General features: G+C 41.9%; 3 protein-coding genes across 3 annotated transcripts in view; all 3 read left to right on the top strand.

Moving 5' to 3' along the window:
- The first annotated feature begins 2,084 nt into the window (after positions 1–2,084).
- TMEM202 (transmembrane protein 202) lies at positions 2,085–13,221 on the top strand. Its single transcript, XM_043982012.1, is given in 7 exon segments — positions 2,085–2,189; positions 2,498–2,509; positions 2,512–2,573; positions 2,575–2,753; positions 10,192–10,338; positions 11,270–11,401; positions 12,998–13,221. Coding segments are annotated over 7 exon segments (861 nt in total).
- A 16,332-nt stretch (positions 13,222–29,553) lies between these two features.
- Positions 29,554–40,820, top strand: LRIT1 (leucine rich repeat, Ig-like and transmembrane domains 1). Its single transcript, XM_043990367.1, is given in 8 exon segments — positions 29,554–29,675; positions 34,864–35,352; positions 38,659–38,764; positions 38,766–38,831; positions 38,834–38,900; positions 38,903–38,962; positions 39,756–40,129; positions 40,172–40,820. Coding segments are annotated over 8 exon segments (1,881 nt in total). The 3' UTR covers positions 40,769–40,820.
- A 13,609-nt stretch (positions 40,821–54,429) lies between these two features.
- The window catches only part of LRIT2 (leucine rich repeat, Ig-like and transmembrane domains 2), a 5,411-nt gene continuing 4,815 nt past the window's right edge, over positions 54,430–55,025 (top strand). The window contains exon 1 of the mRNA XM_043980345.1: positions 54,430–54,539. Within this exon, the coding sequence (XP_043836280.1) occupies positions 54,430–54,539 (110 nt within the window). The remainder of the gene's footprint in view (positions 54,540–55,025) is intronic.

The raw sequence follows: 55,025 nt of genomic DNA, 5'->3' as shown, positions 1-55,025 counted from the left end.
CTCACACAGCCTTAGTTCAGATCCTGATCTCCTTTCACTTAGACTGCCATTGTTGTCGTTTGTCCTTTGTTTTCCAAAATGAGCAATGACATCATGGGTGATGTCTTGACTTGTGTGTAAATTGGATTTAAGTGAGCAGAGTTGCACAAAGTGGCTAACCTCACTGTATTTTCCTGCGTCATTGAACTCCAGTGGCAGGACAAAAGTGAAGACAACCAGCGATGGCCCATGGGTGACCTTGGCATTTTTGATGCCTGACCAAGCTCTTATTCGCCCATTCTGCTGGGAAGAGTCTTCACATGCTTGCAGTAGACATCCCTGTTGGCTACCATTAACATGGCTGTCTACCAAGATGGTTTAGAGGGATGTGACTGCTGCCCATGCCAAAGCTTCCTGGAATTACAGGGGAGAGTCGGATGACTCAGGTGGACACCAAAGATGGATGAACAGCCCTGAAAAGGGTTCAGCAAGCCCTCACACTACAGGTCCTCTTGAACACCCCATAAACCTCAAGGTCCTAAGTGGTCTCACCCCCTCATGTTTCTCCCTGCTCCAATCCATTCTCCACCAAAGCAACCCAAATGATTTTCATTAAGGACAAGTCTTACCCTGTCACACCTCTACTCAATAAACTCCAGTGACTTTCTATGGCCTCTAGGATAAAATGCAAATTCCTCTTTTGGGGCTTTGAAAGCTCTTCACAACTTCGTGCTGACTTAGCTTTCTAGTGCCATTATACATTCCTCCCTTCCTATACATTTTTGTTTGTTTGTTTGTTTGGGTTTTTTTTTTTGCAGAGCAGTGGGGGTTAAGTGACTTGCCCAGGGTCTCACAGCTAGTAAGTGTCAAGTGTCTGAGGCCGGATGCTCTATCCACTACGCCACCTAGCTGCCCCTTCTTTTCTTTTCTTATTTATTTATTTAGCTTCCTATACTTTTTGATCAGTCAGACAGACCTTCTCTCTGTTCCTCCATCTCCTATATTCATACCTTTGTGCTGGTTGTTGCCCATGCCTAGAATGTACTCCTCCCTAATTTCTGTTTCATAGAATCCTCATTCTTCTTCAAGATATAGCCCAAGTACCACATACTCTATGAAGTCTTTCCTAATTCCCCCAAATGCTAGTCTCCTCCTCCCCAACTACCTTCTATTTATTTTGTATGTATTCCTTATATACTTATTTTGTATGTCCTTATGTTTACACATGTTGTCTCCCCCAGTGTAGGTTCCTTGAGAGTAGATATTGTTTCACTCTTGGTATTTGTATTCCTGGTGCCTAACACAGTGCCTGGTACCTCATAGGGGCTTAATCAATCCTTGTTGATTGATCAGTAATAGGAAGATAGGCAGAGATCTTGAAGAGTGAGTATTTGGCAACCGAGAAGTACACTAGGAGCAACTGAGGACCTAACCAGGGGGATTAGGATGTAGGGACAGGATTCTAATTATTGGAGTCCAGAAGTGGTATTGACTGCCTTGAGGTAGCAAACAAAGCCTTCTTAGATATATTGTAGGAGAGATTCTTGTTAAGTTATAAGTTGGACTCTATGACTGCTGAACTCCCTTCTAAAAAGGAGAGTCTGTGCTTATATGATTCTGGGGGAGTGAGAGAATAAGATTCAAAAGAGCCATAGGATGAAGTCAAACTTAGCATGAGATCATAGTGGACCACAAGCAAGACTGCCTTGAAGCTAAGGGGGAGGGGAAAGGTAACAGGCATTTGTTTTTTAAGGCACAGACTATGTGCCAGGCACTGTGCTAAGTGTTCTATAAACGTCTCATTTGGAAGGTCTCAGCAAGTAGGCTCAGAGCTTTTTATGAATTTTCTTAATCATGTCAGACCAGGGGATGGAGGATAGAGCTTTATGGACTACTGCTGGTAGTAGACAGTAGTAACCTTTGGGTGGTAAATGTGTGAGCATGGTCTGAGGTTTAGGGAGAGAGGATTGGACACATGAGTTCTACAAGCTTAGCAAAAGGTCTTGGTGTCCTTAGTGTGGAGGGGCCTGGAGAGGGAATAGAGAACCTCTACCTGTTCTCTCAGCTCTGCCCCAAGACAGGTTCCGTGTCAGTTAGAAGACGTGATGGAAGGCCCTCAGCCAGCTACAGCAGAGCTGAGGGGCCCTAAGGTCCTGACCTTCCATGTCCCCCCCACTCAGAAGATTAAAGGAGATCACTCCTACCAGAGGGTGAGAAGGCCTTTTGGGGAAGGTGCTTGCTTTAAGGGGGAAGCTGAAATTGGGCAGAGGTTGTTAGAAGTTGGGTCACTGAATTCTTCAAGATACATTTTTGCTCCTCCCCACAAGAAAAAGGAATGGGTAGAAGACTATAAGAGATAAACCTTCATGAGAGGCTTTGAGGCCCTGTAGTCTAAGAGGTTTCTGAGAGGGACACAAGTCTTTAGGATTTAGCAGTTTGTGGCTTTATTGGGGTGTGGGGGGTTTGATTCTATTTGAGTGGCGCGGTGAATTTTTCCCAATGATGTTCACCTTCACAGCCTATGCTGCCCACACCAAAAAACACTGGTTCACCTTGTTGTCACCATGGCAGCAGCAGCATCTCCTGAGCAGACCCCCTTTATATCCGAATGTTCTGTACTGGGTTGTGTGGGTTCACTTTCATCCTGCTCCTCTGCATCTCCCCGTTGCCCTGGGTGAAGTTTCTATTGGCAAAGAATGGCCTTGAGCTCCATACAGGACTCTGGACCCTGTGTGAACATGAACTCTGCTGGAGCCACGTACCTAGTAATCCCTGTAAGTTTCCCCACTGACTTTGACCTGCCCACCCAACACCCCTAATCAATTTCCTACAGCACCAGGGCTCCTTGGGTCCCTTACTACCATTCATTGCCCGTTCTAAGTGCTCCCTTCCCCTTCTTCCCAACATTCAAGGTTTTCTTCTTCAAATGGTTAAATTGGCCAAATTCTATCTTGGAAGGCAGCACAGTGCAGGCAGGGAGTGGAGTTATTGGTGTCCTTAGGAAGACCTGGGTTCAAATCCCACTGTGTGGTTTGGGGCAAGTCCCTTAGTTTTTCTGGGCCTCAGCTTCCTTATTTGTAAAATAAGGGGAAGACGACCTCTGAAAACCCTTCCAAACTCTCAATCCAGGTTCTCTTTTGCCTCTCTAGAATATGCCTTGTGGCCTTTCAGATAATTAAGGGCTAGTTTTCTCTGCCTCACTCTCTTATCAGAGGCCCTTAGGAAAATTTCTGATACCAACTACTTATGAATTGTAAAGTAATGAGACTGGTTTGTTAAGGTTGGGGTGGTGTGATCACAGCAGGGACATGCTTTTCAAGAATAAGCTTTTTGGACACTTTTTGTTTTTATAGCAGAGTCATTTTTGGACATCCCTACCCTCTTCATAAGCTCTCCTGTATCACAAAACCCCCAAACCCAAGGGACACAGTAACTATATTGACAGTGTACACAGCATTTAATGCCTGTAGTTCCCCACTGGTCTAGCAAAAGGAGGAAGGTAGTTCCTCATTTTTTTTCCTAGGGCCTTAGAGTTATTCAGCTTTCAGCTTTATAGTAATATTATTATCATCTACATTATTGTAGTGGTTTGTTATATATATTGCTCTCTGGTTATGTTTGTTTCACTCTGCATCCATTCATATATGTCTTTCCCTGTATTTGCTATTTCTTATAAGGTACTAAGATTGCATTACATTCAGAGATCACTGTTGATTCAGCCATTTCCCAGCTGAAGGGCACTCCACTTGTTTCCAGTTTTTTACAGCTGGAATGTGTTGCAATATATTTCTACTTGTGTAAGGAATACTTTCAAAATTGAAATTTCTGTGCCCTGTGATTATATGACATTGGCATAGACAATGCTAAACTTTGTTCCTACTCAGTCTGTTCTGCCCAGATGTTGCATATGGACTTCAATTTAACTTAAAGCTTAGCAGTGTAGTGGATAGCATTCTGGGTCTGGAATCAGGAAGACCTGAGTTCAAAACCAGCCTCAGACACTTGCTAGCTTTGTGGTGCTGGTCGAGTAACTTAACCTCTGTTTGTCTCAGTTTCCTAACTGTGAAATGGGGATAATAACAGCACCTATTCGTGAGGGTTGTTGAGAGGATAAAATGAGATAAGATGTATAAAAAAGAAGTGCTCAGCACAGTGCTTGACACATAATGGATTAAATGCCTCTTTCTTTCCTTCCTTTTCTTTTAATTTTTCTTTTCTTTTTTTTTTAATGCCTCCTATGATAGACTCTCTGATGGCTAAATGGAAAATTTTTCTCGGGGCAGCTAGGTGGCGCAGTGGATAGAGCACCAGCCCTGGAGTCAGGAGTACCTGAGTTCAAATCTGGCCTCAGACACTTAACACTTACTAGCTGTGTGACCCTGGGCAAGTCACTTAACCCCAATTACCTCACCAAAAACCCCCCCAAAAAACATCTTTCTCACAGTTCCTAAGAGCATTTGGTGCATTTTGATTATTCCATTCATACCTTTGTATCATCTTCTGATCCTGAGACAACTCGTTTGTACCTTGCTAAAGCCAGGTGGAGGCCCTGGCCTTGACAGAGTGTATCATAAGAAATGCTTCTAGAAAAGAGGAGCTTGTGGGAGGAGGTAGTGATGATGAGGAACTCACAATCATACATAGGAAACAGATTTAATTTTTTTAAAAAAGCCATTTCATTGGAAGTTCAGTGGCTTTGGAGATGAATTTAGATAAATACATTTATTGTCAAGGAAAACTTGAACATGGGGAAGTTTCTGGGCAGATTGTGTTGAGCACTGAAGGATGAATAGAGACAGTGAAGACTTGTTATTCATTCTAATTTTTCAGTTTTGAGGAAGCAGTTAACAGCGATGCACTATTTTCAGTAGGAGCCAAAATCAGTGTCAAAGTATACAGTGGAAAAATTCTCAGATCCCTAAAACCCAAGAAAGCAGGCATGTCAACATCACAAGGGAAGGTGCTGCTGATGTGTTTCTTTGTCATCACTAGCATTGTTCTGAAAGCAGAATTCATTCACAGGGTCAAAGGTTTGATTAGGCTTATGACTTCATAGTTTTTTGTTGTTTTTTGGGGGGGGGGCAGGGGAAGGGCCACTTCTGTTCTTCACATCTAGCATCAATGGTGACTGTTCTGTTGAAGTTGCTCTCTACAAGGTGCTACTTGCCAAATCCAAATGCCATTTCTTCCCGCCCCACCCCCAACCTTTTTTCTTCTTTGTTCTCATCCTCCTTCACCTCTTGGTAGCATTTGATACTGCTGAACACTCCCTCCTTGATCCCTTCTCCTTTTGTGTCTTACATTGCATCATCCTTCCTTTGTTGTCCAGTCCTAACCACTCCTTATTCTCCTTTCCTGGAAAACTCCTTTACTTCTCCCCCCCTCCCAACGTTTAAATATGTGTGTCCCACAAACAAGGCTGTGTGAACTAGTAGAAAAAGTGTTGGGTTTGGAGTTGGGGGAGCTGTCTTCTGATCCTGGCTTTGCCATTTACTACCTATGTAACTTAAGACAAATCTTTTCCTCTCCGGGCCTCAGTTTCCTCATCTATAAAATGAAGGGGTTGAATCTCTGAAGTCCCTTTCAGCTCTAAATCTAAAGTCCTACGATTTTGTCGCCTTCTGTGCCTTCCTGAGTGTGGGCTTGAGATCGAAGGTGAAATAAAAAGGTAGGAGCGTTCCCTCTCTCCTCGAGAATGTAGGCATTGGGGGCCATTGCCTTTTACTACTCCCTTCGTCCTTTCCCAAATGTTTGTGGTTAATCATCACACGCATATCCCACAGCCTTCCTAGACAGCGAGATGACACAGAGGGTAGAGTGCTAGATTTGGAGTCAGGAAGACACGTTTAAATCTAGCCTCAGACCCTTGTTAGCTGTGTGACCCTGGGCAAGTCACTTAACCTCTCTCAGTTTCCTTATATGTAAAACAGGAAGTTGGGCCCAATGGTCTCTATAGTTTCTTCCAGCTCTAATCCCACAATCTCAAATTCAGTATATCCCAAACTCCATTAATTTTTCCTTTAAAATCCACTCCTTTTCACTACTCTATTTCTATTGATGGGATCGCCATTATTCCCAGGGCCCAGGTTCAAAGTGCTTGACTTCTCCCCCCCCCACGCCCCACCTCACACCCTGCCCCCATTCCTATATCTTTGTTATTAAACTCTGTCAATTCTGCCTTCATAATTCCTCTTACATTTCTTTCTTTCCATTCCCACTGCCCTCCCTTTTATTGTAACAGTCTAAAGATCAATTCCCCTGCTTTCAGTATCTCCCCTTTCCAATCTATTCTTCACATCTTTGCCAAAGTATTCTCTCTAATGCTTCACTTGCATAATTGCTGTGCTCAAAAATCTCCTCTACTTTCTGACTGCTTATTGAATCTAACATTCAGTGTCTTTTACAAACTGTTTTCTTTCTACTGGCTCGTCCTCGACCACATTACTTCATTTCACCTACTCTGTTCTAGCTGAGCTGGGCTCTTCACCATCCCCTGCTTCTTTGCCTCTGTGGATCTCTGCACGTCATCCCCAGACTTTCTTTCTATCAAAGCCCAATTCAGGTGCCACTTTTCAAAATTAAATGTGTTTTTCAGTGACCAAACATCTATTTTTTCCCCCTCCTGCCTTCTCCCTCCTGGGAGAGTTATTCTCCTCTTCAGGGTTTGTGTTGTGGGCATTGCTGGCATCACAATAGCTCTTTATCTTTTCTTGTTTACTTATTATTCCAGCAGTTTTCTCCAGACAACTGTGTTGGCCTATTCTGGGAGCTTTGTAGATTCGCCCTGCAATCCTGGCCACTCTGGGTCACTTCTTGGCAGGGGCAAGTCTAAGATCTGTTTTCTCAGCTCTCCCCATCTCCCCCTCCCTTTCACACACTCTGGCTGGGAAGGCTTTGGGTGCTGAGTCCTTTTTGCAGGTGCCTCTGGGAGACCTCCTACCTCTCCCCACCACCCTTGGTCTGGGCCCTTGGCTGACTCTGCTATTCCTGCACTACTGACCCAGCTTAGAGCTCTGGGCACTGAATCTTGGCCTGCCTCTGTTCACCAAACTCTATTTCCAGTTTCTGTCCTGGTCGCTTACCTGTTGGTGGGATTTATGATCTTAGACTGTTAAGATGATCCATTGTAGTTGTGAAAAGATCCAACCATTCTGGAGATCAATTTGGAACTCTGCCCAAAGGGTTATAGAACTGTGCATACCCTTTGATCCAGCAATACCACTGCTAGGTTTATATTCCAAAGACATCCCCCAAAAGAGAAAAAGACCTATTTGTAAAAAAAATATTACTAGCAGTTCTTTTTGTGGTGGCTAAGAATTGGAAATCAAAGGAATGCCCATCAATTGGGCAATGGCTAAACAAGCTGTGGTATGTGATGGTGATGGAATATTATTGTGCTATAAGAAATGACAAGCAGGATGATTTCAGAAAGGTCTGGAAAAACTCGTATGGAATGATGTACAGTGAAGTGAGCAGAACCAAGAGAACAGTGTACACAGAGACAGCAATATTGTTTGATGAAGAACTGTGAATGACTTGATATTCTCAACATGATGATCTAACACAATCACAAAGGACTATTGATGAAACATACTATCCACCTCCAAAGAAAGAACTGATATTGATGGAACAGATTGAAGCATGCTATTTTTCACTTTCTTTCATTTTTTTCTTTTAATCAAGTTTTCTTGTACAACATGACAAATATGGTAATGTTTTACATAATCAGACACATATAACCCATATATGATTGCTTGCTGCCTCAGGGAGGGGGGAAGGGAGGGAGGGAAAAAGAGATAAAAATTGGAACCCAGAATATTATAAAATGCAAAATGGATGATTTCGATTACATTAAATTAAAAAGGGTTTGTACAAAGAGAAGCAATGCATCCAAAATTAGAAGGGAGGCAGAAAGCTGGGAAACAATTTTTATAGCCAGTATTTATGATAAAGGCCTCATTTCTAAAATATTGGAAATGAAATCAAATTTATAAGAATCCAAGTCATTCCCTAATTGAGAAATGGTCAAAGGATATGAACAGGCAGTTTTCTGAAGAACAAATCAAAGCTATCTATTGCCATATAAAAAAATGCTCTAAATCACTATTGATTAGAGAAATGCAAATTAAAACAACTCTGAGGTACCACCTCACACCTATCAGATTGGCCAATATGACAAAAAAGGAAAATCATAAATATTGGAGAAGCTGTGGAAAAATTGGAACACTAATGCATTGTTGGTGGAGCTGTGAACTGATCCAGCCATTCTGGAGAGCAATTTGAAACTATGCCCAAAGGGCTATAAAGCTGTGTATACCCTTTGACCCAGCAATACTACTATTAGGTCTTTTTCCCAAAGAGATCATAAAAAAGGGAAAAGGACCCACATGTACAAAAATATTTATAGCCGCTCTTTTTGTAGTGACAAAGAATTGGAAATTGAGGGGATGCCCATCAATTGGGGAATGGCTGAACAAGTTGTGGCATATGAATGTAATGGAATACTATTGCACTGTAAGAAACGATGAGCAGGCAGATTTCAGAGAAACGTGGAAGGATTTACATGTACTGATGCTGAGTGAGATGAGCAGAACCAGGAGAACATTGTACACAGTATCAACAACATTGTGTGTTGATTAACTGTGATGGACGTGACTCTTCTCAGCAATACAATGGTCCAAGACAGTTCCAAAGGACTCATGATGGAAAATGCTCTCCAAATCCAGAGAAAAAGAACTGCAGAATATAGATGCAGATCGAACCATGCTATTTCTATTTTTTTGTTTTTCTTTTTTGTGTTTTTTCCTTTTTGCTCTGATTCTTCTTTCACAGCATGACTGATGCAGAAATGTGTTTAATGTGATTGTACATATATAACCTATCTATATTGGATTGTTTGTTGTCTTGGGGAGGGGGGAAGGAGGGGAGGGAGGGAGAAAAATTTGAAACTAGAAATCTTATAAAAACAAATGTTGAAAACTAACTCTACATGTAACTGGAAAATAACAAAATACTTTTATGAATAAAAAAATTGGAACCCAAACTATAAATAAAAATGTTTATTCTCCCCCCCCCCCCCCGCCCTGGCCCCCAAAAGATGATCCATTGTAGTTTTCCTTTGACTTCTCAATCACTCCTGGGTTTGGTATTCTTCTTAGACTATTGTTGGAACAGCCGTGGGAGGAGTTAGAATACTGCTTCTTCCTGTTCTGATGTCTTGCCTTGGTCAAACTCAAATGTCATTTCTTCCATGAAACCTTCCCCGATCCCCCTGCTAGCAATGATCCCTCCCTCCTTAAGTGACAAAATATCCCTAAGTGACAAGAGATGTCACTTTCCTTAACTCTTCCTAGGCTTTATGTCATTCTGACATATATTAATTATTTGTGTGTCTTGTTCCCCACTGCATCCCTTTCCCACCTTCCCTCCCAACTAGATTGTATGCCATTTGAGGGCAGGGCAAGGATTGTGTTGTTTTTAATTTTTGTATCCCTAGAATCTACATGTGTTGAATTGAATTCTGTGGCTCACAAAAATGTGGTCTAGAGGTTGACTTCTTCCCTATGATAATACTTTTGGTTCATAGTGAATTTTCTCTGAAACAGTTTTTAGCCTCCAAATAAAATTACTGAGCTTGATGACCTTAATCACCAAAGTTGCCACTTACTGTAGACTTGGGAACATTTCCAAAAATTAAATCCTTGTTTATTTGTGACTCTGGGAGATATCAAAAAGTATTGTAGGCTCTGAAGGCAATTCCTAAATACAGAGTTAGCCCCCCAATATTTTCAACTATGGTAGCTTAATTGGACCCGTTGTGCCCAGCTAGTGCCATCCAAGGTTGGTTCTTGTCGAGGGCCAGGCTAACTAAAATGCCAGTCTCCTTACTTTATAGCCACACCCACATGCCATAATGTGCCCCTACAAGAGTCTGCTTCCCCTCCCAGAAGTAGCGATGCCTTTATCCTTTTCTCTCATTGTGAATGAAAGGAAGGCACTACTGGAATTTTAGGCATTAATGAGCATCTGGGAGAATTTTGTCAATGTTCTGAAATCACACCTTGTGGGTGGCCACTTACTCTGGCCAAGTACAGCTGGTCCTGCCTCTGTCCTTCTTTGCCCTTTACTTCCCTATTCCCTGAACGTCCTTGGGGTGGGGGTATCTCCTGTCCCTTGTCCCTTGTCCCCAGCCGGCCCTCTTGCTTTCTCTAGACTATCTCCAGATCTCCAGAATCTTCTTTCTCATCTCTGCCCTCACTGCCTCCATCATCCTCGTTTGGGTCATCGACTCCTGCCGGCACGGGAAAGAGCCCCCTACTAGCCTGGATCAGGGGGTTGCCATCCTTTCTTTGACTTCAGGTACAGACCTATGCCAGCCAGTTAAGCCTTTAGTGAAACTGCAAAGTCCTCTGAGTTCACCCCTGATGCTGTCCCCTGAACCCTGTCCTTTCTTTCCACACCCCCTCCCTTTTCACAACTGGCTTTTCTAGGTCCCACATCCCTCTAACAAACTCATTCAGGCTGAAGAGTTACTCAGCTGTGGTTTGGAGTGGGGGGGTGTATTGGAACAGCAGAATAGGAGCCTGAAGAGGGCAATGTTCACAGGAAAGTTCTAATGGTGACATTTCAAACTCCTGGTAGGCCATTGCTGGTGATGATGTAGGCAGGGAAGTTTCCCTGGAGAATAACAGCACAGGAGGGAAACCCCCGGCCAAGAGTCAGAAATTCTGGGCTGTACTTTGAGCTATGCTGTAAATCACCCGAGCAAATCACTTAGCTGCTCTGGGCCTCAGTTTCTTTAACTGTAAAATGAAGAAGCTGGTCTAGATGGCCTCCATGGCTCTTCCAGCTCTGACACCCCACAGTTCTGTAATGCCAGAGGGCTTATTATCAAGCTTCCGGACACCAAAGCTTTCCCTGCGACCACAATAAGAACGCCTTTCATTCGTAGTGCTTTGACAAAGGTCTTTTACAAGAGACAGACCATGAGGTCAGCAGAGCCCTCACTTTAGAGACGGGTAAGTGAGGTGCCCAAAGGGTAAGTGACTTGCTCAAGGTCATATAGCGAGTGGGTTGCAGAGAACTGGCCTCGGAACCCAGACCTGCTCATCCCCGAGTCCAGTGTCACTGCTTTCTGCTGCATCTCCCTGCGCTCTGGTTCTGTTGGCTTTTTCTATACAGCGGGCCCCTCAGGTAGGACACAAACAATCCTGGGGTGGAGTGGGAGGAATGTGTGGGACGGGGCGGGACCGGAGCTCCAAAGGATAATCCTCTCTGCTTTTGCTCCCAGGACTCAGCCTGTTCGTCTGCCTTGTGCTTTTTCTGATGCAAGTCAAAAAGTACACTAGCTACACCATGGGGTCATCTTACCTGTGGATCTTCCACTTCAACTGGTGGGGTAGCTTCTTCTACATAGTGGCTGGTGAGTTAGACCTGCACGTTGTAGTGGCAAAGGGAGAGGAGAGGGAAACCCTTCTCGGGGAGGGAATGACGGAGCCCAGCATGGGAGATGGCTGCATTTAGAGGCACAGAATCCCAGCTCTACCACTGACCTCCATATGACCTTCTGGACCTCAATTTCCTCCTCTCTAAAATGAAGGGGTTTGACTTGACGTCTAGCTCTAAATCCACTGTCCTAAGGGAGGGTCCTACTCTGGGTCTTCCTGCTGTGCAGGGAAAAAACCCCAACATCCTGCCATCCATGAGTCCTTTGTATCACAAACTATTTCCATGTTAGTAAATCATCCTTTACAAAAAAGTTATAGATTCCAAGTGATAAGAGACTTTGGAAGCCTTCTTACCTGACCATTTAATTTATATAAGAGGAAACTGAGTTTTAGTGACATGGGGAGTTGAGCCACAGAGCTGAGGTTGAAGGCAGGTCCTGGACTACAAATGCAGCCTCCTTTACTTTGTACTCTACTGCCTCCCTTTTTGCTTCTAATGAATTCTACCCGTACAATAGTTTCTATAAGGAAAATCTCTGCTTGTGTATAGGCAGTAAGTGTCTATACTCTTCATAACTCTTTTGTCCTGCTAAAGGATAACAGTTATTCTTATGTATCCTTCCCACATCACACATCACTTTCATCTCTGCTACTGTATCCTGGGCAGCTAGGTGGCACAGAGAATAGAGCAATGGGCCTGGAATCAGGAAGACTCATCTTCTGGTTCAAATCTGACCTCAGACACTTACCAGCTGTGTGACCCTGGGAAAATCACTTAACCCTGTTTGTCCCAGTTTCCTCATCTGTAAAATGAGCTGGAGAAGGAAATGGCAAACCACTCCACTATCTGTGCCATGAAAATCCCAAATAGGGTCACAAAGAGTTGGGCATGACTGAAAATGACTGAACAACAAAATCAAAAGCAATTCTAAAATTCTTCTGGTGCTGGTGATTTTCAAAACCAACCACGTTGCTTCTGGCGAGCAAGGATAATTATTACAACAGCACTGTGGTGCATTAGGTTAAGATGGCGCTGAGGGAGCAGAGGTACTCTCATGCCTTTGGTTGGATTGGGTTTTGCTCAGTCTCTTATCTCATGGATGAGTTTTGTGTGTTATTCCCTGTGGGGTTTTTTTTTGTGTGGAAGCCCGATGTTAGGTGAGTCTATTCTCTGGGATGCTTCACCTTCTATTGGGGTATGTGAGGTAACAGAAGTGAGCTAGGCAGTCATCCTCAGTGGGAGAGACCAGTATAGAAATTGACCCATGAGAATAGTCAACTTCCTGGATTTGTAGACGAGTGGGTAGTGGTGAGCATTTTCTGAGGTGGTCTCCTTCCCTCAGAGAGAGCATAGTAGTAATCACACTTGTTAATTCACTAACAGAAAGGCAGAGAGAATTATTAATATTTCACCTTTAGATCCTGCAGGTTGAACACACCCAGAAATGAACAAAATTTCATGACAACAAAGTGGTCCACAGGCCCTGTGGAGTTCCTTGTACTTCACCTGTGACTAATACTGAATGCAACCCATCACCTGAACCTCACACTGACTTTCTCTCTTTCTTTAGGGCTTGTCTCCTTCTTCAATTACAAAACTTTTGGGATTTTGCCCTCTGATCCAGATGCCACTAAAATTCTCCTAGTAAGGAGAAGATTGGGGATTAATCCAAAGATGTGGTCAACACCAGTAAAAGAAGAAGATCCAGAATCAGATATGATTGGAGATCATGTGGTGGACATAGAGGCCATAGTAGCCTCTTTGGAAGATGGTCACGTCAACAATAATAAATAGGGATGGGAAAATCCAATTCTAGTTTACCTTAGGGATTGGGCTTAAGGGTGGAGTAAAGGGGTCAAGAAGGGAGAGATGTTCTATCCCTTCATAGCTGGGGCTGTTTGGAGGACTGTTTGTAGTAGAGGCAACTCTGGGGTCACATGAGAAGGATTCCTGACCCAGATTATGCTGTAACTTGCTGAAAAAGATAACATTCGTGCTTATGAAATAGCATTTGTTTTGTCCAAAGTACCCACAATTTATTGGTCCTAAAGCAAATTATTAAAGCAAAGATTATTCCAAAGAAAAGTGTTCAGGCCCATGAATGGCAGAGGCTGGTAACAGATATGTAGTGAGGACCAAGAAGTTTCTAGAGATGCTGGTGACCCTAATATAGGTTGGCTGGAGAGGAAGAGCATGCGTGGTTGGCTGAGGATGCGCTGCCATTTTTTCCTAGTGGTCCTCAGAGACAGATCTCATTTTAGGGAGACAGGAAAGTCTAGTCCTAGAGCCCTAGCTAAATAAGGCCAGTCCTCACCTTCCTTTATGACTTCTGAATTTTTTTTTTTTGCAACAAACATTTTTTTTTCCAGTTACATGTAAGGGTAGTTTTTAACATTCATTTTCATAAGATTTAGAGTTCCAAATTTTTCTCCCTCCCTCCCTCCCTTTCCTCCTCCCTCCACAAGATCACAACCAGGTTATATATGTACAATCCACAAGTGTTCTTTTTATCAATTCTTTCTATGGGGGTGCATAGTAAGCTTCCTCATTAGTTCCTTGGGATTGTCTTTGATCATTGTATTGCTGAGAGTAGTTAAGTTATTCACAATTGCTCATTGAACAATATTGCTGCCACTATGCACACTGTCCTCCCAGCTCTGCTCACTTCACTATACATCGATGTTCATTAGTCTTTCCAGGTTTTTCGGGGATCATCCTGTTTGTTATTTTCTGTAGCACAAGACCATTCCACTACAATCATATAGCACAGCTTTTTCCATCATTCCTCAATTGATGGTCATTTCCTTGATTCTCAATTCTTAGCCTCCACCAAGAATTGCTATAAATATTTTTGTATAATTTCCCCCCCCTTTTCTCTTTTTCATGATTACTATTGTCAATTGTTTCCCTTCCATCCTATTCCCTTCCCCATGATATTTATTCTATTATACATCTTCTTTCATCCTATCACTCTTCAAAAGGGATTTTCTTCTGTGTCCCCTCCCCCACTCTGCCCTTCCTTCTTTTGCCCCTCTCTCTTTATCCTCTTCCCCTCCTATTTTCCTGCAGGGTTAGAGAGATTACTCCACTCAATTGAATGTGTACATTATTCCCTCCTTTAGCCAATTCTAATGAGATCGAGCTCTTTGAGCCAATTCTGATGATTGTTAGGCTCATTTACTGCCCAGATTAAATAGATCATCCCACCCAGTTGGTTGTGTGTGTTAGTCCCTCCTTGAGGCAGCTCTGATGCATTTAAGGTCTTTGAGCCTTTTCTGGATGATTGTAAAATTCATTTACTGCTCTGCTCCTCTCCCATCTCTTCCCCCACTCCATAGGCCTTTTCCTGTTTCTTTCATGTAGGATTTCACCTCTGCCCTTTCCCCTCCCCCAGTGCATTCCCTTCAACCCTCAATTTAACCCTAAAGATGTCATCACCTAGCTAGGTGACACAGTGGACAAAGTGGACAAAGCATCACCCCTGGGTATCCCAGCCAAAACCTAGCCTCAGACACAAGACAGTCGTCCACTGTATGACCCCAGGTATGACCCCCAGCTCCAGTTTTTTATGGTTCTCTGGGGTCTTGTATTTGAAAGTCAAATTTGCCATTAGGTTCAGGTCTTTTCATCACAAATATCTGAAAGTCCTCTTTTTCATTAAAGTCCCATTTTTTCTGCTGAAAGATTATGCTGAGTTTTGCTGGGTAGATGATTCTTGGTTGTAATCCCATTTCCTTTGCCCTCTGGAATATCATATTCCATGCCCTCCAGTATTTTAATGTAGAAGCTGCTAGATCTTGTGTTATCCTGACTGGGGCTCCACAGTACTTGAATTCTTTCTTTTTGGCAGCTTGCAATCTCCTTGACCTGAGAGCTCTGGAATTTGGCTATAATATTCCTAGGAGTTTTCCTTTTGGGATCTCTTTCTGAAGGTGATTGGTGGATTCTTTCAATTTCTATTTTAGCTTCTTCTTCTAGAATTTCAGGGAAATTTTCCCTGAGAATATCTTGGATGATGATGTCTAAGCTCTTTCCTTGATCATGGTTTTCAGGTAGACCAATAATTTTCAAATAATCTCTCCTGGACTTATTTTCTAGGTCTGCAGTTTTTCCCAGAAGATATTTCACATTGCCCTCTATTTTTTTATTCATTTGGATTTGCTTTATTGTGTCTTGGTTTCTCATAATGTCACTGGCTTCCATTTGCTCAATACTAATTCTTAAGCAATTATTTTCATCAGAGAGCTTTTGTACCTCCTTTTCCATTTGGCCAATTTGACTTTTCAAGCTGTTGACTTTTTTCTCATGTCTTTCCTGCATCACCCTCATTTCTCTTTCCATTTTTTCCTCTAGCTCTCTAACTTTATCTTCAAAGTCCTTTTTGAGCACCTCTATGGCCTGAGACCAATTCATATTTTTCTTGGTGGCTTTAGATATAGGGGCCCTGATGTTGACATGTTCCTCTGAGGGTGCACCTCGGTCTTGTTACTGAAGAAGCTTTCTATGGTCCTCACCTTTCTCTGTCGGCTCATCTTGCCTTTTTTTTACTTGACTTTTAGCTCCTTAAAGTGGGGCACTGTTTCCAGGCTGCAGTATCCCAAGCTTAAGAAGTTCCAGGTGGTATGATTTAAGGAGAATCAGGTTCTTCACTAGCCTGGCCTGTTCTTGTCAATGTATAGACCTGCATGGCACAGATTTTAATCTACATATGAGCAGTGCATGCACATGTTCTCCCACTCCTGTTCACAAACCCCTATATATATCATGCTCGGCTTCTCCCTTCCCCCCTTTTCCTCTGTGTGTGTCTGCACACACATGTGTGGGCATCTGTGCCATCCTGTGGCTGTTAGTTTGCTTCTGATCTGGGACCTTGTCCCTAAGTCCAGCAGATTCCCCGAGAACCAGGAAGGACCATGGCACTTACTCCACAGAAATAACGATCAGGTCCTCAGGTGATTGTTGCATCAGGGAGTTGCTGGCAGGGGACTCACGAAGCCTGGGAAGCCTGAAAATCCATTTCAGTTCAAGTTCCTATGGTGAGTCAGGCATGTGAAAGTGGGACAGTACCTGCCTGCAAGGAGCTTAATGTTTGCTCTACTGGGAGGGTATTTAAATTGGGACAGCTGCAATCAGTTTCAGTGTCTGGGCTATGGTTTCTGTGATTCTGTATTGGGCAGGAAGGCAGGATTCTAAGAGAGGGCAGTAAGGAGGGAGGGCATTCCAGATGCCTGATCCATTTGTGCCAAGTCAGGTATAATGTCATATACAGGGACATAGAGACCAAGTGAGTCAGACTAAAAGTGAGAGTGTGTGAAAGACACTAACATGGAATAAGAGGGGAAGGATATCATAGAGGGCTTTAAACGCCTAGCTGAGGGTTTTATAGTTTAATCTACAGGTAACAGGGAGCCACTGAAGACTTTAAGGGAGTGACATAGTTGGATTTGTGATATCTGCCCTAGATTGTCTGTGTCTAGGTTCAGGCAGAGCAAGTGAGGTCATCCTTGATATTCACATATCTGCATATCCTAATTACCTACTTATGTGTCTCTCAAATTGTAAAGGTTTTTTCCTTCTTTTTGGATCTGGTAAATTTAGGAGAGTATACAGTTTCCCCTGACTATTTCCACTGGATATTTTGGAAAGCAACCCAGGGCAATTTAAATCAGTGCTTCTTAAACTTTTTCCACTCGAGACCCCTTTTTTGTCCGACAAACTTTTATGCAGCCCCAGGTATATAGGTATATATAACTTTTTGTTTGTTTGTTTGTTTGGTTTTTTTGCAGGGCAATGAGGGCTAAGTGACTTTCCCAGGGTCACACAGCTAGTAAGTGTCAAGTGTCTGAGGCCAAATTTGAACTCAGGTCCTCCTGAATCCAGGGCCATTGCTTTATCCACTGCACCACCTAGCTGCCCGTATACATAACTTTTTACAGTTACAAATTTTTTGTGATCCCAACATTCAGTTATGTACTCCTATATGGGGTCATGACCCACAGTTTAAGAAGCTTTGATTTAAAAAACTATGCTTACAATTGCAAGTAATTGGCATGTTTTATTGTGATTCTGGAACCGTGGAAAGTGATCATGTAGGAAAGAAACACATCAACTCAAAAAACCCCCAAAACAAAAAAACCCCACAAACCCTCCACCCCCTTAAAAACAAACATCACTCAGGATCTAGGCTAAAGAGATGATGGGACTGTTAAGGAGAGGATTTTTATTCAAGTATGGGTGTAGACTAAGATGGTCTTTGAGACCCCCCCCCTGTTCTGGGCTAAGACTTGGTTCCATATTAGAACAAAACTGGATAGTCTTAAGTCATTCAACAGTTTAAAAGAGTTAGAAGTGGGCTATTCAACAATGATAGACATTGAGGATACCTCTAGTTGATTCAGCTGAGTTAAACTTTCTTGCTTGAATTACGATCATAATCTACCAGTCAAGCCTTAGAGATAACCTACCCCCTCCAAGTCCTCTTAACTAAAGAGGAGGTAAGACTGGCTCTCACCATTGGTTCTTTATTCCATAAGCCAATAAAATTGTGAGGAATGTCCCAAAACCTTTTAAGGAAAAACTAGCTCAACTCACATGGAGGAAGAGGTTAAGGTGTTACTTTCACTACAATCCACCCCTTGGTAATAAGGTCATTAATATTTTCTAGAAGGCCTCCTAACACTTAGATGACTTTAGATCTGTTCCTGGGCAACTTTGATGTCCTATATTGAAGAAATGTAATACAGATAGCACTAAAGGAGGAAGATATAAAATAAATAGAAACAATGTAATAGCTCTTCAAAGGACTAATTAAATCTGGTAGATTTCTAGGAAGGACTGAGTCTCAAGTCTAAGTGAAAGGTTGACACCAAGTCTTTGCAGTTCATAGTAGGTCTCAATGAAAAAACGGTGAACATAACTAGGAGCAGTACTAGGTATATCAGGGCTGCAGCAAAGACAATGATACTTTGGGCATCATTGCCCACGCTCATCACAGGTCAGGGAAAATTACCCTGTACTGCTACCCACTTAGTGTTCTCTGGCCCACTGTCCAGAATCTTTCCAAACAAACAAAAAACATCTAACAAAAAATCTTTGCTCCACAAGAAGCCTCTAATGGATCACTCCCTTCTACTTTAGGGGCCGGTTAGACTCTTTAATCTTCTCCTTGTTGCCATAAAGCAAGGTTACTCCCAAACGATGCCACTCCTTGGTCCTCTAAGCCCTCCATAGGGAAGAGTTGTATCATGGAGTCTTAAATCTCACAATAATTCCTCCATTTATTAATTATGCCCTTAACATTTCCTTTCCAGGAACAAAGGGATATGTGCAAGGACAGCTAGGTGGCATAGTGGATAGAGTGCCAGGCCTGGAGTCAAGAAGACTCATCTTCCCAAGTTCGGATCTGGTCTCAGACACTTAAGTAGCAGTGTGACCCTGGGCAAGTTAATTAACCCTGATTGCCTCAGTTTCCTCATCTGTAAAATGAACTGGAGAGGGGCAGCTAGGTGGCACAGTGGATAAAGCACCGGCCCTGGATTCAGGAGTTCCTGAGTTCAGGTCCAGCCTCAGACACTTGACTAGCTGTGTGGCCCTGGGCAAGTCACTTAACCCCTATAGCCCCGCAAAAAAAAAAAAAAATTAAAAAAAAAATGAACTGGAGAAGGAAATGGCAAACCACTCTAGTATCTTTGCTGAGAAAACCCCAAATGAGATCACAGAGTCAGACACAACTGAAAAACAATAAACTTATTTTTTTTGGGGTATGACTGGTAATTTTTTTAAAATGAAAAGGATAAGAAGAATCCTTTCTATCACTCAGTATACAAAGCTTCTATTCTGCCAGTGCATAGGGATGGTCCTAAACATTTATTAATAATATCTTTTAAACTTTTTTTTACTTATTTAGCATTTTATTTTCCCCAATTACATGCAGAAACAATTTTTACATCCATTTTTTTTTTTTAGTGAGGCAATTGGGGTTAAGTGACTTGCTCAGGGTCACACAGCTAGTAAGTGTTAAGTGTCTGAGGCCAGATTTGAACTCAGGTACTCCTGATCCAGGGCCAGTGCTCTATCCACTGCACCACCTAGACTGCACCTTTTACATCCATTTTAAAACTTTGTGTTGCAAATCTCCTCTCTTCTCCCTCCCCACCTCCCTTTAAGAAGGCAAGCAATTCAATATAAGTTACATATGTGTAGTCATGCAAAACATTTCCATATTGGTCATGTTGTAAAAGAAAACACAAAAAAACCTCAAGAAAAAGTAAAAAAAAAAAGCTTCAATCTGTATTCAGACACCATCAGTTCTTTCTCTGGGGATGGATAGCACTTTTCACCATGAGTCCTTCAGAGTTGTCTTGGATCATTGTATTGTTGAGATAGTTAAGTCTTTCACAGCTGATTATCTTAAAATATTGCTGTTACTTTGCATCAGCTCATATGTCTCTCCATGTTTTTCTGAGACCATCCTGCTCATCATTTGTTATAGCACAATAGTATTCCATCATAATCACATACCACAATTTGTTCAGCGATTCCCCAATTGATGGAAACCCCCTTAATTTCCAATTCCTTGTTACCAGCAAAGAGCTACTATAAGTATTTTTGTACCTGTAGGTCTTTTTTCCTTTTTTATTTCTTTTTGGATACAGACCTAGTAGTGGTATTGTTAGGTCAAAGAGTATGCATGGTTTTATAGCCCTTTGGGCATAGTTCCAAATTGCTCTACAGAATGGTTGAATCAACAACAAACATTTATTTTTTCTTTAAATAATAAAAATATTTCATTATTTTCCAGTTACATGTAAAGATATATATATATATTTTTGCGGGGCAATGGGGGTTAAGTGACTTGCCCAGGGTCACACAGCTGGTAAGTGTCAAGTGTCTGAGGCCGGATTTGAACTCAGGTACTCCTGACTCCAGGGCCGGTGCTTTATCCACTGCGCCACCTAGCCGCCCCCATAAAGATATTTTTCAACGTTTGTTTTCATAAGATTTTTAGTTCTGAACTTTTCTCCCTCCTATTCAACATTAAAATATAGTTTTTGTATCTGCCTGTCTCCTACAAACAGATCAGAGAAATAATCTTTAATCTCTTCTATAAAATTAATAAACAGATCAGAGAAATTATAATATATTATATCTCCTACTAACCAGATCAGAGAACATGATACCTGCCCTTCTACTAAACAGATCAGAGACGGACAAAAAACACCCATAATACCAATTTAATATATTTCTTGTCCCAAGAAGAAATATATAACACATGACTATGTGGAGACTCCCCTCCTAAGAGGGAAGCTCAGGAGACTCCCCATTTCTGAGGATATATATGGTTTTTGTCCACTGATTACAGGGTGTTGTTAGTTTCAATAGCATGATACAGAAGCAAAGGCAGTTTAACAACTTCAGTTATAACAAGTATGGAGGAAATACTGAAGCACCATGATAAGATTACAGGATTCCAAAAAAAGGGGTTGACAAGGAGGAGGATGCTCAGATGTTACCATAAGATAGGGACTTACTATCCTGAGGGAAAAGAAGTCATTAGGTAGGGTCTTTTATCTGCTAGCTATCTGGGTTCAGTTTGGAGTTCAGTTGAAGGACATTTTACTCCTATTAATTCAGGGTTTTATAAAAAATACTTTTGGATAATAAGGTACCTCCATCAAATCCAGGTGATCAATATATTCATATTAACACTCCCTTCCCTCACCCCTTCCCAAGACAGAAAACAATCTGGTATAGGTGATATATATATATATATATATATATATATATATATATATGTACAATCACATTAATTATATTTCTGCATTAGTCATGTTGTGAAAGAAGAATCAGAACAAAAGGGAAAAAACTCAAAAAGGAAAAAGCAAAAACAAAAGTAGAAACTATGGTTCAATCTGCATTTAGAATTCATAGTTCTTTTTTCTGAATGTGGAGAACATTTTCCATCATGAGGTCTTTGGAATTGTCTTGGATCATTGTGTTGCTGAGAAGACCTAAGTCTATCACAACAACAAACATTTCTGAAGAAAAAAAGCATAGTCATTTCTTTTTTTAAAAGTATTTTATTATTTTCCAGTTACATGTAGAGATAGTTTTCAACAGCATAGTCTTTTTTTTTTTTTTTTTTTTTTTGCGGGGCAATGGGGGTTAAGTGACTTGCCCAGGGTCACACAGCTAGTAAGCGTCAAGTGTCTGAGGCCAGATTTGAACTCAGGTACTCCTGAATCCAGGGCCGGTGCTTAATCCACTGTACCACCTAGCTGCCCCCCAGCATAGTCATTTCTAAATGGCCATGGGCAGTTTGCTCTTTTATCTCCCAATTGTGGGGAATAGTTCATAGCAAGGAACCACCATCTCTAGATGCATCATGAAAAAGCACCATCTGAGGCATAAAGGTCAATTGGAGCTTATTTTCCTGTGGACTGCCTATTTCATGAGCTCTAGTGCTGCAAGCCTATGGGCTGGACCTGACTCTGGACCAGTCCCCTAGTAAGTTTAGGCTGAATGTTCAAACAAAATGAGGCAACTGGAAGTCATCTGACAGTTAACCAATGAAGATACATTTAGTGATAGCAGGAAGCTATTAAGGATTGGCACTGAGGTTACCTCGAGTTGAGTCAGCAGAGTAAAGTGTTCTTTCCAGTGCTGTCCATCCTGATTCACCATCCATGAAACCTCAGGTACTCATGGAAGTAATATTGATAATCTCCTGATCTAACCAAGTCTCCAGGAATGCCTTTATACTTTTTAAGGAAAAACTTGCCTAACTTGCCTGAGTGAGTAGAGGGGTTGTTACTGCTCCTACTACCACTTCCCAATTTTGAGATTCTGTGATTCTTCCCTTAAAATATAATAAAATTCTAGATTTAGAAGGTACCTTAGAAATGATCTAGTTCATTTGTTCTTTTTTTTTCTTGCAGGGCAATGGGGGTTAAGTGACTTGCCTAGGGTCACACAGCTAGTAAGTGTCAAGTGTCTGAGGCCGGATTTGTACTCCTGAATCCAGGGCCAGTGCTTTATCCACTTCGCCACCTAGCTGCCCCTTCATTTGTTCTTAATGTGAAATCCTTGAGCCACCAAGGGATCTGTGCATACATTTCAAGGAGTCCATGAATTTAGATAAGAAAAAAGTAATCTCTTTATTTTCACTTACCTCTAATTGAAATTCCTTCAATTATTTAAACATTTTATTCTGAGAAAGGGTCCATAGGCTTTACCAGATGGCCAAAGGGGTCAATGACACAAAGGGATTAAAACCTTTGATATAATTTGTCCCTTTTACTTTAGCGATAAGGAAACTAAGACCCAAGAGAGGTGAAGAAATTCTCAGTTTAAACATTGTATTTTATAGATGTATTGGTTGGAGATTAGAACAAAGCCTCTCATTTTTCACTGTTGCTACAGATTTTGTGCTTCCATCATATCCTCCTATACTTACTCTCTACCACAAGGGGAGTGCTGAAGGCAAATGCTTCAAGTTCCCTGAAGCCATTGGTCAGAGCATGGGATGCCATCTTACAGTCTACCTCACCAATTCACTAACTTTCACTGCCTCTCAGGCTTCTTTCTCTTTTCCCAAGACAGTAGACTAACTTCCCTGTCAAAGAACCAGTTCATATGTAGACACACAAAGTATACTAAAGAAAATCCTCAATTTTATTTTACGTTTCATGCCCTGAAGATGCTGACATCCCCTGAAACAAACTGGGGAGTCCCCAAATGTCCACTGCATAAAGCATCTCTTTAGTAGAAGGAGCAGAGGGAAAACACTCACTAAATTGATAACATGCCTTTTGAGTGGATGCACAGAAGAACACTGCTTGTTCACCTGAGTCCAAGGTCCTTGTTGATAAAGAAATGGGACTGAGTTGTCTTACTAGAGTAAAGTGTTTTTTTTTTTGGGAGGCAATTGGGGTTAAGTGACTTGCCCAGGGTCACACAGCTAGTAAGTATTAAGTGTCTGAGGCCGGATTTGAACTCAGGTCCTCCTGAATCCAGGGCCAGTGCTCTATCCACTGTGCCACCTAGCTTCCCCTAGAGTAAAGTGAATCTATTCCTCACTGGAAAGGGTTGGGAGGAAAGGGCTTTAAAGTAGAGTTATCTCTTCAGGGCTGGGGATTTACTTGTTTTTTGTAGAAATAACATTAGTGGAGGGGGGCAGCTAGGTGGCGCAGTGGATAGAGCACCGGCCTTGGATTCAGGAGTACCTGAGTTCAAATCCGGCCTCAGACACTTGACTTACTAGCTGTGTGACCCTGAGCAAGTCACTTAACCCCCATTGCCCAGCAAAAAAAAAAAGCAAAAAAAAAAAAAAAAAAGAAATAACATTAGTGGAAAGTCAGGGGCAGGTCTGCTGCCTACAGGCAGATGTTGCCAAGAAGCAAATGAGAAGGCTGTTAATAGGAGCTCTTCAGGAGGATTGGACCCAGATGAAGCTGAAAGATACTTGGCTACTCTTAAAACATGCATTTATCTGTATGACACTGCAGCAAATCGAGAGAACTCTTTGCTCCTGTCGTCTTCCTTCTACTAAATCCTTGCAGTCTGACCCTGAACCCTGTCTCTTCACTAGTCCCCTCCACTTGGTGGGTGCTGGTTTTGACCTTGCTTTCACCTTCCACAGTTTTCTGTCTCTGGACCTTCAGCTCCATAACACATATCCCACTTACAGATGCTGCCTTATTTATATGATGCTTCAGACCCTTACAAGGATGAGAACTTTGGGGTTGTGTCATTGCAGAATCACAGAATTGGAGAATTGGAAGGGACCTCAGTGGCCTCCTAATCCACCTGATACACAAAAGGAATCTCACTATAACATAATTGGTCAAGTGGTTGTCCAGCCTTTTCTTGAAGACCTCTGAGGAAGGACACCTACCACCTTTCAAGGTCTCCCAGTCCACTTAGATAGCTCTGGCTGTTAGAAAGATTTTCCAGACATCAAGCCTAAATTGCCTTCTTGCAATCCACCTACTGTTCCTGGTTTTGCTCTCCGGGATCAAAGAGAACACAACCAATCCTTCTACTTTCTGTACTCTTTCAAACCAATGAGTCTTTCATCATGGAAACCTACCCAACTGTAGCTCTTGGTCACTAACTCTAGCATGGGAAGAATTCAAGGATGGGACCTCCATCCTCCACTGTATATCACAACCTATCGATGATAGTAGATAGGTCTTACTTAGAGTGTTGTCTGACAGACATAGAAATTAAATGACTTGTCTGGAGTTGCCTAGTTAGTAAAGATGGGGTGGTGTTGGTGGGATTTGACCCCAGGTCTTCCTGACTCCATGACCAGGGCACTATCCACTGTACCATGCTGCTTCTGACCGTGACATGGGAGTAGCTCCCATGATCACTTCCTGCACTTATAGACTACATATGAACTTTGATCCATCTGGTACAAGGTTATATGGAGTTCCGTGTTCATAGAGTACATACATACATGTATATAGTTTCATTCAATCATCATAACACATGGTATGCACTATTCTATATGCCATACATTAAGGAAGGCAATGACATTGACCCTAGGAATGGAGTGTGGTGGCTGATAAAGACTAGAAGACTTTATATGTGTGTGTGTATAGATATGTGTATACATACACACATATGAAGACTAGAAAGCCAGTGTTCATCCCCTTACACCATGTTGTCTTTCATGAAATATGGCCTTCATGATATAATTTTTGTGGTCCTTTTTCAGGACTGGCTAGGCTTGATCAACCATGTATTGACAATAATGCCTCGCTACTTATATACATAATGATTTGTATATCTGCATGCTTAATCTTTTCAGACTGGGTTATTTTTTAAGTGAATTTTTCAAACTGTATCTCATTTGATTCTTGCAATAATCCTGTTATTACACCATAGCAAGGTGAGAATTATTTTCCCCATTCTACAGATGAGGATGATGAGGCTCAGAAAAAATGGTGGGTATGCTCAGAGCTTAGAGGGGAGCAATGTGGTCATTCTTTTTCTCAGATAGTATTATGTGCAGTGGCCCCAGAAACTGAAGAAACTCTGGAAATGATCATGGATCATTACTGTATCATATTACTGAAATATTTAAGGAGTATTTAAGGAGTGCTGTAAGTACTTTGATAATTGTACTATGTAGGAAAAAAGAGTTCATGATTGTCATGTAACAACGTATTTTGGTTGTCTCTATCAATTTCATATTCTCCCAATGAGTTGTCCATTGAGGTGAGACCTGAAAGAGAGGTGGAGCGATGGTGTGATTTGAGCTTTGGACTGGACATTTGGAGATCTACTTCCTAACCCCAGCCCTACCAGCTTGGGCAAATCATTGTCTATTTTTGATTCTGCTTGCTTATTGGTAAAATGAAGGGATTGAATGATATCATCTTAAATGTCCCTTTTAGCCTTTAATGTCTTCTTTTTTTGGGGGGGAGCAGGGCAATGAGGGTTAAGTGACTTGCCCAGGGTCACACAGCTAGTAAGTGTCAAGTTTTTGAGGCCGGATTTGAACTCAGGTTCTCCTGAATCCAGGGCTGGTGCTTTATCCACAGTGCCATAATATCTTATTCTAAAGTTATAAACATTCAATTCAATTCAGCAAAAACATATTAAGCATCTACACTTGTGCCAGATTCTGAGAATTTGAGGACAAAACTAAAACTGAACCTGCCATCAAAAAGCTGACATTCTACTCTTTCCATTCTTCTGGGGGGGGGCAGAGGGGAGAGCCTGCTGACAAAGACCACCAACCTCCACTCTAAAAAAAAATTTAAAAAGGAACATAGAAACAGGCATGTAAGTCTCAAAAGAAAAAAAACGGGTTAAAAATACAATCATGATTAGATTTAAATTGAATGATATTATGACAAACATAAGATTGAAGAGAAGGCATTTGAAAAAAGTGGACCAAGAATGAAATAAAAGATTCTTTAGCAATGAAGTTATTTGATATTGAGATTAAACTGTAAAATGAAGCTATTGCCCAGTAAAGATTTTGAATGAATTCACCAAAGTGGCTTTGAGTTGGAAATACCCATGGTTGTTTCCAGAACCTAGTCTGACCTTGCTTCTAATTTTGCTTTTATTTCCCATTTCACTTTACCAAAATTACAATTTGTTTGGAGGTTTTTCTGCCATTTTCCATCTAGTCCCAAGTCTTGTGTTTGTAGAAGGGCCAGCTCTTACTCCTGCCTCTCCCCTCTTTCTTCTCTTCCTCTGTCACTCCTCCTTTGCCCCCCTCCCTCATCCTTTAAAAAATCTTCTTCCTCCCCCTTCCCACACCCCTTCTTCTACCCCTCCACCCAGACTCTCTGTGTGCAGTCCTTCTTTCATTCACAGTACTTGTGATGAGAATATCCAGGATCAGAGTGGAATGGGAGCAACGGAGAGTGATGCCATTCTGGTTCTGACTGGCCCATCTTAGGTGTCCCAGGGCTAACAAAAAGGAAAATAATCTGGCTTGGGAGGAAAAGCTCTAATCTTTGTTTCCACTAATATTTCTGGTCCCTAGGCACTTGAAAGTCCCTCAGTTTCTGTAGCTAGGTCCTTTTTGGATCATCCCCCACTAAGTATCTGGCCAAGTCTATTTCATTCCTTTTTTTTTTCTTACTTTCTAAAGCAAAAGACCTGGTTTTGGAAGCCAAAGGCCATAAAGTAGTTTATCTGACATTCATTCTTATATGAAAAAAGATTTCTAGTATCTTCTATCAGGAGAAAAGGTCCTGAGGCCCTGTGAATTCAGTGGAATGTGGATGCCCTATGTACAGGTGTGGCTTGTACTCTCCCAGATTGAGCTTTCCAGGTGTAGATCCCATTGATTCTGGTAGGGAGGTTTACTATCTAAATGATGCCATCTTTATCACTCAGGACCAGGGGAATGGATGGAATGTAGATACCGGAAGACATTTTTCTTTTTAGATCTTAGTTTCTTAAACTGTGGGTTGAGACCGCATATGGGGTTGCTTAACTGAATGTGGGAGTCAGGAAAATTTGGCAACAGTAAAAGGTTATGTATATCTCTCTTATATCTATATAACCTGGGTTGCATAAGGAGTTCTTGGGTGAAAAAGGAGGGTCCACAAGCATTTATTAAGAATCTGCAATGTGTCAGGCACTATGCTAACTCCTGGGGATACAAAGACAGGCAAAAAACCCAAAACAAAACAAAAAGTCCCTGCTTTCAGGGAGCTCACAGTGAAATATGGAAGACAACCGATAACAACTATGTAAGATAGGGAACTGATCACTCTTTTAATGGCTTTCTCCTCTAAAGCACCACCACCACCACCACCACCACCACCACTACTACTACTACTACTACTACTACTACTACTACTACTACTACTACTACTACTACTACTACTACTACTACTACTACTACTACTACTACTACTACTACTACTACTACAGCTACTAGGTACTAAAGTACCTAGAGTTGGGCTGGGTGAAGAGCCAGGGCTCTGGTGAGCACTGGACTGAGTTTCATTCCCTGCTGCTTGCAAAGAGGGATCCCAACTAGAGAGTGAGCTACTTGAGGACTAAGATTGTAAGTATGTGTCATCTTCGTATCCCCTGCACATAACATGGTGCCTTGTGCATATAAATGCTTATTAAATGTTTCTTTATGTGTAAATTGTAAGTTCTTGAGGGCAGAGAATATGACTGTAACTTGTGCTTCCAGTCAAGCCTGAAGCATTTTGCATGGAATTCTCCTGATTGATGGAGAGAATACTGGTCTCCCTGTATCACTGTGTGAGAGGCAGAGTTGGTGTGAGAGTTTTGGAGAGTAAAGACTCTTTCTTTTTTGGGGAAGGCCCTAACCTCACCCAGTTGGAAATTCTCGAAAGTCTCTAGGGAGACAATATAGAAACGAGGGCCCTATTGAAGATCTGGTTTCCTCTACATGTTTGAAAGAGAGTCTTTCTCTTCCAGCTCCCTGAAGTCAATTCCAAAAAGAGTCTGTCTGCCTTTCTGCCTGTCTTTATCTCTGTCTCTGTCTCTCAGAATATCTTTTCTCTTCAAAATTCTTGTGCTAATTCCACCCCTCAATGTAATGTGTTCTTTGTTTTTTTTTTTTTTTGGCAGGGCCATGAGGGTTAAGTGACTTGCCCAGGATCACACAGCTAGTAAGTGACAAGTGTCTGAGGTCAGATTTGAACTCAGGTCCTCCTGAATCCAGGGCTGGCGCTCTATCCACCCCTCAATGTAATGTTACATCAACATTCTCTCAACTACTTAGGAGAGTTTTATTCAAAGAGTTTCAGGTTTGACAGGAAACCTGGGTTACATCTCCTTAAAAAAAGAGTTTTCCCCCTAATCCATAGTACAGGCCCCCATACTTACCAGATGCTTTATATACACACATACACACACACATATATTTTATATATATATATGTAAAATTGAATTAAATGACGGAATGTCACTGTCTGTTGCCTCCAGGATAAAATGGAAGCTTCTTGGTCTGGCCTACCGTGTGGCTCCTAGCTGATTCCCACCTTAACTAAGAGTATTTCTTTTCATTCATTCTCTGTTCCAGCCAAACTGGCCCAGTAGCTGTTGGTCTGCCATCTCTATGCACTTGCACAGGTTTCCTCTCTGGGAAGCACTCCATTTTTGAGGGCAGGCTGTTTCTCCTTTCTAAGCCTCAGAATAATTATTTTGCCACATGAAAGGGTTGGGCTGCATGATCTCCAAAGTCCCTTCCAGCTCTAAATTCGATGATGCCATGAGAATGTGCCTGTAATTTGGGTTTTCAGTTCCCTGATTGGGGAACCATGAAGCCAGTGGTCCCAGTCACCTTCTACGGCTGAGATTCTTCACATTTCTATAGGGATCTCTGTTTGAAGTTGTTTGCTGGGAGGAGGGACTCCTCCCCCCCCCCCATAGTTGGGATATTCCAGGAAGCAATAAGCACCCACGTGAAAATAGCTCCAGTCCCTCTCCTTAATCCGCCGCCTATCCTTTTATCCGATGGCATCAACCAGAGAGGAGGGAGGGGGAAGGGAAGCCGCCATAGCTGGGCTGAGAGGACTGTGAGTCCAAGGGATGGGAGCGACTCTGGGGAAGATACGTTAGGGGAAAAGGGCCCCACTGTCCCGGGCCTGAATCTGGGAGGCTGGAGCCATGTGGGTGGTCATGGGAGTGCTCTGGTGCCTGGCCCTCAGGGGTCTTCCCCAAGCCCTCGGCTCCTGTCCCTCCCAGTGTAGCTGTAGCCTACACAGTCTCAGCGATGGCACCAAAAACAGGTAAGTGGAACCCGAATACCTAACTTGCCTTCCCTTCTCAGAATGGGAAGGGACGGAATAGAGCCCCCTCCCCTTCCCCTTTTCTTGCTTGTTACTTTCACCAAGTGGTCTTGCCTGGGGCTAGGTTCAAGTTCCGACTCGTTTCCTACAGATTTGACCTTGGGCAAATTGCTTAACTTCTTTAGGTCTCAGTCTCGTTCATAAAATGAAGGGGTTAGACTGGCAGGTCTCTAAGGTCTCTTACAGCTCTAAATCCTAATATCTTTGACTATATATATATATATATATATATATATATATATATATATATATATATATATATATATATATATATATTTAGTCAGGCAATTGGGGTTAAGTGACTTGCCCAGGGTCACATAGCTAGTAAGTGTTAAGTGTCTGAGGTCGGATTTGAACTCAGGTACTCCTGACTCCAGGGCCGGTGCTCTATCCACTGCACCACCTAGCTGCCCCTTTGACTTTATATTGAAGACCCTAACACCCAGGAAGCCCTTCATGATAATCAAATTTCATGATGATCAAATGACATACTATTTGTAAAGCACTTAGCACAGTGCTTGGCATATAGTAGGTGATCCATAAATGTTTGTTCCCTCCCTCTCTCATTTTTGTTGGTAAGGATATGGGAGAACCTTGGACTTGAGCAAGAGTGGGAATCTGGTTAGGATACAGCAAAACATCTGGATCTTTTCTTCCTCTTCCCCCCCTCCCCCTAGGGTAACAGGACATCCTTAGTTTATGGAGGAACTGCCATCCTGGGTCCCACGGAAAATTCTCCATATTTCCACACAGCCAGTCCCACAAATTCAAGTCTCTGGAGAGAACAGGCAAAGCAATCAGGGAGAAATGTCCTGGGAGGAACATCTCATATGGTCTGGAGACCTGGGAATTGTACTTTAGCATAAGCCCCTGTCACGTAGCAACTCCGAGAGCAAGGGGAGCAAAGGGAATATGGGAATATCCTAGATGCTGAGATTCAGAAGGCATATTTCAAGTGATCTGTCTCGTCTCTCACCCATTCAGGCCCTGGAGTAATCTCCTCTCCAGTAGCTTTCTGAACAGATGGCCAGCTAGCCTCTACTTAAATGCTTCCGGTGATTGGGAGCGCACTCTTTCAGGAGGCAGCCTGCTCCATTTTTGGACAATACTATTTCTCAGCCTCGATTTTGCTAATACCCTCATTTCACTGTGAAACAAAACTGCGATCGTTTATTTTTAACTGTTTGCTAGGACATCACAAATAAAGAATGCTTTGGTATTCTTATTGATTACATCAGAGAATCAGATTAGGTTTCTTCCCACTCCCCTCCCCCACAAAGTTCCCAAGGGGAGAGAAGTTTCTTTATTGAGACAGAGTAACAGCTTTTACTTTTATGCAACTTCCTGGAAGACTTTATGAAACCCAGAGACATAATTCCATCAGGGCACCTGGTGCTTCCTCCCAGGGTGCAGAAATTTAGAGGTGCAAAAGTATATCCTGAAAATGTCAATGAAAAAGCTTGTGTGATTTGAAATATGCTCCATTCACATTGTAATGGTGCTTTCATTCCCTTAGCAGCCTAGAAACTAGTCAGTTAATTAGCAAGGTTAACTAGCTAACCCAGGAAGTTATCAGCTAGCCCAACCCCATCCTATTCTTTCTGAGGTAGTGGCCTTGCCAAAAGCAGCTTTTTGTTGTCTTAGGCTCTTCCACATGAGAGCCAGTGTCCTGGGGTCTCAGTCTTCCTCACAAAGGTTGGTGTTCCAGGAATAATTCGAGTGGGCACATAGTGATGCTTGCGCTAAGGAACCAAAATGGCTAGATACTGCTCTGATGATAGCAATGCCTTCTGCTTATACACCTAATGTGCCCCCTTTGGAACTAATTTGCTTTAGGAAAATTATTAGAAAGACTAGAAACCCTATTGTCCTCTGACCAGGGAGGGGAACTAAAGGAAGGGAGGGAAAATGTAGCTGTGATGTTGGAAGTCTTCCTGGCATGACCTGGAGAAGGCTCGGGAAGGACACTCAGCCAGGTGTTTATAAGAAACTTTTGATTCGTTTGCTGCATAGGGTTAGCCAGAATGATCAAGAGTGATCCCTCAGAGGACCCAAGAAGCTGCTGCTCTTAATCATTCCTATTTACACAGAACACTTAAAATGTCCTAGCCATGTCAAATATCTGTAATTCTTATTTTACAGATAAGTAAAATGAGGCCATAAGCTACTAAGTAATTTGCTCACAGTTAATAGTAAACTGAAGGAGCTGGGACTGAGTCTGACTCTGAGTCCAATGTTTCTTCCCCCCCCCCCCCATCCCCCATTACCCATTACACTTTGGTGTTTAGGCTAGTGTGACTGGGAGATATTTCCTTCCTGGAGTTTTAGGATTACAGAATTTTATATGTAAAAGATTCCTCAGATTCAATTCGATACAATGCAATCCAACCAACATATGTGCAAGACACTATGCTGAAGACAGAACAGACAGACAAACCCCCAAACAGTCCCTGCCCTCAAGGAGCTTACAGTCTGTTGGTGGCAGGAGAGTTACAATCAGGACATAGATAAACACAAAGTATGTGTACAATAGCTTCAGGGACAGAGACTAACAGCTAACAGTATCAGGAAAGGCTTTGAAGGAAACTTGAAATTCTGAGAGGAGTCACTAGTGAGGAGAAAGAACATTTTTTTTAAATTGCCTTTTTTTTTTTTTTAAATTTTTGGTGAGGCAATTGGGGTTAAGTGACTTGCCTAGGGTCACACAGCTAGTAAGTCTTAAGTGTCTGAGGCCGCATTTGAACTCAGGTCCTCCTGACTCCAGGGCCAGTGCGCTATCCACTGCGCAACCTAGCTGCCCTGAGAAAGAACATTTTAGACACAAAGGAACTACTTTTTGCAAAGGTTCCTAGGCAGAAGATGAAATGCTGTACATGGAGAATAGTTTTTATAGGCCAGTGTGATTGGAATGGAGACTACATGAGAGGGAGTGGTGTGCTGGAGCCAGCTCACACTGGTTCCAAGAAGTGATTGCTAAATTTTCAGTGTGAACTGGCAAATGCTACACATCATGGTTTGATTTATTATTTTGTTGATTTCTAGACTTAAAAAAGCCATGAAGGAAATGTTAATTCAGGTTAAATATAAAAATGTGTCATGTGAATATTCCTGTCTCCCCCAGAGAGCTGGTTGTTAAAAATTTATTGGCACATCCTTGAGAGTACTTACAGTAAGACTGAAAATAAAGGTGCGTGACAGCCTACATGGAGTTTTAATGCCTTAAAGATAATTTTTGAGTAGGGGAGTGACATAGCCAGATACTTGTTTTAGGAATATTAGTTTAGATGTGTTGAGTTTGACTAGGTGGAGATATTAAGTAGGCAATTGGTAATGATAGATTGGAGTTGAAGGGAGAGTTTAGAGCTAAATATATTGATCTGGGAGTCATCTGCATAGAGATAATGATCAAACCCATTGTAGATAATGAGATGGTCAAGGGAGAGAAGGTAGAGAGAGAACACAGGACAGAACCTTGGGGGATACCCCCACTTAGTAGGTGAGAAAAGGATGATGACCTATCCAAGGAGACTAAGAAAGAGTGATCAGACAGATGGGAATAGAAGAGAGAACAGTGTCATGGATGCCAAGGATGGAGAGTGTACCTAGGAGAAGGGAGTGTGGTCAACAGAATCCCTAAGTTCAACCCCTTCTTTTTACAGAGGAGCAAATTAAGACTGAGAAAAGTGAAATGACTTACCTAGGGCCACATAGCTGATTAGTGGCAGAGCCAAAACTAAAATCTGGGTCTGTTTACTCCTAGTCAAATTCTATGTTGCTATACCATGGCTACCAAGAAATGAAAATTTAGAAGAAGGTCTGTCTGGGCCTAATGACTCAAGTATAATATAACTGATGAAGGCTTGAAAAGTGACATGGCTGCAGGCTGGGAAAGGACCCCAGAGAGAGAGAGCACAGAGAATAGTGATAGCATTAAGATCCTTAGTCCACAATGTGTTCTCTTTTTTTGGAATTCCTGTGGCACATCTTGTCTGTTCTACTCACTTGACATTTAGCATGATGGAAGCTCTTTGAATGTTATGTTGTCGTTATTCAACTTTTCAAATAGATATCTTGAACACATTCATTCCTTACTTCATTCAATAAAATTTATCAGGCATCTACTGTGTATACCATATATACAGTCCAGATCTTGCTCTTAAGGATTGAGGTGAAAGTCTTTTTTCTTTTTTGGGGGGGGGGCAGGGCAATGATGGTTAAGTGACTTGCCCAGGATCACACAGCTAGTAAATGTCAAGGGTCTCAGGCTGGATTTGAACTCAGGTCTTCCTGAATTCAGGGCCAGTGCTTTATCCACTGCGCCACCTAGCTGCCCTTGAGGTGAAAGTCTTGATGTACTTTGCCTGGGTCAGACTACAAATGAACTGTGTCATGCCAACATATTTTAGGAAGGGCATTGGTAATCTGAATGGTGTCCAGAAGAGAGTGACCAGGATACCATGAAAGGTTTGGCCAAAGGGATGCTTATATGGAAGAAGAGAAGACAGGGATGATGTCATAGCTGTCATTTGCTGGCTTCCATGTGGAAGAGGCATTTGATTTATTCTGCTTGGCCTCAAAAGTCTGAACTGGGAACAATGGGCAGATATGGCAGAGAGGCAGATCTAGGATTAATGATAGGAAGACCTTCCAATATTTGGAGATGGCCAAAAGTGGAATTGTCTCCCTTGGGAGGTGGTGACTTCCCCTTCTCTGTAAATCATCCAGTTAGTACTTGTTGAAGGTTGCTGGAGAAGAGATTCTTATCCAGGTAAGTTTTGGACTAGATAGATGGTCTTGGGTGTCCTCTCTAGCTCTGAGATGCTGTGATTCTATTAGCTCCGGAGGGACTATTTGCTCCTTGAGGGAATGGCCTTTGTGCCATTTCTTTGAATACTATTTGGTGCTTACCAAATGGCAAGTGCTTTATAAATATTCATGGAATTTATTGAACGGTTGAGACTATTTACACCTTTTGCATGGATGCTTTATGAGAAAAAAAATGAGTCTTGGTACACCATACTGACTGTGTCATTGGAAGCTGGTGGGGATGATATATGAAACTAGGATGGAATGGGATCACCACTAAATCCTGGCATTTTGTCTTTTTCCCCTTTTATATCTGACCCAGGGTGGTCGTGTGCAATGACCCTGAGATGACCCTCCCTCCCATGATGATCCCACCGGACACCTCCAAGCTCCGCATAGAGAAGACGTCCATCCGGAGAGTGCCAGGGGATGCCCTTCACCAGCTCACTCGCCTTGAGTACCTGTGGTTGCCCTACAATTCCATGACCAGCGTCAGTTCTGTCATGCTGCGTGGCCTGCGGAGGCTTCGAGAGCTGCGCCTTCCTGGGAATTACTTGGTATCCTTCCCCTGGGGAGCTCTTGGGGATACCCCACAGCTACGGCTGCTCGATCTGCATGGGAACCGCCTCTCAGCTGTGTCTGCAGAGGCAGCCCGCTATGTAAGGAACCTCACTTTCCTGGACCTCTCCAGCAATCAGCTGATGCGTCTTCCTCAGCAGCTCCTCACCACCTGGTCTCATCTGCAGGCTGGTCCTTATTCTTCCAGTGATAACTCCAAGATCATCCTGGGTAAGAAAGGTCAAGCTATCCAGCCCAACTCCTAAGAATAACATTCTGGGGCACTCAGGGATTTTTAAACACATAAAGGGACAGGACTAGGAGAATGACACTGTGCTTGGTAGGTCCTTGATAAATGCTTGTCAAATGATTGAACTCAACTAGCTTTCTCAATTAGTCAGGCGACATATCTATTAAGCACTGGATGTCTCTCTTTGTACTGGGTGCTTAGGGGGATATAGGCAAAGCATAAAACAGAATATCTGCTCACACAATTTAGAATAGGAAAAAGCCTTAGGGATAATCTATTCTCTGGCTTCTTAACCTTATTTTAGGTCATTAACCCCTTTGATAGTCAGGTGAAGATAATGCTTTTAAATGCATAAATGCATAATATCTGCATAAATAAATACATACAATAAAACACAGAATATTACAAAACAAACCAGTTATATTGAAATATATCTATACTAAAAATTTTTTTAAACTTCACAGACCCCAGGTTAAGAGCCCTTCATTTAGATCAAACCCTTCATTTTTCAGATGAAGAACTTGAGATCTAGAGTGGTTAAGTGACTTGCCCAAAGTCATACAACTAGTTAGCATAGTTGGAACTGGAACCCAAGTCCTTTGACTTGAGATGTTTTTCTCACTACATTACACTATCTTTTTTTTTTTTTTTTTAGTAAGGCAATTGGGGTTAAGTGACTTGCCCAGGGTCACACAGCCAGTAAGTGTTAAGTGTCTGAGGCCAGATTTGAACTCAGGTATTCCTGAATCCAGGGCCGGTGCTCTATCCACTGTGCCATCTAGCTGCCCCCTATCTTTTGAGAAGTGTCCCTCTTATTCATAGGCTCATGGGACTTAGAAGGGTCTTCAGAGATGATTTAGTTGGATTCTTTTATTCTGACAGAAGTGAGGCCCGGAAGTAACTGGCCTGCTCAAGGTCACACTGGTGGTATATTTATTGCCTGTACATAGCTGCTTTTTGAACCCAGGTTCCCTTACTTCCAAACTAGTAGCTTTTCTATTGCCTCTTACAGAGCTTCATTCTAGGTGGAGAACATGAACTTAGTCTCGATTAAGTACTAAATTAGTTTAGGGATCTTGCGTAATCTGTGCTGGAGGAATTTGGAGGAAGGAGATGGCAATTTGGGCTGGAGTAACCAGGAAAGAAAGAAATGTCATGGAACAGGTTGTAAAAGGTCAACTGTTCCATCCAGTGGCCTGGAGGTCAGACCTGTGGAAGCTGACTGTAAGAGTTAGGAAATGCTGGCCTGCACTTTGGAAGATGCTGCTGAATCCAGTGACCTTTCACAATACAATACACAGGCCAGTCTGGATTAGTTTGGGGTTAGGGTTTGCACAAATGACTTTGTGAAAAAAAAAAAAAGTCAAACAGAAAGAAACATCAAGCTTCCCTTAACAGCCCCATCTAGAACCATGATTCCATAGTCGTATTGTTTTTCTTATCAGTTTTCACCCTCTTGCAGGCTTTGAAGACCAGCTCTGCTGTGTGACCCTGAGCAAATCACTTCCTTCCATACTGAGGCATTCTTGCCTCAGTTTCCTCCCCTTGCTTGGGTAATTTTTAGCACAAAAATATCGAGGAGGAATATTGGGTCTTTTAGTCACCTCTTGTTGCAGTGTTTGCACTAGTTAGCTCAGTGAGTTAGATCCGGATGTCTGTAAAACCACAGCTCATGGGCTCCATTGTTGCATGAACAGACACCTCTGCGGAATGGTGCAAAGGTGGTATGTGAGATCCTCGGTTGGCAGAGGAGCAATGACCCAGGGAAACCCTTGGTAAGGGATTAGGCTGAGGTTCTTTTGGTCATTGTTAAATGAGGCCTGAAGCTCATTCATGTTAAACCAGCCTTTAACACCCACCACCATCATGGAGGCAAAATGTTTCCCTCTCCCTCACCTCACCACCCCATCTTCTACATGAACTCTTTAGGTAACATGTTGCCCATATCAGAATTCATTTCCTTATTAAGTCTTTTATAATGTTTGTAATGTCCAGTTTAATTTTATTTCCTTCAGATACACAAATTTGTGTTGTGAAGGTTAGGTTGATGGGTTGAAGATAGGGTGGGGTGTGTGTGTTCTTATGTGTATATATATGTCTATGTGTGTGTGTGTGTGTTAATACAGCTTAAAACTTCACTAAGGGGGGGGGCAGCTAGGTAGTGCAGTGGATAGAGCACCAGCCCTGGAGTCAGGAGGACCTGAGTTCAAATCCAGCCTCAGACACTTGATACTTATTAGCTGTGTGACCCTGGGCAAGTCACTTAACCCCAATTGCCTCACCAAAACCAAAAACCAAACCAAACCAAAACAAAAAACTTCACTAAGGGGCAGCTAGGTGGTGTAGTAGATAGAGCACTGGCCCTGGAGTCAGGAAGACCTGAGTTCAAATCCGGCCTCAGACACTGAACACTTACTAGCTGTGTAACCCTGGGCAAGTCCCTTAACCCCAGTTGCCTCACAAAAAAAAAAAGAAAGAAAAAAAAACTTCACTAAGACTTTTGGGGTACTCTATATAATAATATATACACATGTGATATAATTGTGTGTATAATTATATAGAATTTATATTGTTATACATACACATGTGTTTTATATATTTATATATCATATATATGCAAATATATATATGTGTGTGTGTGTGTGTGTGTGTGTGTGTGTGTATTCCACAGGCTGGAACCAACCCTAATCTCAAACAGCCATTTGGCAAATATCCAATTTATTCTCTTGGGAGGAAGAATGTGGATGGTTCAGTACCACCCTAGGGATGGAGAAACACAAAAAAGGACCAATTCTCTAAGTGTGAACTTTGGGTCAAGAGTATCTTATGGAATAAAGGGCACATAAGTGTAGTGAGTAGAGTGCCAGATTTGGAGTCAGTAAGACTTTGAGTCTCTGCTCCTTATTAGTGATGTGGCCTTGGGAAAGTCACTTAACCTCTCTGAGCTTTAGTTACTTCATCTGTAAGATGGGCATCAACATTGTACTTACCTCACAGCAAGTTTTGCGAAGTTTAAATGGGATAATGTATATGAAGTGTTTTTCAGATCTCCAAAAATTCTATGCAAATGTCAGTTACTACAACAGCAGGAGCAGCAGCTGCTGCTCCTGCTAGTACTACTAGTATTACTACTACTACTGCACTACTGACATGCTTAGAGCTCAGTCAGAGAGCTTGCAAAGGTGACTGTGAGTCCTTGAGGCTCTCACCTTTCCGAGTATGGTTGAATGAAGAGGACAGAAGCTAATGCTTCAGGAGTGTGGAAAGCAGGTGGGATACTCATTTCATTTTCTCTTTCCCGGTCTGCAGGGACAACCCCTGGGTATGTGACTGTAGCCTCTATGAAATGTCGCAGATCCTAAACTTCCCAACTCCAAATATGGCCTTCATCGATCCCAGGAGTGTAAGTGTTCTACTCTTGGAGCCTGGCTGGAGTTGCCTTCAGCCAGCTGGAACTCAGGAAGTGCCAGCGTCCTGAGGTGGTTATACTTCAGTGGCCAAGGTCAAGACCCTTTTAGGTAGCACTGAGGTCCTGCGCTGTGGGGCCACTGGATACCCAGTCCAGAGCTCAGTTGGAGGAGAGCTGATGGGCATCAGCTCATGGGACAGGTGAGTTTACAATAGCCAGATGACTCTATGTTCTCACACCTCTAGCCTTGAGGTGAACAGTCCAGGCTTAGGGAGGCTGGACTTAGGGGAAATGTAACCTTGGTGCTAGAGGGACCCCCATGTACCTGGGAGGGTTTGGGTACAATCTTACTAGGAGTCTTACAGGTTCCCCTTAGAGCCCTAGGAATTCCATGAAATCTGGCTATGACAATCATGGGCCCAGATGTTGACATCTGGCTAAGCTTAGATCTGAGACAACGTAAGTGGGTGAGAATTACAAACAAAAGGTTGATTTTGTAATAACAACAACAATAGTAACAACCCTTTCCTTACATATCACAGCTTCATGGTATTACACCATGTTGTACAACTGTTACTCAGTTGATCTGCATTAATCTCATTGATTCCTCATAGCTCCTTTAAGGTAGATGGGATGGGTATGACTATTTTCAATTTATTATGATGGGGAAAACTGAGGGCTCAGAGAGGTTAAATAAAGTGACCAAGGACACCTGAGGAGTAAAGGCCAGAGCTGGATTCAGTACACAAGTCTTTTGGCTCCTCCTGCTATTTTCATTGTATCGCCTAGCTCTGTAATACCTGAGGTTTGTGCTGGGCCTTGCACTTTTCATGTACACCAGCTCATGACACATGATATCACAGAGAGGTATCAGGCTGATGCCAGCTAGAGATAGGTCTCATTGAGCAGTAATCTGAATTGCTTTTGAGTTAAGATCAAAGATCAAATTGCCTTACCTTTCTGTGGACCTCCTATGCATGTCTCTCTTTTTTTTCAGTGCATCAAGAAACCTCCAGTGATGGCATGAGCTGGTCTCTTCTGGGCTTGCCTGAAGTATCCCACCGTGACTCTGGAGAGTATGTCTGCAAAGCCAAAAATTCTTTGGGGGCCACTGAAGCATTTGTCTCCCTCATCATCACTGAGGCCCAGACCACTGCTGAGCCCCAAGGGCCCACAAGTAGGCCTTGGCCAGGGAAGGCTGAGGGAGCAGAAGCTGCGGCTTACAATGAGCTAGTGGCAAGGTATGCCTCCACTACCTCAGGTCTGTCTTCTTTGGTGGCCAGACCCACTCTCCCCAGCTATGAGAAGAATCCTGCTCTCCAACATTTCCACATGAATGCCCTGGGAGAACTCTCTGAGGGGAGCCTTGGGGCAGAGCACGCTGATAGAGCCAAGGACCTGCCATTGAATCAGCTGGAACCAGCCCAAATGGTGAAGTCAGTTAAGGTGGTAGGGGACACGTACCACAGTGTGACCTTGGTGTGGAAAGCCCCCCAGGCTGGAAACACCACTGCATTCAGTGTACTCTATGCCATCTTTGGGGAGAAGGATATGAGGAGGGTCAGTGTAGACCCTGGGAAAACGAAGGTCACCATTGAGGGCCTTATGCCAAAAACCAAGTATGTAGCTTGTGTCTGTGTGCGTGGCCTGGTCCCCAAGAAGGAACAGTGTATCATCTTCTCTACTGATGAGGTGGTTGACGCTGAAGGCACCCAGAGACTCATCAACATTGTGGTGATTAGCATAGCGGGCATCATTGCTGTGCCCCTAACCTTGCTTGTCTGTTGTGGGTCCCTAAAAAGGCGTTACCAGAAATTCCGACTGAGGAAGAATGAGGAGACGCAGGGTTCATATGTCACGTTTGAGAGACTGGGCCCTGGTGAAGATGGAGTGGAGGATTTGGCCAGAGACAGCCCTGAGGAGGGAGACAGGCTCCTCTCATCACGTTCTAGCATGGATTCACACGCTCCATCCAAGGTAGAAGGCACAGCCAATGAGTACTTCTGCTAAGACAGCTCCAGTGATCACTGGTAGCTCACATAAACACTCTTTTCCACACACTTGTGTTTACAGATTCACACCCAACTACTTATACCTGCACACTGGCCTATCCTCAAATCTACACAAGTGTTCTCATGAACTCATATGTAAGCACACTTACACTCCGAGGCATTTCTCTTCTCCTCACTTTCTGTCTCACCCTTTTGTCTGTGCACACACAAAGCTCACTTGTCATACTCTTTGAGTATGTTTTCCTTGCAGATCATGTTTTCAGTTCCAACAGATCCCTAGAGGTTTTGATAAATCTCATGGGAAACTAACTCGACTTAGAGAATATTAAGCCTGGAAGGGACCTTGGGAGGATGTTAAGTCTGTCCTCTGGCCTTACAGCTGACTCACATTTAGTTTTAGAACAGAATCTTTGTCTTTTTTTTTTTTTTAAGATTCCACAGCCTCCCCTGGTGACCCTCTTCATTGTTTACAAAGGCATTTTCTATGTAAACAAATTCTCCCTGATGTCTAACTCGAATCCAACATATCACACTGTAAGCCCATTTCTTCTTGCATCCACATTGGAGATGGATAACATTTGATTACATCTCTCAGTCTAAATAACTCTCACATCTGCTAGCATTGGTAAGCCTGATATCAATGAGGTAAGCCAAACCAAGCTCAGCTGCAAGGCTCATGGTTTCCATGTGACTTGGAGCAGTGGCTCACTGATGGCAGCTGCACAATTCATAGGGGCACCCCACACAGAAGTGACCTTGTACTAGTTATACAAGCCTCATGTGCTGTGTGGGGCATAAGCCAGGGTGTTCAGGGCAGAGCCTTTGAGTGACACCCCAGGAAAATGGTCAGAAAACTGGGGAACCCAAAGAAGCCATTTTTTATTGTCGTGTGTCAAATAAAGTCACTTTATGCAGGGCACTGAACCTTCTTCTGACGTTAATGAGTCTTTATTTGAATAGTGCTTTTCAATGAACAAGGTTCCTTCATCCACATTAAATTCTTTGATCTTCATAACAACACTGAACAATTAGCTTGAACAGATACTCTTCCTCCTCAGGGAGTTTAAGTGATTTGCCCTTGGTCAATATGGCGAGGATTAAGCAGAGCTGAGACCAGAACTCAGGTATCCTCATTCTCATATCTGTACTTTTTCCTCATTATCAGCTTGTATCTCCATCAAAGGATGGCAGAGAAATAGCCAGTTGAATGGTTTGGGTTAGATTGGGAAATATTCATGTGTGATGGTCAACCTAATGTGTTCTACATGGTCAGTTAGTCAATCTCTTGACATGGTTTTGGAAGGAAGATTTATTTTACTACTTGATCATAGTGGCTGCTCAACTTATAGTGTTCACATCAACTGGCTGTTGGTGACACTGTAGTGGGAAAGAAGGTCATATGCTGTTTGGAGGATGATTTGGGGGGAGGGAGAGAGGGAGGGAGTGAGAGAAAGGAGAGAGGGGAGAGAGAGAGAGAGAGAGAGAGAGAGAGAGAGAGAGAGAGAGAGAGAGAGAGAGAGAGAAGGAGAAGGAGAAAAAGAAACTGTTTTTGAGATTATTCAGAGGATTACTTTTCTTCAGAATAAATCAACAACGATTTGGTGGAATCTCCTAGTATTCAGTTTATTTCAATTCAACATACATTTATTAAGTATTTACTATTTGCTAGGCCCTAAGAGATTGAGGATACAATTTTTTTTTAATGGCAGAATCTGTGTCCTTAAGGGACCATATATTGTATTAGAGGAGATAAGACACATTGGAACGATTATTTCTTTTTTTGTCTTTTTATCCCCAATACCTAGCACAGAGCTAGACCCATAATAGGTACTCAACAAATGTTTCTTGATAAATAAATAGCTAAAATCCAAGTTGTAAAAATGATGAAAAAGACAATGCTCAAAAGATCATGATAGAAATCAGAGTGACTTGGAAAGTGAATGAAGAAGGTAAGTGGTAGTTATTTTCTGTAGTTATTTGTTTTATGAGAAGTATTCCTGTGATCTTTCTGTTGTTGGTAGTGTCATTGGGTTGGGGAGGGGTGGGACAGGGAGGGTTGGGTGTGACAGCATCGGTAGGAGGAAGGATTCCCATTCTAGATCCCCCCCCTCCTCCCCATACACTGAGTCAGTCATGTGGGAAAGGGAGGAAAACTGGAGTTACAGGCAGAGGATCTAAGTTTGAATCTTGGCTCTGCTGCTTACTAGCTGTATAACCTTGGCACTGAGGCTCTCTGGGCTTTAGTTTCCTTATCTGTAAAGGAGGAGGTCAAACTAATCAGTGAAGTCCTTTCCAACCCTAAATCCTCCACTAGGTAGCAGGAGATCCTGTTTCTGTAATCAGTGCTGACATGTTCATTAGAAAAAAGAACCAGGGGGGCAGCTAGGTGGCGCAGTGGATAGAGCACCGGCCCTGGAGTCAGGAGTACCTGAGTTCAAAAATCCCGGCCCTCAGACACTTAACACTTACTAGCTGTGTGACCCCTGGGCAAGTCACTTAACCCCAATTGCCCCGCAAAACAAAAAAAAAGAAAAAAAGAAAAAAGAACCAGGCCATTTGGGTCAAGGTTAGCTATCATGCTGAAGAGATATTGAAGAAGTGAAGAAGAGCCCTGAGGATTTTGCAGGGAAGGGAGCAAATTTAGCTGATGTCTTCAAATAACATGTTCTCTTTACCCCCAAATCTCCTACCTACCTTGAATCTTACCCATTGCAAGACACTTTCATTTCCCAATAATTTCTTATTTTAAGGATCTGCAATTTTATTAGTTTATAAACCCCTTTCATCAATGTGGATTTCAGTCTCTCTTTGATTTAGGAGATGGTCTTTCAGAGTTGCTATGGCCAGTAAAGCACCTTAATGATCAACCTGGTGATGAGTATCCCCAAACAGAACAAGTTCAGCTCTTAGACAACAGGCTTACAATCTATCACCAGTCCCCTACTTAAAAGCTCTTTTAAATTTATAGAAATTTCCAGAGCTTGTAGTCTATCAGCACAGTCTGGCTATAAGATCACTCCCAATCTATGATGAAATCTTAGTGGATACTTTAGGGAAAGACTTTCCCCAAATGGCCTAAGAATGGTTGGGCTGTAGACAGGGGTAAAGTATTTCTCTGATTCAATCCAATCCATATTTATTAAATATCTACTATGTGCAAGACACTGTGCCAAACATGGGGGGTATAGAGACAAAATGAAAACTAGTTCTTGACTTCAAGAAGGTAAATTAGTGAGCTTAGGGACCACTGCATAAAAGGACTCTAAAAGACAAAATTCCTTTTAGAATTTAACATGGTACTTTATTTTGAGCCGGAGAAACATACATAGGGTTGGATAATAATTTTGACAGGAGACTTGAAACTAAGACATATGAAAGAGAATTATCTGGCAATGACATTCCCAATTGTTCTTTATCCAGCTGGACTTACAAGTCCTAGCCTTAGGACCTGGCAATGAAAATGCCAAATATAATGATATGGGTGAAGAGTGAGGCAGCACTAATGGAGGCAACAAAATCTTTTCCTGGCATTCTTAAAGAATCATATAATTTGCTCGTGTAATTGTGGAGATAGCATTGACTTGGGAGTCAAGAGATCTGGGCATCTGTCCTGACCTTTGCACTAATTCTATGATCTGAGGATAGCTATTTAACCTCACATTACATTGATGGGATTAGATCCAGGAGTTCTTAACCTGGGGGTCCTGTGACCTTGTTTGCATTTTTTTTGGATAAATTTATTTTAATATAATTTATTTCATTGTAATCTTATGCATTTTTAGGTACAGTATTTAAAAAATAATATCTTGAAGAGTCCATAGATTGTACCAGATTGCCAAAGGAGTCCATGATTCCTCAAAATTAAGGACCCCTGGCATTGGATCATCTTTTAATGTTCCTTCTACCTCCATTCTTCTTCTTTTTTTTTTTTTTGCAAGGCAATGAGGGTTAAGTGACTTGCTCCGGTCACACATCTAGTAAGTGTCAAGTGTTCTGAGGCTGGATTTGAACTCAGGTCCTCCTGAATCCAGGGCTGGTGCTTTTATCTATTGAGCCATCTAGCTGCCTCCTACCTCTATTATTCTATAATTTTTCTTTAGGAGTACTTTAGATTCTTTCTTACCTGCAGGACCAACTAGCCCCTGAAATTCATTTCAAGCTGGTGATCTTAGAACTTTCAAGATGTTTCCTCAGACTACCCTACATTAAAGTCCCTTAGCTAGTGGCAAGGCTCTTTGACAGATTATGGAGAACAGGGAAGTTGCTGCATGATTGGAGAAAGAAAAACACTGTCTTGAATATATATAAAAAAGAGAATGAAGCCTGCCTATTAAAGGTCAATGAAATTGGCTTTGATTCTTGGCAAAATTCTAGAATGTATAAAAGAGATGTTTAGTGATCATTTAGAAAGAAAGACCATAATCACAAAGAAACATCATGCTTCATTGAGAAAGACCAGGCCAAATTAATCAGATATCCTTTGGGATGGAATATTAGACTGGTAGATGAGGAGGATGCTATAGATACAGCTTATCTAGTCATTCTTCAAATTTTGACTTTCCTTTTTTTCCCAATTAGAAGGCATTCATTTTCTTTTCCACTTCTCCTCTACCATGAAAAAAGAAAAATAAAACCCTTATTTACCCATATTTTAACAAAGTATTTGAAAGTCTCTCATGCTATCCTTGTGAACAAAATTGAGAAAAGTAAGTTAGATAATAGTACAGTTAGGGGAATTTGGAACTGGTTTAGTAAACCTAAAGAGTAGTTATTAATAATTCGATGCCAATTTGGAGTGAGTTCTTTAGTGAAGTTCCCTTGGAAACTGTCTTTGATTCTTGTACTAATATATATATATATATATATATATATATATACACACACATACATACACACACACACATACATATACATACATATATTTTATATATCATATATATCTACACATATATTTATATCTCTATATCTGTATGTAAATATAGATCTAGCCCATGACCCTGTGTTTATATATATATATATACACATACACAATATACCATACACATACACACACATACATATATTTTATATATCATATATATCTACACATATATTTATATCTCTATATGTAAATATAGATCTAGCCCATGACCCTGTGTTTATATATATATATATATATATATATATATACACACACACATATAGATATTCATCTATATCTATACCTACATTTTATTTCTATATCCTATATCTATAATTTTTTGTGGGGCAATGAGGGTTAAGTGACTTGCCCAGGGTCACACAGCTAGTAAGTGTCAAGTGTGTGAGGCCAGATTTGAACTCAGGTTCTTCTGAATCCAGAGCCGGTGTTTTATCCACTGTATCACCTAGTTGCCCCCTATATATTTTACCAATGACTTGGATAAAGATCTAGATAGCATACTTGTCAGATTTATGGTGGCCTAGAGATAGGAGGGATAACTAGTATGTTGAATGACAGAAGCCAGGATTTTAAAAAAATCTCAACAGTCTAGAATTACTGAATCTAACAAGTTTATTTAAAATGTGAAGTCCTACACTTGAGTTTTTTTAAAAAAAACAACCTTATACTGATGAAGAGGTGTGGCTAGATCTCAGGGGCATCTGATAAATTCCAGGGGTTGTAGTGGATTGTAATCTCAATATGAGATAACGTAACCATCTCAGCCAAGGAACCCAAGGTACCCTTGGGCTGCAATAAGAGAGTCCTTGTTTTTTGTACTAGTGGAAATAATAATTTCCTTTTACCCTGCCCTGTCTGGATCACATATGGCATATTTTTGTTCAGTTTAGGAGGAGAACAAAGAATCCATATGGGATTGTTGAGCAAGGGTACAGTCAAGTTTCTTGACCATGGATTTCTAGTAGGTGAAATTAGTTTGACTCCGAACCCTCTTCTATGTGTATAAAAATTAGATTTTTTTTCTTCATATGACTTTTTGGAAACCATTTCCCCCTATAGGCACTTTCATCTTTAAAATACATAGCAATAGAGGTCCAAGAACTGGGGCAAACCTTAGAAAATATTCACCCCAGTCCTTTCATTTTACATATGAAGAAAATGATGTTTGGAGTTGTAAAGTCAGTTGCTGAAGGTCATACAGCAAGAAGGTGATGGAGCCAGGACTAGAGCCCAGGTCTTCTGAAAGAAAATCCCATGGTCTTTCTGCTATATCACCCAGCTTCCTACCACCTGCCTACCATATTTTCCCCATCACACAGAGGGTCAAAAGAGACAAGCACTGCTCAAGATTGGTACTATCTACAAGCTAGGGCAGCTAGATATTGAAGTAGATAGAATGCCAGCCCTGGAGTCATGAAGATCTGAGTTCAAATTTGGTCTCAGACACTCAGCTGTATGACCCTGGCAAGCCACTTCATCCCCACTTGCCTCAATTTCCTCAACTGTAAAATGAACTGGAGAAGGAAATGGCAAACCTCTCCAGTACCTTTGCCAAGAAAATCTCAAATGGAGTTGGACCAGACTAAACAACAACAACCTGTACTAATATTAATGCTGAACAGGGCCCACATTCAATATATTTGGTAAGGGACAAACAACATCTGTGGATGAAAAGGGACCTCTCATCTAGTCAGCCCTCTCATTTATTTATTGTTTGTTTGGTTTGTTTATTTTTTGTGGGGCAGAGAGGGTTAAGTGACTTGCCAGGGCCACACAGCTAGTGTCAAGTGTCTGAAGCCGGATTTTGAACTCAGGTCCTCCTGAATCCAGGCTGGTGCTTTATCCACTGTGCTACCCTAGCTGCCCCCAAAGGTATCACATTACTATTATTATTTTTTTTTTGTGAGGCTATAGGGTTTAAATGACTTGCCAGGGTCACAAAGCTAGTAAGTGTCAAGTGTCTGAGCCCTGGATTTGAATTCAGGTCCTCCTGACCTCCAGGGCTGGTGGCTCTATCCACTGCACCACCTAGCTGCCCCAGCCCTCTCATTTATTGAGGAGGGAATTGGATATAGGGAGGTTAGGTTATTTTGCCCAGCTTACACGGGTAAACAGAGATGGGATCTGAACCAAGGTTCTATGTCTTTAAGGCCAGTACTCTTTCCACTGTACTACACTTCCTCCCTTTGGTTTAATCTAAACAAACCAACCAAACAAACAAAAGGCAAACCGTAGTCATGGGATGATGATGTAGGGGAAGGCTGTACTAAGGCTTTAGTTCTCCTCAGCAGCAGCATCCTTCCTAATATTTGTAGAACCGTTTATATCTTTCTAAGCACATCTATTAGCTTCTTTCCTAATGGCCAGTAATGGCCTTGCCAAAAATAATCTAGCTCCAGGGCACTTGCTTTTGATCTTAGCTTTGTGTGGGTCCATGTTTTTCATCCAATGGTTTTTTAGCAAGTCATGTTCCTTTTAAATGTTCAACCTTCTCCTCCTGACAAGGGATCTCAGATAATCACAGCTTTTGTTCAAACTCTCCTGCTTCAGACATTTACTAGTGACTCTGGGTGAGTCACTTAACCTCTATTTGCCTCAGTTTCTTCAACTGTAAAACTGGCATGATGATAGCACTGATCTCACAGGGTTGTTGTGAGGATTAAATGTAATGATATATGCAAAGCACTTTGTAAACCTTAGCTTCATGAATGCTAACTATTTGGAGGCAGTGTTCTTGGTCATGTTTCTGTTAACATGTTTTCTTAACATTCAGAGCCACAGATAATAGCAAGAAAATGGAATCCCTCAGGAGAATTTTTAAAAATTTGAGTTTGTGTGGACTCCACAGACAGCTGGGTTCCTGAAGCATAGTGAACACATTTTCCCTTTGTGAATTTTCTCTGTCTACTTAATGCATATGAGCATTCCTATAATTTCCCATAATGCACCTGGAAGGAATATACAGATATAGAATGTCCATATGAGTCATCCATCTTAGTGCTATTATGACATTACATTTCTACAGCACCTTAGGGTTCTAAAGTGGGTTCTCTTATTTGATCTTCCCACTAATAATACTCTAAGGTCAGGGAGGAATCACTGTTATCTGAATCAGCATGGTATAGTGCAGAGAACACTGATTTTGCAGAGGATCTGGGTTCAAATCCTCACTCTGTTACTTTCTATTATTGTTATACTGATTATGTGACCTTGACAAGCACATCACTGCTGAGGAGCTTGTTTTTCCTTTCCTTTAACATGGGGGGTATGTATGGATAATTTCTAAGGTTTCTTCCAACTCTAAATCTATGATGTTGTGATCTCCACTTGACAGACAAGAAAACAGAGACATGGAAAGGTTGTACCTTACTCAAGCTTGCCTAGCCAGTCCCTGGTGGTAACTTGAACTCAGATGATTCTTTCTGATGCTGTGTCTCTCTAGCATCTCTATGGCTGGGGTAGTAGTTCACAGCTCTGGCCCAGACATCTATCTTTTGTGGGCTGCATTTGCTCCATTGGTGCCAGCTATTGTGCTTCAGTAAAGGAGAGCTCAGGCCTTAGCATTTCCTGTCCTATCGGCATTATGGATAAAAATCTGGGTGATAGGACTATATTCTCCATGGCTATTCTCCTTTCTCAGAAAAGATCTTTTGCCACTTTTCCAAAACCCTTTCATCAACACCTCCTCCTAGAGATCCCCTTCACTGCCTCTGACTTCCCATTGAGTGAGGGGCAGATTTTAACTCACCTACTTCAAGGTCCTCTTAGATTGTGCCTACATGGAAACACTTGATGGACACATGGAAGATTCAGGAATTTCCATCAGAAGACAGGTAGTAAATGACCAAATGCATATCTGATGATAAGCTGATTCTGACCATGGCCAAGGACTGCCCAGAAGTCAAGCCTTATGGTCTTACAACCCTCTGAATCACCCTCTAGGATATGGCTTTCTGCTGTAGGGTCTCCATTCCCTAAAGTATGGTGCTTTAGGTTTGGTGAAATTCATCAATCATCTGTTAAGTGACTTACTATGTATGAGACTGTATTTAGCATTGGGGATACCAAGCATTGGGTGTCCCTCTCCTCAAGGAACTTCTGTCCTCCCGGGGGATACAACATTTAAACAGATGAATCAAATAAAATACAAGGAGAGTGAGCATTAACAACTAGAGGGAACTGACTTTTTGTAGGAGGTGGTACTTGTGTTGAGCTTTGAAAGAAACTGACAGATGACTTGAAGTTGTTTTGAGTTGATGGTAATCTCAGGTTGGGGAGGCAGAATAGTTGGGGACAAGGGAACTCAGACACAGGATTCTGGCATTTTTCAGGATAACTGTGCCCGTTAATGAAGGGTATCTATTTCTCTGGGTGTCTTGCCTTTTGACATGAGTATAGAGATGGTTGTCTGGTTGAGGGTGGAAGGGAAGAAATTCCAAAGGAGTAGTGGCAATCTGGCCTAGTATGCAGATAAATGCATCTAAGAAGAACAGAGTAGGGGCAGCAGGTCCAATCAGGGCTCTCCTGCAAATGGAAAAATGAGCCTGGCATTTAAGGTGCTGCACAGCTGAGTACTTCCCTACATCTTCAACCTTATATAAGTAGCTTAAATTTATATAGCAATTTACATACATTTGATTCCCCACAAACATCTGATAAAGCAGGTAGTATAAGACTTTCTGCCCTCATTTTATAGAAGGCGGAAAAAGCCAGTGACTTGCCCAATGTCACACAGCTAGTAAAATGGCCAAGCTCAGACTGGAAGCAAGGGCTTCTAACTAAAAAATCTAGACTTCTTCCCATTCTAGTACTATTGGCTTATCTCTTACTGATTGCCATTAATCAACCAGGCAGGTGTTCTCACTGTCCTCTATATCCACCGGGATCATGTCCCACTCCATGCTTTTTGCTTATACTGTTTCACCTCCTGGACTGACCTCCCACCTCCTCTATAATTGTCCAAATCTGGGCCATATTTCAAGTCCCACTTTCATGAAATATAAAATCCTTGAACTCAGGGATTATCATTTTTGTCTTTGTATTCCCAACACTCTTCGTGGTTCCTGGCACACAATAGATGCCTAATTAACTCTTTTTGGTAGCCTGACCACTGTAGCCCACAATAATCTCTCCTTTCTCTGAACTCCTATTGACCACTGCCATGTGATCTAACAACAGATTTTTCTCCAGTTGTTTCAAAAGTGTGCCTTCCCAATTAGAGTGCATACTCCTTTAAGGCTAGAGTAATTTGCTCTAATTTCATAATTCCTCTGGTGCCTAGTACTGTGCTGGAGGCCATTACAGGCACTCTGGGACAACATGTGCATAGAAATACCAAATCAAAATATCAGAGCTGACCATTATATGTTGTTTTGAAAGTCTGCAAAGTCTTCACCACAAATACCCTCATTTCATTTTCACACCGTGTGAGGAAGATGCTCTCATTACCTCGGTTTTAGAGTTGCTATTATTATTTGTAATTTTTCAGTTGTTTCATTCATTTCCAAATCTTTGTGACCCCATTTGGGGTTTTCTTGGCTTAATGGAGTGGCTTGATGTAGGGTAAAGTGACTTACCTATGGTCACACAGCTAGTAAGTGCCCAAGGCTATGCCACCTACCTACTCATTCTGGTTATTATAGGTAGGTGCTATCATTATCCCAATTTTAGAGGTGAAGAAATTAAGGATCAGAGAGGTTGAAGGACTTGATCAGGGTCATGCAGCCAGTAATTGATCAGAATTCAAATCCAGATGTTGTTCCAAACTTAGTACTCTATCCAGGACCCTATCCTGCCACCTTTCAGATGGAATCTAAAGGAAATTTGAAGGGTATTAGTTTGACTCCTGGACAGTGGCAGGAAGATATTCCATCTTAAGTAAGGGAAAGAGTTCTGTCTTGGAAATCTGGACAGCTGAGTTCTGGTCCTGGCTCTTCTACTCAATAACTATATGATTTAACCTCTCCATCTCTACGGTTCTATGAGCCTGCCAATTAGGACTGCTGTAGCAATGACATCATTTGTCAAACTAGGCTGCACCTATTAACTAAATAGCTTTTGTTGATGTGGTCTGATCCTGGACCTCTGGAACAGCTTATGCCTCTTGGTTAAGAAGATGGGAAGGTAAGTAGCTTAGTTTGCAACCTAGTTAGCATCTCACTGGCTGGCAGTGTCCTGAATTAAGCTGTTATTCATCTCTATGGTCTGTGCTGTGGTGTCAAATGGATTGTGAGCACTAGAGGGCCCCAGCAGAATGTACAATAGTCATCTGGCACTCTATACGTAGAGTGGTGGGCTTATCTTCTATCAATAAAGTGAAGCTTCTGCCATAAAGGACCATAAACTAGAATGGAAATTGTTCCATTGTTCAAAGTGATGACAGAGTCTAAAATCTGGCAAAAGAGTAGTTTTCAGTCTAAGTTTGAGACAGAGACATGACAAACAAAGAAATGTATTTTTCTAATCACTCACCATCGACTATTTAAGGAGCATGGGTTTGATTTTAAATCCTGGTGGCTCTGACTTACCCAGGAATGAAGAAGGTCTTAGATGGAGCCAAACATGCTTTCATTTAGCCCACCAAACTAGGAGGTTTAGAAAATAATAGCTGACAAGGCTTTAAAATTTGCAAGAGCACTTTACATATGTTGTCTCATTAGAAGTTCACAACCACCATGTGGGTTAATGCTCCAGGGATGACTTTATTTTATAGGTGGAAAAACGGAGGCTGAGAGAGGTTAAGTGGTTTGTTCACAGTCATATGACCCACAAAGAGGGTATCCGCAAAACAAACTTTCCTAGCTTAAAACTGCACTAAGACTTTTGGCATATCCTATATGTCTGAGGTGGGATTCAAACCCAAGTATCATGCTCTATCCACTTAACTAAGCTGACTCTCAAAAGAGAAGAATTCTGTTAATTTCTGAGGGTTTTTTGTGGGGCAATTGGGGTTAAATGACTTGCCCAGGGTCACACAGCTAGTAAGTGTCAAGTGTCTGAGGCTGGATTTGAACTCAGGTACTCCTGAATCCAGAGCCAGTGCTTTATCCACTGTGCCACCTAGCTGTCCCTGAGGGTTTTTTTTGGGGGGAGGGAGAATCTCAGGGGAGCATGGTACAAGCAAGAGAAGACCAGTTCTGTATTTAGTTCAGTTAATGTTTATTAAACACTTGAAAGATGCAAAGCACTTTGCTTGGGCTTAGAACACAAAGTTAAAGTAGAGAATTATTATCCTCAAGGAGCTTACATTATTCTTTGGAAGATATGATCATGTACACAGAAGAGTCACACAAGGTAGGGAGCAATGGAGCCAAAAGGGAAATTAAATGCTCTAGAAATATTTGAGCAGAGAATGAGAGCATTAACAGCAGGAGGGAGCATCAGCGATGTCTTCATGGAGGAAGTAGAATTTGAGAGGAACTTGAAAGAAAGGGGAGTGATATGAAATCAGTTTAGAAAGCTAGGTTAGAGCCACATGTATTGATGGAGGCCCTTAGATGCCAGGCTTGGGAGGGTTTTTTTTTTACCCTAAAGGCAATGGGGAACCACTGAAAAATTTGTATTGATATATTTTGTTTTTAGATCACTTTTGTTTCCCACTGCACCTTCTCCTCCCTCCCACCCTTTTTTTGGTGAGGCAATTGGGGTTGTGGCTTGCCCAAGGTCACACAGCTGGTATCAAGTGTCTGAGGCTGGATTTGAATTCAGGTCCTTCTGACTCCAGGACCAGTGCTCTATCCACTATTCCACCTAGCTGCCCCCCCCCACTGAAAAATTTAAAGCAGAAGAATAACAGATCTGTACATTAGGCAGATGATTTCGTCACCTGTGTAAAGGATGGATTGGCAACAAGGTGAAAAAGTGGCAGGAGAGAGACTAATCAGGAGGCAATTGCATAGTTTAGGTGATAGATGTTAATGGACTGAACTTAGATCATCACAGTGTAAGTGGAAGGGATGGAGTTGAGAGTTTTTCTGGAAGTAAATATGATGTAGTGACTGGCTGGATACAGAGGGTAAAGAGAATAGAGTCAGAGATGCCTCTGATGTTTCAAGTGTGGTTGACTGGGATAGTAGTACCCACAACAGAAAAGCAGAATTTGGAGGAGAGGGGGTAAATTTAGGAGGAAAGAGGATAAGTTATGTTTTAGACATGTTGAATTTGAGGTGCTAATGGTATATTGAGGTAGAGATGTACATCAGACAATTGGAGATGAAGGATTGAAGTTTGGGAGATAGATTCAGACATACATGCATACAGCATAGGGGTGATCACTGAACTCTTGAGAACATATGAGATCAGCAAGTGTAGATAGAGGGAAAAAAGCCTTGAAGGAGATTTCCATGTTTAGGAATGGAAGATGATGATTAGCTGATTATAATGAATGGAGACTGAGAAGGAACAGTAAGATAGTCAGTATCTAATTACCAGGAGAAAGCAATGTCACAGAAGCCAAGAAAGGAAACATATCAATTGCATCTAAAACTACAGAAAAATCAAGTAAAATGAAAGTGAAAAAGAGAACATCTTTAATTTGAAAAACAGTTGTAAATTATTTAAAAAGTCTTCTCTGGGCTAGTAACCCAGGGCTTCTTCTTGGAATCCACATCTCTGGGAGATGTGTTTGCATGTCACCCTGACTTCCACAGCACAGAGGATTACTATTAATAAGATTTTCTACTTAGAAGCCAGGAACATATTTCATTCCAGACCTACACAGTGTCTTCTTCCGGAGGAATATGGGCCCAATTTGTCACTTTTTCTTTTTAGTCTTGGTCTTTCTGGAGGCAAACCCAGCTTACCCTGCATGCAACCCAGAATGTTTATGCTCAGATGACAGCTTTGGCAGGTATGGAAATGTTGGCGGGCTCCTCTAGAGATACTAGAAGATTGATTCACTTTGGAAATTCTATTGTATGAGAGTTTGGGGGTATTTTAAAGGAGATATCTAATGCCTTATGGACCCTATTTCAGTTAACATTATAATATTTTTGTCGGTTTTGTGTTTTTACCCAAATGGAGTTAACATTTACTGGAAATTTTGTAGGAAATGGAACATTGTTCTTCTTCAAGGTATTCATTTTTCCTATGAATATTCTAATACCTAGTTGGGGGATTGTGAGGAGATTGTGGGTGAGGAGGTACTGAGAAGGAATATTAGAGCTCAAAGGATTATGAGTCAGACAGTTTATTACTCAGACACGGAAATGCTCGTGTTTCCCTTGACCTTCAGTCCCATAGGCACATATCAGTGGTTCAGCCATACAACGGGCCATGTACCCCAATTGAGAGCCCAGATCTTTTAGGTTTCTGCCCTTATTTCTCATTGCTTTGA

Source organism: Dromiciops gliroides, chromosome 2 (assembly GCF_019393635.1).
Source record: "Dromiciops gliroides isolate mDroGli1 chromosome 2, mDroGli1.pri, whole genome shotgun sequence".
Taxonomy (NCBI): domain Eukaryota; kingdom Metazoa; phylum Chordata; class Mammalia; order Microbiotheria; family Microbiotheriidae; genus Dromiciops; species Dromiciops gliroides.
The sequence above is the reverse complement of the archived record's forward strand: the minus strand, read 5'-3'. Positions and strand labels throughout refer to the sequence as shown.